Source organism: Diplotaxodon limnothrissa, linkage group LG1, assembly GCF_057381915.1.
Source record: "Diplotaxodon limnothrissa isolate DT_005_m linkage group LG1, D_limnothrissa_male_GT1.1, whole genome shotgun sequence".
In the NCBI taxonomy this organism is placed as follows: Eukaryota; Metazoa; Chordata; class Actinopteri; order Cichliformes; family Cichlidae; genus Diplotaxodon; species Diplotaxodon limnothrissa.
Genome location: NC_140596.1, coordinates 35,220,297 through 35,292,385, shown reverse-complemented (window position 1 = coordinate 35,292,385; position 72,089 = coordinate 35,220,297).

Below are 72,089 nucleotides of genomic sequence, written 5' to 3'. Positions count from 1 at the left end.
TGGCATATCATTCTTAAAAAGCAATGTTAGTGTTACAGCATGTTATTGCCTCCCAGTTTCCAAAAACAGTTATAAATATTCCATCTGAGATAGGGCTGGGCCATATCATACCGTTCATGGTAATACCGGTATAATGTTGGGCAATGATAAGAAAATGAAATATTGCGATAGAATATGGGTAAAACGCGCATGCGCAGTTCCTTTGTTTTCATACACACAGATGGAGAATGAGAAGGTCGAAAGCAGATCGTTGAATGAAACAGATGAACCAGAACTGGTTTGTAAGAAATGCTACAACTTCAGTGGTGTGGAACTGGTTTGGCATTTGTCCGTCAGATACACAACAAAGCACTATTTTTGGTAGAGCATGCTAGCGGGCCGTCGTTATTACCGTGTTTTTTGGAAAATACGGCACACTTAAAATCAATCCTTTGATTTTTCTGAAAATCGATAGTGCCCCTTATAATCCCGTGTGCCTTATGTATGAATTCTGGTTGTGTTTACTGACCTCGAAACAATTTTATGTGGTACACGGCGCTCGAAAATCTGTCAAATGTTTATGTATGACTATGACAAGCTATGAAGCCGCACCGCTTGATGGATTGTCGGAGCATTACGGCTATCGTAGACAAGAGCCTCGCGGAGTGATACGTACTGTGCTTAAACATAATATTACCGTATTGTGTGTATAATCTCTTTTTAAGTTTTGTGGATATTATACATGGTTATGCTGAGGATGTGTCGGCCAATTTCCACTGGAAATGGCTTTTGGTTAAACTGTCAGCAAGGAATTTGCATTTGCACTGTAAAATTTTTATATAACTTTAATGCACATAAAAAACAGCTGCTTGTTTAAGTGAAAATACATTGATGTTTGGGTTTGTTTTTGCACTAATAAAGTTGTGGAGTTGTAAAGTATTTTGTCTAGTGTCAATTATATCGTCAGTTATCATTATCGCAAATTTTCAAATGTATATCGTGATAAATATTTTTGGTCATATCGCCCTGCTCTAATATGAGATGTAATATTTATCAAGATTTAAATATAAAATTTGCACTTTCATCAATTTCATTCGAGGAACTGAACTATGTGGAACTGCGAGTGAACCTGCAGTTCCACAAATGTTTGATCTCAGTGCAGACATGAACTCTTAAGTTAAACAGAGGGTGTGCTCAAAAGCTGCCACATGTGTACAATTATTGGACTGCACTCTGCATTCTCTTGGAGAGGTGGCTAATAACCTGGAAAGGTCTTGGGTTTGTCCTTTATAGCGTGTGCTTGTCTTTTCAAAGATTTACCAATTTTAAGACCCTAACCTAACCACAGGAAATTACAAGTACACTGCCATGTGAACAAGCAATAGACATTCCCATTTCCTGCTGCTGAAATTTCATGTCGCTCACTTTTCACTTGATTCTGAGTTTTTTTCCTTACCACTGTAGCATCCTACTGATGACTGCTTGTCGGCTCTTTCTGATGCTTCCGACAATAGCACTCAACTACTGCGAGATTAACGTTCGTGCTTTAACTGAAATGTGAATTCAATGATGAAATTCGTGAAACGATAATTCATTTGTCATTACTCAATATGACAGCTTTGAGAATAGAGAACTGTGCAGACATTGGCCTGTAAAGACTAAAATGCATAACAAAAGCTGTATTAAATTGTGTTTTGATGGATGGAAAATAGCGTTCCGAACAATTGCCGGGAACCAGTACAATATTTCAAAATACTCCAAAGCCCTTTTTCCATCATCTATATTTTGTTAAATCCTGAGCTGCTTAAAGTGACCTAAAGAAAGCAGAGCAGAGCTAAAAATATGTGTTTGCTACCAATCCATACGACCGCAGAGACAAAACATCTGAGGTGTGCCACGGTGTGTAATACAGCTCTTCAACAAACTGCACCTGCTCAGCTGACAAGAGGATATTAAATCTCCAATAGTCTCCTTTAGTAACGAGAACAGAGAGAGCAGATGTGCCCATCTTGGCATGCCGAGTTTGAGCTGTTACAGAGGTCAAAGCTACTCTTCACATTGTTGATGTCTTGTGAACTGTGTGCTGTGCAGAGATACAGAAAGTCTACTGAGACTAGTGCTAGTCCACGACCAAAATACCGTAATACATCACATTCTTCCTTCATAACTAATACGTCAGAATTTTCCAGCAACATTCTGAAAATTGAAGAAGTTATGCTCAATGCAAATGCAGATTAAAAGATTCCTCCACCAAGCAAAACCAAATTATGTTGACCAAATTATTGAAGGTGCTTGTCCAACTTAAAATTGGCTGGCAGAGTTCCAAACATTGCCAAAGGTGGCAAATCATGCCTTATTTATTTATTTTAGATTTGAAAGATTCTCATTTTTAAGATGTTGATGACTAGTATACAACACTGAGTTGGATAAGCACTAGAGGGATGAATGGATGGACGATTGCTATGGCACATTTTTTAATATTTTATAAATTCTGTTAGCTTGTTTAAATCGAGATCAGTATCACCACAAAGGATTAGAAAGCCTCATCTCTGAATTGTCCGTAGCTCTTTGTAATGTAAGTCATGACTTTAAATCTGAAATACTGCACAACTGGGAAAACAGCATGGGCAACAGAACGTGATAATTGGATGAAATTGGCATCAACATGAAGTCTGACCAGATTAGCAGGCTAATTTGACTCAGTTAACATTTCACTTTAATCAGTTTGACATCATGTTTATGTTGGCCTTTTCTTTGTCTAAGATTGAAGTATTATTTGTTGGCCATCGCACATTACATTGGTAACATGTTCAGGTGATTATTCGCAAAGAAAGGCTTTGATTTGCTGCAGCCCTATGTGGCTGTGCCAGGTTTGTTACATGTACTTTACCTGAGCCTGAAAAGTGAAACCATTGAGGAATGGTCAGCAGGGTTAAAGTTACTGCTGACCATTCTTTCTAATGGTCAGCATGGGACATCCTCTAGTTCCAAATAGAAGACCGAATATTAGAAGTCAATAGGAATGGTTCACTTGATGTATGACTCAAAAAATGTTGTAGCGATCAATTTATAGTCTCAATTGCTAGTTTCGAGTCTTACTGGATAAAATGTGGCATTGATTTTGTAAATTGTGAGCTCTGTTAGCATGCAGTGCTCCTTGTTTCTCACTCATTTTCTTGCCACGTGTAGATTTAAAACAGGAATTTATAGCAAAGGCTGTTTCTTTAGTTCTGGCCCTAGACAGTCAGGCCACCATTAATCCTATAAAGCTGTGACTGGTTAAATGTATTTGTTAGTTAGTTATCCTTCAACTGTAGCATACTTTCATAACAAACAGATGGTGAAAATGGCAAACACAGATATTTTTCATTTTCTATCAGCATATTTTCTTGGATTTGGATTTCGCAGTTGTTTGGATTAAATTAGTATTAAATACTGGCTTTGTGATTGACTTCTGTCTCCTGCTTTCTACTCTTCAGTCTTCAAAATATAACTACATTCCACACAGCTGAATATGACAGAAAATACTGCAGTCTGCATTACATTTTTGGCAAACTATTGCCGTTTGTTTGATGCAGTGTCATTTAATTTATGAATAATTTACATGAGTGTTCTGTGGTGTGAAAAATTGTTTGTCCCCTTCCTGATTTCATATTTTTTATATGTTCGTCACACTTACAGTAAATGTTTCAGATCATCAGATAAATTTAAATATTAGACAAAGATAACAGAAGTAAACAGAAAATGCAGTTTCTTTGTCTTTATTTGATAGGTACGGTGAGGGTAGACAAGAAAACATATGGGCACCTGCTTATCCCACTAAGCTAAACTGGAAAATGCAGTTTCCAAATGAAGGTATTTATTATTAAGGGAAAACCAACCACCATTAATAAATGAACTACGGTGTATCACATCTTTAGAACACTGAGTTCAATTTCTCCAGTCACACCCAGGTCTGATTACTGCCACATCTGTTCTTAATCAAGAAATCACTTAAATAGACTCTCACAGCAAAAAGAAAATCCAAAGAACTGCAGGCCTCATTTGCCTCAATTAAGGTCAGTGTTCATGACTCCACCATAAAAAAGAGACAGGAAAAAAAACGGCCAGCATGGCAGAGTTCTAAGACGAAAATCACTGCTGAGCAAAGAGCCATAATGGCTCATCTCAGTTTTGCTAGAAAACATCTTGATGATCCCCAAGACTTTTGGGAAAATTGTCTTTGGACTGATGAGACAAAAGTAAAAATTTTTGGAAGGTGTGTGTCATTGTGGCATTTTAGAAAATGCACATCATACCAACAGCAAAATATGGTTGTGGTCGCATGATCATGTGGGGCTGTTTTGGTGCCTCAGGAGCTGGAAGACTTGCTGTGGTAAATGGAACCGTGAATTTTGCTGTCTACCAAAACATCTTGAAAGAGAACGTCGGGCCATCTGTTCATGACCTCAAGCTGAAGCGCACTTGGGTTCTGCAGCAGGACAATGATCCAAAACATACCAGCAAGTCCACCTCTGATGGTTTAAGAAAAATAAAATGAAGACTTTGGAGTGGCCTAGTCAAAGTCCTGACCTGAACCTGACTGAAATGCTGTGGCACAACCTCAAAAAGGTGGTTCATGCTCAAAAACCCTCTAGTGTAGCTGAATTATAACAATTCTAAAAGACAAGAGGGCCAAAATTCCTCCACGGCGATGTGAAAGACTCATTGCCAGTTACTGCAAATGCTTGATTGAGTTGTTGCCGCTAAGGGTGCAGGGCTCTACGACGCGAGCCGGCTCCTTATCGCGAGCTGTGGGTTTTTTTTTTCCGCTTCACTCATGTGAGCCTTGTGCTTTGCGCTGGATAGAGGGGGGAGGGGCGGTAGTTACACTGGCAGTAGCACCGGAACAGAGCGGGAGGGAGACAGAGAAAGCAGAGTTGCCAACTTAGCGACTTTGTCAAGTTCAAGTTCAAAGTTTATTCGCCACATGCAGTGGCAGGTTGCCCTGCAGTGGAATGAACCCGCCCCCCGACCTTACACATACAACACAGACATGACATCACTGAAATGTACACTACAGCAGGAAAGGTACAAGAGGAAAAAAAGAGACCTCTACTCATGCTGGGCTACAGGAGGACAGCATGAGAACAGGAAACAAAAAAAACTCCTCTGCACAGAAAAGCACATAAATGTCCACAGTACAACATTATAGAGCACATGACCAGCAACAGGGTTGGGTAGGGGATAAGGAGTTCTCCCAGGCAACACAGCAACCAACCTGCCACTGCGCCGACTCTCCAGCGCGGGCCCAGACCCGCCTCGTGTTCCCAGGAGGCAACAAGCATCGAAGGCGTTGGAAGGGGACGGGGGATGTGTGAGTGCCTATCAGTGTAAGTGTATGTGTGTGCGTGTCCATAGTTCAGCTGAGACAGTGTCCTTCACCCTATCAGGCTAAGTAAACAGTCTGCTAGCCAATCCAGGTGGCCTTGCATGGGATGGGAAGAATAGTCATCACACAGTCGTTATCAGGGAGTTGTTGATCGGCTCCAGCCTTGGGCCTGAGCAGCTGGCGCCGTGGTGTCCATATGCTGAATATTGTTGATTTCTCCTTTATGTGAGCAGCTCCAAATTTCAAGCTACTCTTTAACACTGTCATGATCCTGGGTCGTTGACCCAGCGTTTTGTGTTTCTTTTTGGGTTCATCTTGTGTTTGGTGTTTATTCTGATTCTGTATTAATTCTTTGGGTTGGTTGTCGTGCTTATTATCCCTACCTGTGTCTCCCCTCTGTGCTCCGTTCAGGTCCCTGTGTTTTTGTTGCAAAACAGTCTGGGTGTTTCCGGTTTTACTTTGTAGGTCTGCCTCTCATCATGTCCATTAGTGTCAGCTGTGTCCACCCCTGCATGTCATCTCCTCATTACCTAGTGTGTATTTATAGTGTGTGTTGGCTTCTGTTCATCGTCGGATCGTCTGTGTTTCTCGGTGTAACTATGTCTCTCTGCATTCTCCGCTCCCCGTTTCATGCTTAGGTTTGTTATTTAGTTTTCCCAGTCTAGGTTTTTTCAGTCATTCGTCTTGTCTCACTACCTGTTCAGTCGCTCCACTTCTGCAAATAAAACTTCATTCTCATCACCAGTCAACTGCCTGCATTTTGGGTCCTTTTCCTCCTACACCACACGGCTCACGCCGCCAGCCGTGACAGCACGATCCAACCATACTATGGACCCCGCAGGCTCCGCCCGTGAGGAAGATATTCTCCGCGTACAGTGTCTGATGAGCCGAATAACCCGCGCCACGGACCCACGGACAATTTCTGTTGGACTAAACGCTATTAAGGCGATCGTCGAAGGAAATCCTTACCTTCGTGAGCTTTCCTGCTATGGAGATTTCATGGGAGAATTAGGCCGAGGCCAGGAGGCGTGGCGGGCTCGGGAGCGGTCAGAGCGCGTCGATTCCCGGAAGGCCTTGCTGCAGTCGCAGCCGATGGAGATCTCCTCCGGACAGTCGCGGCAGCAGCAGACGGAGCTCTCTGCAACGCAGCAGCAGACTTTACCGCGGACAGTTGTATCCGTGCCGGTGCCAAGGAATTCTTCAGCCTCCGCGTCCTGCTCTGATCACTACACACCTGCCTCTTTCCTCGCAGCTATGTGGTCAGACGATGAGGAGCCAGCTTCCTTTTCCCCATCATCACTAGCCTCCTCTGTCGTCTTCTCCGCCTCCTCCTCCCGCAAGAAATGGCGTATGCGCCGCCAGCGCTCCTCTCCTCAGCTGGACTCTGAGATTATGACACAGCCAGCTGTGGTGAGTGGTAAAGACTGTCTTTCTGCTTTCTCCGAACTGCAAAGTGTTACCCCAGAGACTGAATCCAAAGTTTCTATGGGCTCAGGATCAGATATCACTGTCTCAGTTAATGCTGAAGCGGCAAAATTAAAGACTGTGGTTTCGGAGACCATTTTTTCCAGTCCCAGGGATTTAAGGGGCTCTCTTCATGCACCCTCTGAATCCAGGGATGCTTTAAAGGGTACGGTTAATACTGACTCCAGGATTGGAGATGCTAGCCCTGTTTTTCAAGGGACTGCGACCCCCTCCGGGGCCTCCCCAGAAGCTGAGCCACCTTCCTCAGCTGATTCTGGACCCCTGGAGGTTAAGGAGCCAGGGCAGGTCGTTCAGGAGCAGTCGCCTTTCCCACTGTTAGCACAGCCGTTAGCTCAGTCTCCAGCATCAGCTGCTCACTTGCCCTTAGCTCAGTTACCAGCTCAGGTTGCAGGTCAGCAATTAGTTCCACCACCTGTTCAGCCTTCACTTTCACCTACTCCTCCTGTACATGCAAGCCAACCCATAACGGACAGTTCAACAACTTCTTACTCTAAGCAGAGAGACAAACCCAATAACAATGGAAACATTCCTCAAGAGCTGGCCAGTTCTGAGACTGAGACACACTCCAGGGCCTCCCCAGAGGCTGGGTTTCAGCCCCCAGCTGACTCTGGACCCCTGGAGGTTAAGAAGCCAGCTGAGGACTGCACCGGACTGTCGCTGCCTGAGCTGAGTCACTGCTCAGTGCAGCTGCAGTCTGCTTTATGTTTGCCAGAGGCCCGTGTGCCTACTGGTTCTGTTGCGTCCCTGCCAGAGGCCCGTGTGCCTGCTGGTTCTGTTGCGTCCCTGCCAGAGGCCCGTGTGCCTGCTGGTTCTGTTGCGTTCCTGCCAGAGGCCCGTGGGCCTGCTGGTTCTGTTCCGTCTCTGCCAGAGGTCTCCGCACCTGCTGGTTCTGTTCTGTGTGTGCCAGGGGCTCCGGTGCCCACTGGTTCTGAGACTATTTTTGCTGGGGGCCCGAGGGGCCCGTCCAGCGTCCTGCCTCGTCAGCTGGAGGGCCCCAGGAGCCCGTCCAGCCCCAAGACTCGTCAGCTGGGGGGCCCGAGGAGCCCAACCAGCCCCAAGACTCGTCAGCTGGGGGGCCCGAGGAGCCCGTCCAGCCCCAAGACTCGTCAGCTGGGGGGCCCGAGGGGCCCGTCCAGCGTCCTGCCTCGTCAGCTGGAGGGCCCGAGGAGCCCGTCCAGCCGCCAGCTGCAGCCTCATCATCCTCGCCACCTGCAGCTTCATCCACGCCGCGGGCAGCAGCAGCTTCTTCCACGCCTGCAGCGCTACAGTCTCCGGCTTCCACGCCGTCGCCTGCTGCAGCCTCATCATCCTCGCCAGCTGCAGCCTCCGAGTCTTCATCCTCGCCCGGTCCAGCTTCGGCTTCAGCGTCGCCCGGTCCGGCCTCCTCATCCGCTTCAGCTTCGTCCTCATCTGGTGCAGCCTCCGTGTCTTCACCTACGCCAGCTGCAGCCTCCCTGTCTTCACCCACACAGTCGCCTGGTCCAGCCTCCCTGTCTTCACCCACACAGTCGCCTGGTCCAGCCTCCCTGTCTTCACCCACACCGTCGCCTGGTCCAGCTTCAGCTTCATCAGCTTCGCCGTCGCCTGGTCCAGCTTCAGCTTCATCAGCTCCGCCTGGTCCGGCCTCCTCATCAGTGTCATCAGCTTTGCCTGGTCCGGTATCTGCTTCAGCATCCTCCTCGCCTGGTCCAGCGTCTGCTTTGGCTTCATCCGCTTCGCCTGGTCCAGCCACTGCTTCATCCTCGTCTGGTCCAGCCACTGCTTCATCCTCGTCTGGTCCAGCCTCCGTATCATCCTCGTCTGGTCCAGCCTCCGTGTCATCCTCGTCTGGTCCAGCCTCCGTGTCATCAGCATCGCCTGGTCCGGCTCCAGCCTCCGTGTCTTCAGCATCGCCTGGTCCGGCTCCAGCCTCCGTGTCTTCAGCTTCGCCTGGTCCGGCCTCTGCTTCAGCCTCCTCATCAGCTGCTGCCTCGCCTGGTCCAGCTTCCGCATCCTCATCATCCTCATCAGCCTCGCCTGGTCCAGCCTCCGCATCCTCATCATCCTCATCAGCATCGCCTGGTCCAACTTCAGCGTCCTCATCAGCTTCGTCTGGTCCAGCCTCCGCTTCCGCCTCGTCTGGTCCAGCCTCCGCTTCGCCTGGGGCTGCAGGGGCCACGCAGCCTTCAGGTCCCCTACTACCGCCTCCACATCGTCGGTCATCTGCCAGGCTGCTTGTTGGGCATCTCCGCCACCGTGGACGCCCTCCTGAACGCCGCCACTGCCTTCCGTGTGGCCGGCCCCCGGATCTGCTCTGTCGCCGCCACTGCCTTCCGCGTGGCCGGCCCCCGGATCTGCTCTGTCGCCGCCACTGCCTTCCGCGTGGCCGGCCCCCAGAACTGTTTGCCCGTCGCCGCAGTTGCCGTCCACACGGTCGGCCCCCAGAACTGAACTGTTTTGGCCTCCTGCGCCGTCGGCCTCCGGGTCGGCCCCCTGAACTTGACCTTCTGGGTCTTTCTGGGCTCTGTCCCTCCTTCCTGGTCCCCCGCCGCCCGCCCTGGTTGGGTTGTTTTTTGTTTTTGGCCGTTTTTTGTGCTTCTGTTGGGCAGTCTGGGGCCCGCCCTTGAGGGGGGGGGGGGGGGGGGGGGGTACTGTCATGATCCTGGGTCGTTGACCCAGCGTTTTGTGTTTCTTTTTGGGTTCATCTTGTGTTTGGTGTTTATTCTGATTCTGTATTAATTCTTTGGGTTGGTTGTCGTGTTTATTATCCCTACCTGTGTCTCCCCTCTGTGCTCCGTTCAGGTCCCTGTGTTTTTGTTGCAAAACAGTCTGGGTGTTTCCGGTTTTACTTTGTAGGTCTGCCTCTCATCATGTCCATTAGGGTCAGCTGTGTCCACCCCTGCATGTCATCTCCTCATTACCTAGTGTGTATTTATAGTGTGTGTTGGCTTCTGTTCATCGTCGGATCGTCTGTGTTTCTCGGTGTAACTATGTCTCTCTGCATTCTCCGCTCCCCGTTTCATGCTTAGGTTTGTTATTGTCATGGTCCTGGGCCATGTTGGCCCAGTGTTCTTAGTTTTCTTGTATGTTTGTATTTTGTTCCTTGCTTAGGCCATGTTTTCTGAGTTGCCCTGTTGTGTTGTTCCCTAAGTGTTTTCCCTTCATGGCTTTTACCCCCTGTGTGCCCCTCTGTGTATCTGTGAGCCCTCGTCTCTCCTTATGTTTTATTCCATGTTTCCCCTGCCCATTATGTCTAAGTTCTCCCCGTGCTCTCTCTTCCCCCTGTGTGCCCTCTATGTATTTATGAGCCCTCGTCTCCCTTTGTGGTTGTTTCATGTTTTCCCAGCCCGTTATGTCTGTGTTTTCCCCGTGCTCTCTCTCTCCTCCTGTCTGAACCTCTGTGCACTTCCTGTTTACTTTGTGACTCTCACGCCCGTACATGTCATGTTCAGTTCACCCCGCCCTGTCTCGTTATGATTATCAGTGTCACCTGTGTTCCCCGTGTGTTCCCACTTTCCTCGTTAACCCTCTGTGTATTTCTGTCTGCGTCTCCCTCTGTTCAGCGTGACGTCGTCCCTCATGCTGTGTGGATCTCCCTGTGTCTCTCTGTGAGTTCTTAGTTTGTGGTTTCCCAGTTTAGTTTAGTTTGTATATTTGTTCTGCCAGCAAATAAAGCTGAGTTTTGAGTTCATTCCCTCGTGCCTGTGAGTCCTGCATTTTGGGTCCTACTCCTGCCTGCCGCACAGCGATTCGTGACAGTACGACGTCACCAGACATGGACCCAGCAGGCTCCTCCCGGGAAAGCGATTTGGCCCGCATCTTCAGCCTGTGGGAGCGAGTTTCCCACGCCTCGGACATTAAAGCAATGTCCATTGGGATAAACGCCATCGAGGCAATTCTCAAGGGGAATCCCCATCTTCACGAGCTCTCAGGATTTTCGGGCCTACTGTCCAATCTGCAGAAAGCCAAGGAGACAGTACAAGTTCGCGAGCTCGTCATACCGCAACAGCGACCGCCACAATCAGGAAACGTTTCCACGCTGCTGCCACTGGACTCCTCTCCATCCACCCTCCACTCTGACTGTCACTCACCCGCTGCTTTTCTCGCAGCAATGTGGTCGGAGGATGAGGAGCCGGCCGTGATCTCTCCGTCGTTGCCGGTTTCCTCCATCACCGCACCTCCGGCTTCCCGAAGAAAACGGCATTCACGCCGCCGACGCGCCACCCCACAGCCGGACATTCGGCCTTCTAATTCACCTGCTGTGGTGAGTGAGGACTCTGTGTCTTTTCCAGACATTATGACTGTTCATTCAGGGGCTGTGTTTTGTGTGGCGGATGTCAATGCGAGCTGCTTATCGCCTGTGCAGCTACCAGAAGCTCAGTCGGCTCCCTCGCAGCTACTTCCAGCTCGGTCAGCTCCCTCGCAGCCCTTCCCAGCTCAGTCAGCTCCCTCGCAGCCCTTCCCAGCTCAGTCAGCTCCCTCGCAGCCCTTCACAGCTCAGTCAGCTCCCTCGCAGCCCTTCACAGCTCAGTTAGCTCCCTCGCAGCCACCCTCAGTTCAGTTAGCTCCCTCGCAGCCCTTCACAGCTCAGTTAGCTCCCTCGCAGCCCTTCACAGCTCAGTTAGCTCCCTCGCAGCCACCCTCAGTTCAGTTTCCCGTGTCCCCCTCAGTTCAGTTTCCAGTGTCCCCCTCAGTTCAGTTTCCAGTGTCCCCCTCAGTTCAGTCTCCAGTGTCCCCCTCAGTTCAGTCTCCTGTGTCCCCGCTAGCTCAGCCATTAACTCCACCACACGCTCCATTTTCACCTCTACCATCGCTTCAGTCATCAGTTCGGTCTGCCACTCAGTCGCCCTTAGTTCCGTCATCCACACTACCACCTGTTTCCCTTCCACCCCAACCATCACTACACCCAGCCATTCAGGCTGCTACTCAGTCAGACATTCAACCCATAGCCCTGCCGTTACTATACTCTGTAGCTGAGCCACTAGCCGCCCGACCCACAGCCACTTCAGCCACTCCTCCACCCGTTGCACCTCCACTACAACCATCACTGCAGTCTCTAGCGCAGTCTCCTGCAGCTCTGCTTTCCCCAGTGCAGTCTCCAGTGTCCCCAGTGCAGTCTCCAGTGTCCCCAGTGCAGTCTCCAGTGTCCCCAGTGCAGTCTCCAGTGTCCCCAGTGCAGCATCCCTTAGCACAGTCATCCACTCAATCACCAGCTCCACTTTCCCCTCAACTATCACTACCACCTCTAGCTCAGTCTCCTGTGCACTCACCTCTGGTTCATTCTCCTGTGAAGTCATCAACTCCACTGCCTACTCCACTCTCACCACCTCCGTTACAACAGACATCAGTTCAGTCCCCTGTGCCAGTGCAGACGCCCTCAGTTCAGTCTCCCGTGCAGTTATCTACTTCACCACCATCAGTAGCTCAGCTCCCACTCTCATCCGCATCTCCAGTAGCTCAGCTCGCACCTGAACCATTGGCCCAGTCCCCGATAGCAATACGGTCTTCTGTTCGGCTTAACATTCAGCCAGGGGTCCCAAACCTCTCTGGCTCTACATCAGCTCCTGCTGGAAGCTCGGATGAGCTCATCCAGGACTCCGCGGCTCCCACGCCGCCATCTACCTCGTCCGCTGGGGGTTCCAGTGAGCCCGGCCAGCACCTCCTTGTCTCCGCTGGAGGGTCCGAGGGGCCCGTTCAGCCTCCTGTCTCCGCTGGAGGGTCCGAGGGGCCCGTTCAGCCTCACGTCTCCGCTGGAGGGTCCGAGGGGCCCGTTCAGCCTCACGTCTCCGCTGGAGGGTCCGAGGGGCCCGTTCAGCCTCACGCCGCATCAGCTGGAGGGCCCGAGGAGCCTGTCCAGCCGCCATCTGCGACCGCCTCGTCGTCGCCTGGTCCAGCTGCATCCGAGTCTTCGTCATCGCCTGGGCCAGCCTCTGCCTGTGCTTCTGCTACGCCTGGGCCAGCCTCTGCCTGTGCTTCTGCTACGCCTGGGCCAGCCTCTGCCTGTGCTTCTGCTACGCCTGGTCCAGCCTCTGCCTGTGCTTCTGCTACGCCTGGTCCAGCCTCAGCCTCTGCAGCTCCGCCTGGTCCAGCCTCAGCCTCTGCAGCTCCGCCTGGTCCAGCCTCAGCCTCTGCAGCTCCGCCTGGTCTGGCCTCAGCCTCTGCAGCTCCGCCTGGTCCGGCCTCAGCCTCTGCAGCTCCGCCTGGTCCGGCCTCAGCCTCTGCAGCTCCGCCTGGTCCTGCCTCCGAGTCTTCGTCCTCGTCTGGTCCTGCCTCCGAGTCTTCGTCCTCGTCTGGTCCTGCCTCGTCTGGTCCTGCCTCGTCTGGTCCTGTGCCCACCAGGCCATGGCCAGCACGCCTGGGACTGGAGGGCCGCCGCTGCCTTCCGCGCGGTCGGCCCCCTGAACTGCTCCTTCGCCGCCGCCTCCGCCTCCCGCGCAGTCGGCCTCCTGAACTGCTCCGTTGTCTCCTTCGCCGCCGCCGTTGCCTTGCGCACGGCCGGCCTCCTGAACTGCTCCGTTGTCTCCTTCGCCGCCGCCGTTGCCTTGCGCACGGCCGGCCTCCTGAACTGTTTCCACGTCGCCGCCGTTGCCCTGCGCACGGCCGGCCTCCTGAACTGTTTCCACGTCTCCGCCGTTGCCTTCCGCATGGTCGGCCCCCTGAACTGCTCTGTGTTTGGGTTGTTTTCTTGGGCTCCGGTGTTTGCTGTGCTCTTCTTTTGTTTTCTGTTCCGAGCCCTCCGTCCTGGGCCCCCGCCGCCCGCCCTGGGTTGTTTTCTGTTTGGTTTTGTTTTTCTGTGTTTGGGCTGTCTGGAGCCAGCCCTTGAGGGGGGGGTACTGTCATGGTCCTGGGCCATGTTGGCCCAGTGTTCTTAGTTTTCTTGTATGTTTGTATTTTGTTCCTTGCTTAGGCCATGTTTTCTGAGTTGCCCTGTTGTGTTGTTCCCTAAGTGTTTTCCCTTCATGGCTTTTACCCCCTGTGTGCCCCTCTGTGTATCTGTGAGCCCTCGTCTCTCCTTATGTTTTATTCCATGTTTCCCCTGCCCATTATGTCTAAGTTCTCCCCGTGCTCTCTCTTCCCCCTGTGTGCCCTCTATGTATTTATGAGCCCTCGTCTCCCTTTGTGGTTGTTTCATGTTTTCCCAGCCCGTTATGTCTGTGTTTTCCCCGTGCTCTCTCTCTCCTCCTGTCTGAACCTCTGTGCACTTCCTGTTTACTTTGTGACTCTCACGCCCGTACATGTCATGTTCAGTTCACCCCGCCCTGTCTCGTTATGATTATCAGTGTCACCTGTGTTCCCCGTGTGTTCCCACTTTCCTCGTTAACCCTCTGTGTATTTCTGTCTGCGTCTCCCTCTGTTCAGCGTGACGTCGTCCCTCATGCTGTGTGGATCTCCCTGTGTCTCTCTGTGAGTTCTTAGTTTGTGGTTTCCCAGTTTAGTTTAGTTTGTATATTTGTTCTGCCAGCAAATAAAGCTGAGTTTTGAGTTCATTCCCTCGTGCCTGTGAGTCCTGCATTTTGGGTCCTACTCCTGCCTGCCGCACAGCGATTCGTGACAGTTATTTAGTTTTCCCAGTCTAGGTTTTTTCAGTCATTCGTCTTGTCTCACTACCTGTTCAGTCGCTCCACTTCTGCAAATAAAACTTCATTCTCATCACCAGTCAACTGCCTGCATTTTGGGTCCTTTTCCTCCTACACCACACGGCTCACGCCGCCAGCCGTGACAAACACTCTGACACTGGTCTCTCGATCTCCCGTTGGAGAGCCGCGAGCCTCCCCATGATGGTATCAAACTTCTGTTCCGTGGTGTGGTCATTCTTTTGATTCTGAGACCCCACAACTGCAGTGAGCCATTCTGCGATGTGATCCAATTTGAGCAGGCCTCTCTCTGAGCGTATGATGGGATACATCAATGTTGTTATTTTGAGTCTTCACGGCAGCCGTAAGCGTCTCCAAGGTGTTAACCATGCTGCGTTCGTTGTGAGAGGTCGCGCCTCGTCCCATCGCTTCAATTCTAGCGGTCAGCCTTGGGGGGGTTTGAACAGCTGGTTCCGCTCTCTTATTTCTCCGATAAGTCAGGGCCAAGCCAGCTCCGATCAGCAAGAATCCTGTTATCATGGTTCCGAATAGGTAGGTATCTTCAGCGTCCTCGATCGACAGTCCCGCCAGGCACATGACCCTCCAGCCACCCGTCCATCGTGTATCCGGCAGGGAAAGTCCCTCCAGAGCACTTGGGCTCTCCCGAGCCCAGACTTCTCGTTGAGAAAAGGGTGTCAATAGCATTCAGAGACCAGTTGATCAAATAATTCTCTTTTAGGTTTTAGAGAACGACAGTGAGAGACTGTTCGAGGGAAAGTAATGCACACGAGACGAGACAAGACAAGGACACAAGAGGCTAAGCAGGTAAGATAAGGGTAAGGAGGAGAGGAGAAAAAGTGCGACCGCCTTCGCTGAGAGCCAAACGAGAAGGCGGTCATGCGCGGTTCATTTGCCGATTCATCCACAAAACAGCATAACAGTAAAAGAACTGACTGCGTTACAGTCAGTGCGGGAGCAGCGGCTTCGCTCATGCGCGATTTATTTGCCGTTTGGACGCACAGGTGTGAACGTCTCCTGCTGCTATATTTAGCGAGTTTTCAGACCCCCTTAGCGACTTTTTTTCTAAAAAGTGACTAGCGACAAATCTGGCGACTTTTTCTGGTATTACTGGAGACTTATTTATGACGACTTTTTGACGTGAAAACGTGTATCGCTCTTACTCTCAACAGGCATCGGTGCTGTCTTGGGCACCTCACCCATGCCAAAGCGCTCCCAGGCGGAGGATAGTCCTCACCCAGCTGCGTTCAGGGCAGGAGACGTTCACACCTGTGCATCCAAACGGCAAATGAATCGCGCATGAGCGAAGCCGCTGCTCCCGCACTGACTGTATCGCAGTCAGTTCTTTTACTGTTATGCTGTTTTGTGGATCACAAGGTTTAAAACTACTTATAAGCACACACTCTCACACACAAAGTAACTCCACCAGAGTGCCAATTTCGGGTCACTTTTGCCGGTCCAGGCCCGGATAAAGGAGCAGGGTTGGAATTGTGACATTAAAAAACAATAATTGCTAAAATAAATTTAATTTGTAGTTCTAAATAAATTCTAACTGCATTTAGGACGTTTTGGACTCACTTTATGTGTCTTCCACGATGTTATTTCTCTCTCCAACAATATAGGTTACAATTACATTAGCATGACCAATTATGCAAATTAGGCGATGATGTCATTTGGCGACTTCTAGCGACTTTTAGGACAGCCAATAGCGATTTTCCTTACTGAGGAGCTGGCAACTCTGAGAGAAAGAGCCAGGGACAACAACTTCACATTAGAAAGGTATAGTAATCATCCACAACTATTTTCAGTTGCGGATGATAAAGGATTCAGAAAGTTTATTCATGCAAGCCCATATGACAGAGAATATGCATGTTGTTTTTGTTTTCATATTGTAATTTATATTTAATTGTGTTGTGGTTTGCAGTGTTTTGTGTTGTTTCATTTTAAATTTGTTTAAAACGAAAAAGCTGAAAATTTTAAATAGTTAAAAGTTGAAATGTGAATAGTTGATTTTTGTATTATATGATTTATTTATTACATTTTTTACGGTGGCCCCTACAGACAAAGCACATACAAACTCCAAAACACGTAAAAACTCAGAAGCACGTAAAAACTCCAAAACACGTACAAAACACAAAACACAGAAGTGCTCCAGGATGCTAGGCGCAGTGTTGAGCTTTTGTTTCCTAGTGGCTACACAAGCCAGGACGTACGAACGACTAGATTTGGTTTGTGGTAGTAACAGGTAAATGAACATTTTTTTTTTTAATTATTTGAATATATATGAGTGCTTGTGTATAAATACACAAACCATACACATATGCTTTCAATTGTGTAATTTAAGTGATCTAGGTAGCTCTGTTTTGGAAGTTCAGTTAAAGCTAGAAATGTGCTTTGGAATTTGTACGTGCTTTTTGGAGTTTGTATGTGCTTTGCCTCTACGGGCCACCACATATATTTATATATAAACATATATAAATAAAACCACTTTTTTTTACATTAGTAATTCCTTTTGTGCATAATTTTATGTTATTGTTAATAATAAATTAATTAAAGCAACAAAACAACCTGAAGAGCCAGTTCGGAGCCAAAAGAGCCGGAAATCCTATCACTACTCTAGAGTGCGACCAATTTGGTCGCAAATGCTACCAAATTTCTCAATGGTGCAACTAGAAAAAATCCTAGGTGCAACCAGCCACTCAAGTAAAAAAAAAAAAAGTCTCTGCAACTCTGAAAGCCTCTGTGTGGCCAACAGCAGAAAACATTATGCCCATATAGTGGCCTAAACCAATCATGAAGGTGCTGCTTAGAGTAGCTGGACGCGCTGCTGAAGTGCTGCAGCACCGACTCCGTGCTGCTGCTGTTCGATCGATTTGTTTGTCATACGTGTCTCTGCACAGACGCGCAGAAAGGGGAAATGATGTAGGGACATTCCACCAATGTGCCAATGTTCCGCCAAAAAACAATCCTAGGTCGCACTATAGTCAGGAGCCTCACGTATCGTGCTTCAACATAATATTATCGCATTGTGTGTATATAAGCACCCCAGAATGGCACCTGTTAAGAGACATGCTTACGGAGGGGATTTCAAACTCTATCAGTGATGCAGTCGAACATGGGAATAGAGCAGCTGCGAGATAATTCAACACTAATGAATCAATGGTACGGAAGTGGAGGAAGCAAGAAGAATGAGTTTAGTAAAGTTTGACTTATCTGGCTGTTTGGTTTCGCTTAATGCGCCTTATAATCCGGAGCGCCTTATGGTCTTTGTGTTGACAAGATTGTTAGTTAATCATTTACAATATCAATATTGTCTATATGGAAAACAATAAAAAAAAAGAAGATGTAAAGCTGCGGTGTTAAGCGATGTTTAGCTAAGAAAAAAACGTTAGGCACACCAGTGCAACCGTGGCAAAAAGTTAGTCTAGAGCCCTGGGGTGGCCCAACCAATTATTAGGTTTATGGGGGCAATCACTTTTTCACAAAGGCCCATGTAGGTTTGGATTTTTTCCCCCTTAATAATAACCACCTTCCTTTAGAAACTCCATTTTGTGTTAACTTTACTTCTATTTACTACCTATTTTTTGATTGTCTTTAACATTTAAGTGTGAAAAACATAAAAAAAAAATAGGCAAACACTTTTTCACACAACTGTAGTTTGTTCCTCTCATTGCTAAAAGTAGTTATGTGAACTTTTCTCTTTATTAAAAAATGGGTATGATAGTACATCCCTTTTAATCTAAGCTGTGTTAGTCATAAAGGAATATAGACATTAAATTAGCATTAGTTACAAAAACTTTGACTGGCCAAATGAATTACAGGTTATATCTTGTAAATTGATGCACTCTTTCCAATGGAATGATGATTTAGTAGTACAGCAAGCCTGGGGTGTTTAGTAAAAATATGCTTGGGAAATTAACAATGTTATCCTGGAATGAGTCTTTCAAAAATAAATTGCCTTGGCAAAACAAGAGTGTTGCCTCTCTGGATATGGCATTTTTGCCAGTACTTGAAAAGCCTTGGCAGAAATCTAGTGAGTGCTTGTGTTTGGAAGTAAACAATAGTTAATTAATACACGATGGTCTGAACAGTTGGTAGGAAATGAGTTAACGGTGGGATTCCATCAACTGTCTTTAGCTTCCTGTGGGAAGTGAAAGAATGAAGCACATAATAATTTAAACTCTTATTACTGCTACAGGTCAAAAATGAAAATACACTATAGTGGAAAATCAAATTTGAAATATTCTTTAATGTTTGTCATTAGATATTGACAAAACACTGAAGCTGACAATATTTGGAGAAACATTTTAGCATCCTGTTATTATATATGGCCACACAACAGAAAAGCAGCTTCAGTTTGCATTGATTCTCCAAGTTTGAGCACTGTATTAGAAAAAAAAAACCCCACACACACACTTTCAAGAGACGGTCTCTATGTGGTGGGAGTGGAAACAGCTGTCAAACATGTCTCCCATGTTCAACTGGGTCGAGATCGAATGATTGCAAAGCCAGACATTATTTGTCATAAAACTATTCACTGGGGATATTGTCAGCCTGAAATAGAGCACTCCAATCAGGATGGTATTGTTTCATCAAAGGATAATCACTCAGAAGAACTTTATATTGATTGGCAGTGACCTTTCTGTCTAGGGTTCAAGTGGACCTTAAAAAGTTGCACCATGCTACACTCGAAAATCAAACAATAAATCAGCTTGCTTGGTTTAAGCACCAGCTTATGGAAACAAACACCATGTTGGAAATAATTGATAAATAATCTTCTTTTTTCTTGTTCTGCAACAAATAAAAGGGTTTCAGCTATAAGTCATCATCATCATTGGGTGCAACACACATGGGATTAACATGTTAATCACATCACATTTTTTAGTAACACAGTAATGTAACACATTGCTGTATTTAATTCACTAATCTCATTACGGGTACACTTAGGTTGTTACTTGCATTACAGAGGTTCTTCAGTTTTCCACAAGATGGGCATATAGAAAGAAAAAAATAATAATCAATAAACAACCTTTTCTGCCTGTTCATCTACACTACAATCAGGTGATTTCAGGTGGTGTGCAGGGAGGGGGAAAAGCAGAACTGGAGATATAAACATTACTTCTATTTTTACTGCACAAAACAGGAACACAATAGTAAAGCGCTAGTCCATCCAGAACAAAAAAAACAGAAAACTACCTCGGGTTAGATGGAAAAACACAGACTTGGAAGAATGGATTTGTACAAAATGAAATGTCTGCCACTGGTTATTGATAGTTATACCCTTGTGTATACCCAAAATAAAAACTTTTAGACTGTAGCCTATGGTTTATATTGTTAACATATAATAATGTGACAGTGCTTTTAAAGCCATGCTAGAGAGTAACACAAAAGTAATATATCTCCAGGGAGCAATTATTTAACGTAATGCATTACTTTAAAAAAAAGTCACAAGTAATGTGTAATACATTGTTTTTTCAGTAATTACTCCAACATCATTATCATAAATGTGAAAATTACATTGATGCAATAAGTTATTTTTTTTAATATGTTACCTGTCAAGACAAACCAGCTTTTTCTTTTACAAGTAAGCATGGACAGGACCGATAGTTTTATTATAGCTATATCCCCTTTTAAACTGCCTGTTTATGAAATTTATATTTGTGTCTAACAGACAAATTTCATTTTCCACATTTATCCCAGCAATTTGTGAAGGAATTATACCTTCATCATAAAATTGCAGTTTTGAAGTTGACCTGTTTACACCATGGTGGGCAGATTGATCCAAATATCGATTGTATCGACACCAAGTGGACATTGGTATTGGATCGATACTAGCCTGGTGAGATCGATTCTTTACTTTAAGTTCCACTCTTGTTTGCAATGCTCAGCGCAGAGCAGGCACACTTTGCTTCCCCCCTCTTGTGTTTAGATGTTGTACCGTCAAGTGACATGACTTAAGCTGGGCATACACGATTTTTTTCAGTCGCATTATTCAGCTTCTGCTCAAACTGCACGATTGATTCGCAGGGGTTAGAAGTTCGCAGATCACGATGCAGGGTCTCACACTATACGGCCCGATGCTCTGATGCGACCTGAGTGCTCACACTGTGCGTCCATAACATGAAGTTTATAACGGAAAATCTGTCGCTCGCTCTCCCTTTCTCTCCCTCTCTGTCTTTCACTCACACCGCCACCATCAACTTTGCTAAATTGCTAATGAAAAGCATTGATCAGGCAGCTGTGATTGAGCAGCAATGTCCATCCAATTATTTTCACAGTTGTTGTGGTCATGATAATTTTGTGAGGCCACATGGAAAAGACTCAAACTTTGCAAGGCTTGCCAAAGTTCTACAAGTTGTGCCTCCATTGCTTGTGTCCAGATCACATGCTGCACTGCCATGCTGCTCTGTCTTTTCACTTTAGTTTCTGTGTTTGCGCGTGCGCAGTGTGAAAGGCTTCAGTGACACCCTCACGACGGCCGACAGGATTTCAAACAGGTTTGATTTTCTTATGGCCAAGGGATTGATGATCGGGAGCTGGTCGTGAGGTGTTAATCGCTTCTCGTTACCCCATGTATACTACACAATGCACGACACACGATGAAGGTGAAACTTGGGCCGATCCCCAAAACGGTCGCACGACTGAAAAATCGTCTCAAAATGAGCCAAAAATCGCACAGTGTGTATGCCCAGTATTAGACGCTTGTTAAGTTGTTTACATATTATTTATATTTTCACCAGTTGTTGTTTTTGTTGTTGAGAATTTTAATTGTAATTTTTGTTTTATAGTTTCTGTTTAATTTGTTTTGGTTTGCGTGTTTTGGTTTTCTAAAAAAAATTGGTAATAAAGGATTTTCTATTTAATTACAAACTTTGTCCTAATTATGTCCTGGGTTTTAACTATTTAATAATAAAAGGAAACTTAAAATTAATTAAGGAAAATTTATTGAAATTTAGCAATTCAATGACGCATCCACCTTATTTATTGAAAAATATCGGTATCAGTATCGGCGATACTGGCCTGTATTTGCTTGGTATCGGCTCGATACCAAAATATGCAGTATTGCACACCACTAATTTCTAGCGGTACTTTGACAATGTGTTTCAAGAACAACTGAAACCATTTTATGTGCTGATGCAAGGATCGTGTTCTCCACTAGAGACGGTTTTAACTGGAGAACAAAAAGAAATGAATATTTCAAAGAATATATATTTTTAAAAGAAAAAAACAAAACAATTGCAAATAATCTGTGTGAGGTAGCTCTGGAGTAGGTCCTCTTGGGGAAGCAGATGTAGATGCTTGAACTTCCAGTAACTGACGCTCACGGTTCTCCTGCTGCACCTGCTGTTGAAGTTGGGGAAACTGATAAACTGATCCCGGATTTGCTTCCATCTATCTTCCTGGAGCTTGTGCTCCTCCTCCAGTTTAGCATCACGTTCAGCCTGTTGTTGCATCAGAGATTGCAAAGGTCTGGTCAGTATAGCTGAGTGCACTTGACATTAAATTTGGTTGGTTCAAGTTCAATTATGTTTATTTGTACCAACTTAACTTTGGAGTTTTTTTGATTTTTGTAAATATTTTTGGTCACAATGATTATGAAATAAATCCCCTGCTACACTGGACAGTAACTGTCTCCTGCCCTTCTTCAGCCACTTGGGGCAAGTTATCTCACAATCTGCAATTGTAAAATTCTGAACACAATCAAGTAGTTTTTATCGTGTTTTTGCAAATTACAGATGTGTTTATATGCAGTGTCCAAAAACTATTCTGTAATAACCCAAGGGGAGAAAAGGCACATAAGCATATAAACAGATGCATAGTGCAGGCCTTGTGTGTATGTCTGTTTTTGTGTCTCTACAGCAGTCAGTGAGTGGATTCACTGACAGATGAGCTGAATAACTGTTAGGAAGGCGTGTAGGAAACTAATTAGCCCAGACACAGTCATTATTTCACTTTCTGCTCTACACCATTAGCTTCATGGTAGAAAATCAGTTGAAGACAAAGTTGTTTTTTGCTTTTGCGTTTTGTTATTAGGCTTCTTCATTGCACTTCATTGCAATCTTTCATGTTGCTGCTATGAAAAAATAATGCAACTATGAAACTAATGCTTCAGTGGAGAAAGAAACAATTAACAGATTGATTTGCCATTTAGTTTGAGATACTACATTATTTTCCTGTTTATCATAATGGTTAGATGATTTGAGAAAGATAACAATATATGACTATTTGCATGAAATCACATGATTGAAGCTACAGTGAATAGCTGTTGACTTTATGGTTAAAGCAGTGAAACCTTCATTTTTCCGCAATGTGGCCCAAGGCTAGAAGGCAAGCACATCCAATATCCAAATCCCTCTGAACATAGAGTTTTACTTAAATGTGCATGCACTTTTCTTTAGAGTTAGCACGCACAAGTTATGGGCCGGTACTTTGCAGCAACAATGTCCAAGAGAAATCAAATGTCATTTCCCTTGTATAAGAAGTGATTGAGGGTACTCATCACAGAACTATATCAAGAGGAATTATCACTGTTGCTCCAAACCTTGCGTTTTTATAGGAGGTGTGGATAACACTCAGCAAACCTTTGATTTAAACTCATGACAGCCTTATGGTACAGTGTCTCTACATTCTGCCTTACAGCAAGAAGGTTACAGGTTTGAAACTTGGGATCTTTCCATGTGGAGTTTGCATGTTGGTGTGCCTGCTGTGGTTTTCTTTCACAGCCCAAAAAGTGAGAGAGGAACGGACTAATGATTCTAAATTGGCTGTTGGTGTAGATGTGGCACTGGCAACCCTGTCCAGGATGTACTCCACCTCTGGCCCTATGTTAGCTGGCAAAGGACACCTTTCAGTATAAACTCTTGTACTAAAATGTTGAAACTCTTAACCTTCCTACCCCATTAAATTCAGTTTTTGGTGTGATTATTTCATAGTTATATAATCTTCTTTTTGTGTATAGAAAAGTATACTACTAATTATGCTTGACCTCAAAGGGATGCTCAGGGATCTACTTTTGCAGCCTGTGTTTTAAGCTGCAGCCTGTGTTTTAAGCAGCGACAGCTGTCATCTGAAGGACGGCTACCAATAGCCTGAAGCACAGAGATTCTCTGGTTACGTGAAGAGATGTTATTGATATTATGTATTGAGAGACAGTGCCAGAGCTTAAAAATGATCTTTGTGGCAGGTTTCATGTCATCAAAAGTAAAACGGTTTTAATTCGGATTCTTAATATTCAATTTTCTAAGTATTATGAATATATATCTCTAAATGTCTTCAGATGGAACTGTGGCTAAAGCATTCACATTCAGATGTCTCTCTTAAAATTAGTGTCATAAACTATAATATGTTCATTTAGTTTCAGGTCTTTACACTGGCTGCCTGTCCGTCAGAGGATAGACTTTAAAGTTCTGATGCTGGTCTATAAAGCTCTGAATGGTATAGGACCAAAATACATCAGTGACCTCTAGGGATGGGTATTGATAAGATTTTAACGATTCCGATTCCATTTTCGATTCTGTTTAACGATTCGATTCCTTATCGATTCTCTTATCGATTCTTTTTTTTTTTTAAAAAGGAGAACACTAAAGTCGATTAGCTTAGAACTGTGTTTTATATCTTCTCTTTGAACAAGATATTCTATCTTGTTCAAAGAGAAGAGTAACATGGCCTTACAAACCCAACAGTGAGATCTTAAGAGATCCACAGCCTACGGCTCTTCAATGGGGTGTCACAGGGTCCCCAGGAAAAAAAATGTATATGTAAAATAATAAAATAAATATTCTCCTGTAGCAATAACAAAGTTTAACATAAATTATTCTGTAGCAACTACACAAGAATATCCAGTAATGTCCCTGCCTACAATTAAACACATTCACTTACCAAAGTGAAATCGGGGGCATCTGCTGTGGCAAATGGGTGGAAGCCTTTGACCACAAACTTAGACACTGCTGGGTGACATTCGTCTATCCTGGCCTGAAAGGAGACGCTACCGGTAGACTGCAGCGAGAACTGCCAGCATCTGAGCCAGCCAGACTCTGTCTCTCTCATCATGGTTATCTAAATGCAACGCACAGTAATAGCAGGTTTTGTAATAAGGTAAATCGCGCTAACATAATATGCAATGCTAATTGATTAGTTACCTGCAGTATTAACGGGAGAGGACGTGGAAACGCTACCGCTGCTGCTGGGTTGAGCTTCGCTAGTCCGGGGCGGATCAAAAACATGACATTCGTTGAAAGCAATCGCGTGTTTTTTGAGCAAATGCTTTTGCATATTCGTAGTGTTTCCTCCCTTTGATGAAATCTCTACTTTGCAAGTATTGCACGTTGCCCTGTTGTCATCCTTTCTCATAAAGTGTAACCAAACTTTTGAGCGTTTGTGCCGCTCAGGCGCCGTGTTTCCTACTGGGTAAAAGACGCTACTCAACGTGATGACGTCATTCGGGGCGACTGGAATCGATAAGGGAATCGTTTTTAAAAGTGGCAAACGATTCCAAGGAATTGAAACAGTGGGAACCGGTTCTCAACAAGAACCGGTTTTCGATACCCATCCCTAGTGACCTCCTGACCCAGTATGAACCTTCCAGATCCCTCAGATCATCTGGATCCGGTTTTTTATCAGTTCCCAGAGTCAGAACCAGACATGGAGAAGCTGCATTCAGCTTTTATGCTCCTTATATCTGGAACAAACTCCCAGAAAGCCTCAGATCAGCTGAAACACTCAGTTTATTTAAATCCAGGTTGAAGACTCACCTATTCTCAGCTGCATTTGAATAAAGCACCAAATCCACACTTTTAAGCTTAAATTTCAAAACTTGCATTTTAACTACTGATTTTATCTGTTTTGATTTTATATACTGTTTTGTTTGTTTGTTAATTAGTTAGTTAGTTTGTTTGCTTGTTTTAATCAATTTTAAATCATGCTTTTTATTTGTTTTTGTTTCTAATGTCTCTGTAAAGCACTTTGAATCACCTTGTTGTTGAATTGTGCTATACAAATAAACTTGCCTTGCCTTGCCTAGTTTATCTCTGAATGACAGTACTTTCTGAGAAAAACTGCAGTTCTGTGTGGTTGCCTGTTGCGTACCAGTGATAATTACTCAGATGTATGCACAATTCTTCTTCCAGTATTTCTCTACCTTGCACATTTATCTTGTGGCCCTTACCAAAATTTTATATATACGTAGTTTTAATTGGATTTTTGACACTGGCTGATTCATAGTTCTACCACAGATATTGAATAAGTCAGTGCATGCTCTTTAACTTCTCCTTAATAAAGAGTCTTGGACTTGTAAAATTGTGAATATGATAGTCCATATTTCAACTGCAACCCCTTCACTGATAAATGGCACATATATTTTTAAACTGTTTCTCATCATTTTCAAAATCCTTTCAGGAAATTACTTTACTTACTCACCTTAGCTCAGGAGAATGAACAGGTCATCTGCTAATCGGAAGGTTGGTGGTTCGATATATATGGCTGCTCCAGTCTGCATGCCAAATATCCTTGGGCAATATACTAACCCCAGGTTGCTCTCCAATGTATCCATCGAATTATGAATCTGTGTGAATGTTAGCCAGAAAGCACTGAAAAAGAAAACGCATGTGAAAAGTGCTTGTGTAAATGAGTGTGAATGCCTGTATGAGGCGAGTTACAGTATATAATGTGCTTTGAGTGCTCAGATAGAGTAGAACTGCTATATAAAAGAACCAGGTGATTTGAAATGACAGATCTTTTGAACATGTAATCTCCACTATTCCTTTGTTTGTCTGAAATGCAGACAATTTATTTCTTTTTAACACAAAGATTGCACGGTATTTTTAATTTGCATAGTAAACAACAGCTGTTTTAATATACTGCACACAGCAAATCCAGCATGTCCAAATTAACACTGTCGGATTTGATTTCAACACTATTAAAGTGTCTATATGGGTCCACACCAGAGAGTGTTAATTTAACTCTTTTTGGAGAGTTGGTACGTTAACTCTGATTTAGTGTTAAACACCAAATCTGTCTGGAGTTGATCATTTAACACTTGGTGTTAAGAGTTTATATATTAACTCTTAAAGAGTATTTTAGTTTAACTACATAAGAGTTATCTTCTAATTCATTCTAAAAAGCGGGAATTTTACTGTTCTGAACTTCTAGAAATTTCTTTTGGAAATAAACATTTACTAAAAAGACGCAATGGTTTTTGAAAAACATTTATTCTGAACTGTGCACCACAATTTCAAAACATTTTCTGAAAGATGTAACAGTATACATGTTCTCACTTTCATTAGAATTTTGTTTATCAAAAGGTCTGACATGGTAAATGCAAATAACAGCATTCTCATCACTTATTTCTTCAATACAATATGCATGTCCTTCATTCATCCCTTTGTGGAACTTCAACGCACTTCTGCTCTCCCCCATATTCCATCTTCACAAGCATATCCTGTGCGGAGATTGAATAAAAATTAGTTGACACTAATTAATGGCACAAATAATCCAGTAAACAATTGCAGCACAGTAAAAAAAAAAAAAGGAATCCTCTTTGAGCCATTACTTGTGTAAAGTATTTTCCCAAAAGACAAGGACACAGGCAACAGGTAATACTGAACTAAATGTAAAACCTCAACCTTTTTCATTTTTACCTAAACCGTGTGCACAAAACTCTGGAGGGATCTAAATGCTAACGTAGAATCCAGTCAGGACGTCTGCTACTGCTGTTTGCTCGTTTTTTTTTCATGGGCGATCGTTTTCAGGCTTCAAGTAGCACCATTATACCAACATTTCACATTCTAGACATTGTTTTAGGTGTATTTGACCAAAAGTTTGACTGAAAATTCACATGCAAGCTTTTTTCAAGGCTGTGGTATTTGCCTGCAAACAATACCTTTCAGCTAGCTAAAACAGAATATTATGCTATCAGCGAGCAACATGGCTAATGCCTTTCACACAGCTTTGTCTCAACTCCAAAGAGCCACAGAAGTAAAAGCTAATAGAAATAATTGAAACAATCTTTGAAAAAATGACTTACCAAGCATGGCAAACAACTCAAATATGTAGAGCAAAATGTTCTGAAACGGCTTCACTTCAGCTTCGATTGGAGCCGTGCTGGGGGCGGAGTCTGTGAATTTACTCTATTGGTGTCATAGCCCCTCTAGGAGTTCAGAGTTAAGAGGTCAAGAGTTAATGTTTCCATTGTAACACCTCCAGATTTGACAGAGAAACACTCATTTTTAACACTCGATTTTAACTACTATCATTTTACACCTCAGAGTTACATTAAAAGAATGTGACTCTGCTTAGAGTAAAATTAACTCTACTTTTGCAAGAAGACTATTAACACCAAAACATTTAACACTTTTGAATTTGCTGTGCAGGAATGCACAGGAATCAGTCAGAATGTGTGTGTATCAGAATTGAGGCAGGTTTGCCCTGGTCTTTAAATTCATTCACAAACTCTTGAAATGAAATAAAAAACAGTTAAATAAAGCTTCCTGATTTGTTTCTGCAGATTGAATAATTTGAGAAGGACGACTTCTAAAAGTAGTTATCAAAACACGAATACAAAATTGTGCTTTGACTGCTTAGCTGTATTTAATGAATAGAATGGGACTTCCAGTGCCACTTGTTTTGTGTTATTTTTCCACTATAGATTTTGGATTATACCTAAATTTAATTTGACTCTATTATAACTGAGATAGAAATATAATCAACATTATTGGCTCTGAGTCTAGTGTGTAAAATTTGCCAATTACATTAACAATTTTAACCTTGTCTGAGAACAAAATATGTCCCTGTCATAGTCTGAATATGTGAATGGAATCAAATATTTGTCTACATCAGCATAGAAAGGCGCATGGGCAAACAGAGGACAACATCTGTCTACTGTATTATGGGCTCTTTGATTTGTGCTCAGTCCAGATGGGCTGTCACGCTTCATGGTTTCACACAGCAAACACTACAGTAACAAATGACTCGGGCTGTGATCCAATGACAGGGAGTTTCAGTAGGACAAACGAAAGGCCAGATGAATGGACATCTGTGCCTACAGCATCAGTACAGCAGTAGATTTTCCCTCCCATCCTGTGAAGCCTGGTTATGACAAACTTTAAATGTCAGAGCATGAATTATGAACACTAAGTGATGACAAAGTACCAGAAATATACCCTATTTTGCAATAACAATAAACAATAACTATTTGTGGCTTACAATTATTTCATGGCTGTAAGCACCGATCCTCATAGCTATTGTTAACATAAAGTTCATTAATTAACAACAAAAGCCCGACAGCATTTGTTGCGATTGTATAAAATTTTAGTTGAAGTCTAAGGTGAGTTTTCTGAAAGCGCTTTCATGCAGCCCGACATGGTCACTGCATCTGTGAATGTTGTCTCTCCCTTGAAAGTGAAGAAAATCTCAAAACATAAGCCAAGCAATGTGCTTTATGCTTTGCCAGAAAGAGACTGGTTCATAAAAACTAATGATTTCTCTTCTTCATCACTGTCAGATGTCTGGCCCAATCATTCAGACTTGGAGTGTCTGGCCAAAAAAGTAGGTGTGGTGCGAATAAAACTCCAAAGAATTTGAGATGATTGAACTGTTGTTGGTTCATTCAGGTTAGAATGGATTTGATATGTTTTTTCTCCTTGTTCACATATGTCAGTTTTAATAGTTGCTTTTGGTAAGCACTGTGCATTTCCAATACTTATACTTATTTCCAGTACTAATTTTGCAGAACTTGTACTTACTATACTGTACTATACTACGTGCTTTTAAAAGTATTTTACAGAGGCAACAGCGGGAAATCTTACATTTATCTATAGCACTGAGTAGCAGTGGTTGGGATAGCGGGTGGACATACAGTACAACGTGCAGGACACTGACTGCAGAACCATGTTGAGACACTTTTGTTAAAGTTAGGAAAAGGTTATGACTCGGGTTAAATGTTAATTCAAGGTAATGTGAGCTTTTTCTGTTTCAAATTAACACCAAAGGTATTGTCATTTTACATTTATTTTGTTTATAAAGTTTGGGTAATTGAAAGAAAATGAATATGCTTGTCCAGGCAAGGATTTTAGTTGCAGGTTTATTATTAAAGCTCTTGAGGCATGCCTGCCATGTTACTAAAACACTTGTTTTTGGAGTCTTTACAGTTTTACTTTTCATGCATAATGTATATGATCTCAAAAATTTGTTCTATTTTAAGATTAGTATATATCCTAGCTTTCCATTTGAGCATTTTTAGTGATATGGCTCACACACTAGAATGTGGTTTGTGGTTTCTTGGCCTTCACTACAATAATAGCTGTCTCCTGCATTGTGTTCTTCTGCCAGTTGTTATGGAGTGGGTTGTTGCTGTGGCCTCCCAGCACTGTGTTTAGCTGTGTTCAGCCCACCAGTGGCACTGCAAACCCAGCTTGACAATAGCAGGAGGCCAGGGGGGAGCATCTCAGAAAGGAGACGCTCCAACTCCTCCAACTGGGACTAATGTTCATCTTCAGGCAAGAGAGAGCATCTGATATGCTTGTATATTATTCTAGCTACACGAGCTATAATGATGTAAGATGGGGAAGCAATTTCATCAACGTCATATTTTGAACAAGATTAAATTTTACAAAAAAACTGGAGGGCAGCTGAGAATTTGCCACCCGAGGAAGGGGGAGCATGTTATTTAAAATTAATTACAGGCAGTCTTTCTCATATGTTCGTTAAATTAAATATTTAATTACTGACATAATCAGTATTGTCTTGTATATGTATTTGAAAATGCTGTGTGCATGGCAACACTTTTTACTGTGAAATCAGTATGGATAATCCTCTGAATCCCATTCTAGGACTTTATTTCATTTATGAGATCTGCTGATACATTTTCAGGCTTGGATGGAAACATGAGAATCTAATTGGTGTCTTTTCTCTTGCTGAAAATTGATCAGTGCCACTGCACATATGGGCCATAGTCATGTTTCAAACTGCCTGTTTTGGCTTTGCTTGAGCAGAGATCTTCATTTCCTTTTTCCACTTCTTTTTCTTGCTTCTAATGCATGTCTCTTGTTTGATGCATTTTTGCTTCCTGCCTCTGGAATATTCATCACTTTTTATTTTTGTTTCCTTCCTTTTCTTTTCTTTTTTGCCTGACCTGACTGAAAAGCTTCGACATTTAGATCCAAGGCGTTAAAAGTCTAGTGTGACGTTTCCACAGTCTATAGTGATTTGAGGTGCTATGTCTGGTGTTAATAGCATTTGGTTGTCTGTGGTTGTCAACTGTGTTCAAAGTCAATTCTGCTGTCTTCCCTGAGATTTTAGAGCAATTATGCATGTGTCAGGCTGATAAGCTTTGCAAAGATGCAATTTCCTTTTCTACAGCGCCCTTACTAGTAACAAATAGTTTGCTGACGATGATGCTACTCGGTGATTTTAATATACATGTCTGTTGCCCAGGGAAGCCCCTGGCTAAAGAATTCATGGACCTGGTGAACTCTTTTATTCTTGTTCAATCTGTTAAATGTGCCACTCAAGAACGTGGTCACACATTGGATTTGGTGTTATCATATGGGTTATCTGTCTGTAACTTACATGTGGAGGATGCTGTATTCTCTGACCATATGCCCATTTTATTTGACGTTGTTCCTCTTAGTCCTGTTGTTAAACGGGCTGCGCCTACGCGATGCTATCGTGCCTTCGGCTCAGATACTGCTGAGCATTTTTCAACACTATTTGAACAACTTGTGTCCAGTCCCTCTGAGTTGTCCTCCGTAGATGGATTACTATCTCATCTGGACTCTGTTTGTAAATCTGCCCTTGATGTTGTTGCACCTCTAAGGCAGTGTAAACCCAAGGCCAGTCCTTGGCTAGCCGATTTTACTTGAGCCATTAAAAGAGAATGTAGGAGATGTGAAAGACGATGGAAAAAGGACAGGCTGTACGTTTCTCTGGAAGCTCTTAAGATGAGCTGGAAAGCTTATCAGAGGGCAGTAAAGACCGCCAAAAACTCCTATTTTTCACAACTTATTGCTGTTAATTCACATAACCCTCGTGTTTTGTATAATACCATTAATTCTGTACTGAATGCAGAGGATCATGTTCTTTTGCAATCTTCTGAGGTTATGTGTAATAAGTTTCTTAATTTCTTTGTGGATAAGGTTGCCAGTTTGAGACCCTCCACTTTATCTTCTGTTGGCCTGGCTGTGCATGTTCCCTGTTTAAATTTGCTTATTGCTTTCCAACCAATTGTTCTACCTGAACTAGAGAAGCTTGTGTTAACTGCTAACCCGTGTGGTTCTCCGAATGATGTCGCTCATCCCGGTTTTCACACACAGGGCTGAACCAGCAGGCACGGAGGCCTCTGGCAAACACAAAGCCGAACCAGCAGGCACGTGGGCCTCTGGAAAACACAGAGCAGAACCAGTAGGCGGGCGGGCCTCTGGCAGGGACAAAACAGAATCAGCAGGCGCGCGGGCCTCTGGCAGGGACAACACAAACGCTAGGTCAAAATGACCCAGGATCATGACAGTGTGGGCATTTCTGGCTTGGCACTCCTGTGGATGAAATCATACTGTATCTCTCAAACAGCAGCTTCTGTGTTAAGTTGGGCTCGTCATCGTCCTCTGTGGCCCCTCTGCCATGGGGTGTACCACAGGGATCTATTCTTGGGCCACTGGGTGCGATCTTTCGTAAACACAAAGTTTCATTTCATCTATATGCTGATGATTGCCAGCTTTTCCTTTCAGTCATTCTGATAGCTCCCCAATTGGACTCCTGCTTGATTGTCTTAGTGATGTTAAGTCATGGATGGCTCAAAACTTTTTAAATTTTAATTAATGTAAAACGGAAGCAATTCTGTTTGGCCCGAATCGTTCCTCTGATATCCCTGATGTTGACCTTGCTGCCCTGACCCCTCACCTGAAGAGCTCGATTACCAATCTTGGGTTAAAGATCGACTCTGCTCTTACCTTTGATGGCCACGTGAATGGGGTGGTGAAATCGTCATTCTATCAACTCAGGTGTCTGTCGAAGGTTAAATCTTTTCTTTCAAGGCGTGACTTGGAGACTGTTATCCATGCTTTTATAACCTCACGCTTGGATTGGCCTCTCTGCACTGGCTTCCAATTGAATTTAGGATTCATTGGTTCTTTATTGGTTTTTAAATCTTTAAATGGTCTGGCACCTGCATATTTGTTTGATTTGCTGAAGCCCTATGTCCCCACTCGTTCGCTCCGGTCAGTTGAGCAGCCGTTGCTCTCAGTCCCCAAATCATGGCTGAAACTGAGAGGAGACAGAGCGTTCTCTATCGTGGCTCCTAAGCTTTGGAGTAATCTTCCTCTTCACATTAGGCAATCGACATCAGTGCTGGTTTTTAAATCCAGATTGAAAACGCATTTTCATTCACTGGCTTTTGACTCAGTGGTTAACTGACTTGTATTTACCTATATTTTATTGTTTTCGCAATGTTTATTATTTTATCGGATTTATTATTCTACACTACACTACACACCATCTACACTGCAGACTTCTCCCACAATTCCACCCAGTGCTTCCTGCAGAAGTTCTCTGATGACTCTGCAATAGTCGGCCTCATCACTGATGGGGACGACAAGGAGTACAGAGGTCTGACCCAAGACTTTGTGGACTGGTGCCAGCTGAACTACCTCCAGATCAACGCCAGTAAAACCAAGGAACTGGTGGTAGACTTCCGCAGGCACAAGCATTCTCCACTGCAACCACTGAACATCCAAGGTATGGACATTGAGGCTGTGGACAGCTACAGGTACCTTGGTGTTCATCTGAACAATAGACTGGACTGGACTCATAACTCAGACGCCCTCTACAGGAAAGGGCAGAGCAGGCTGTACCTGCTGCGGAGACTCAGGTCGTTTGGAGTTGAGGGCCCACTCCTGAAGACCTTCTATGACTCTGTTGTGGCTTCTGCTATCTTTTATGGCGTGGTCTGCTGGGGCGGCAGCATCTCTACTGGGGACAGGAAGAGACTGAACAGGGTGATCCGAAGGGCCAGCTCTGTTCTAGGATGCCCTCTGGACCCAGTGGAGGTGGTGAGTGACAGGAGAACGGCGGCTAAGCTGTCATCCCTGATGGACAACATCTCCCACCCCATGCAGCAGACTGTGACAGCACTGAGCAGCTCCTTCAGTGGGAGACTGCGGCACCCACGGTGTGGGACGGAGAGATTTCGCAGGTCTTTCCTCCCCACTGCTGTCAGACTCCATAATAAAGACTTTAACTGATCAAGCACACACATCCATACATATGCAATAATACTAAGTGCAATAATCCTTTCTGTCATCGTTGTATTTTTACTCAGTTGTATATAGTATTTGTATTTGTATTCTATTTTTATCTTATTGTATATTTATTTTATTCTACTGTATATAGTATTTTATTTTATTCTATTCTGTACAGTTGTGTACTGTATTTATTCTTATTGTATTCTAATTTTTGCCTCATAACTTTTGCACTGTCCACTCCTGCTGTGACAAAACAAATTTCCCACGTGTGGGACTAATAAAGGTTATCTTATCTTATCTTATTCTTATGGTATCTATTATGTTTCTATTGTTCAGCACTTTGGTCACCCTTGTGTGTTTTTAAAGTGCTATATAAAATAAACTATGATGATGGTGTTGATGATGTAATACTGTGGTTGACTGTGATGAAAACACGGTAAGGACTTATCTGACTGATAGGAAAATTTAAAATGGTGAAGTGCACTTTTGATAATGTTCTCACAACAGCACCATAGAACATAGTGGCTCAACCAACAGTACAGTAACTGGTGATAAATGGTGAGTGGAGCACCTGCCCAAAAGCACTATGAGAGCTATAGATGAACTCTTAGGCCCAGTACCACTTAATGGACTTGCTTCAGTTCGGACTGAGATATCATTTGTGGGTTGGATAACTTACTGGGTCAAAGGACTCTAATGATGGTTTTCTAGTGCCTGTATTTGTTTCAAATTATCTGAATGTGGCAGATGATCTTATCATTGGTTTTAATGTAGTAGGGGAAGTGATCAATGCAAAACATAAAGAGAAGCAGGATATTATTGCTAAAATAACGCTTTTTAGTGTTGACTCTTGTACTGCAAAAACCTTTATCCAGACAATGCACACTCACCATTCTAGTGATGATGAGTGAGAACAGATAATGGCAATTACAGGACCTGATTGTCTGCCTGATCCCTGGCTGAAACATATCCACTTTGAAAAAGAGTTTTATTTTAAAAACTAATTTTCTGCATCTGCTGTCGTGCTTGTTAATTAAATCCAAAAAGCAAATTTTCACTTCTCTCATGATAATCAAACTCATGCTTAATTTCTTCTTCTGTAGTGCCAATATTTACACTTTTGTCTGTTGTTCAAAGGTATACATAAAAAATTATGTGCTTGCAAACAAGACTAAAGATTCAGTGCTGAAGTTCAACCTGGCTTAGTGCAGACCTGAGAAGAGGGAAGAAATGACAAGGATACTCTCAAGGGACTACTACAGCCTGCGAGGCAATGGGTACATGACAGGTGGAGAAAGCTGAAGGTATTGGCAGGGCATTCTCTTGCAGTGTTCTGGCTGGCTGGGCCACAGATATTTTAAACCTTGTTTTTTGCGACCACAGGTAAAGCCGGGGGTTGAATTTCTGACTTCCCGTTTCACTATAAAACAGTTTTTTCCGTGTGAGCCAGCTTTTTATTTATACCATGTACGTGCACCAGGATGTGTGATTTTTTGTGTCTCTCTCCCACTCATCCATAGGTGGTGGCAACATAAGATACCAATACTGCACGAGCCACAGCGAGAAAACTATGACACAATGTTTTGAGGAAGGAATTACACTCAGGATAAGAATACACAGTTTTGGTGAGTAAGTTATGTCCAAAAGAAAACACTGGGGCACCTGAAGCCTGCACTGATGAAATTATAATAAATAATACTATAGTTCCTTCCATTTTTGGCCCACTAGAAATTAGAATGCTGGCTTCTCATGCACAAATTTTAACAAAATGCTATAAAACACGAAATACAATTTTCTTCAAATTGCAATCATGACACTGGGGATCCAAAAGGAGGACTTTCGGGCCAGTTTTTTTGGTCCCAAAACATAGAAATAGAATTGAATGGTGTATGAGTCAGTGAACTGAGTTCTCTCTTGGTATTCGGTTTTTAATACCATACATGCCTGTTTGTCTCCCTTATCCATGTAACCAGTGTTGATTGTAGTGGTCCCTCTGCAATCACTGGCCAATCTTAGAACAAAGAGAATAACATTGATCTTCTCATCTAATTCCCTGTAAATCTTGCTTATTTCGCCAAAATGTCAGAGTATTCCTTTAAGGGTTTACTTTTCTTTTTTTGTCTTGGTCTCATTATCTAGAACATTATTTCTAAAAATCAAATTTTCTGTGTATTGATTGAATAGAAAGCAGGTGGGGGAAATAAATCAGTCCTCTATTATGCAGCTGATTTCGTCTGTTGAGTCATCAATGCAAAAATAACCCTGAGAAGAGAGAGAGAGAGAGAGAGAGAGAGAGAGAGAGAGAGAGAGAGAGAGAGAGAGAGAGAGAGAGAGAGACCATTACTGTCCATCTACTTTTTTCAGACCAAACAGTGAAAGTGTGAAAGTGTTATTATTGCTGACTTCATCATCCCAGACATTTTTTCATTTTATTTCCTCTGATTGTTTCCAACCCAATTCCTGACTGCCCCACCACCTCAAACCCAAAGTGAGCTCTTGATTTTATCTGGTCCTCAGTCCAGTGAATGCCAGTGTCAGCTGGATTAGGAGCCTAATTGGTATGGAGTAAGGAATCCTTTGCACAGCCAAGAGGTAGACCGAGAGTAGAGATGTAATTCACAAAACCCATAGCTAAACCAGGTGGAGCAGTGAGGGGGAGAAATCCTTCTTTTCTCTTCCCAGGCTTATATCTTCCACACACAGATGCACATCACTAGTTTGCACATGCAAGAAGTGATACAGGAAATGACACCTAGGATATAAAACTCACATTTGACTAGGCGTACCTTCCCACAGGTAAGCCCTCATGTGCATAAAATAGGAATTGCATTTTAAAAATGTCAGCACAAGTGCATATCAAAGCAGAGAGGACAGAACATTTTACGGCTTGAACCATGCATTAGGTTAAAATCCATTTTCCAAGGTAATTGTTTCCATAAGTAAGAGAAAATGTTTCAGTTAACTCATTCACTGCCAGCCATTTTCAAATCAGGTAACTCCCCACTGCCAGGGTTTTTGAGCATTTTTACTCATTTTTGAAGAGCCACAGAAAACTGTGTGTTATGATCATATAAACGCTGAACCTACCAAAATGAAGAACAGACTCTCTTTTTTCATCCAAAAAAAAAAAAAGCTTGTTTCTACCATTTTCCATTCTTTAGTAATCAGCTGTAGAAGAGAGGTGGGTTCCACCAAAAATGCCTGTTTTGACCAAAAAAAGGGAGAAAACGAGCTTTCTGTGAAAAATACATTTCAAGCAGAAAAGTGCCTTTGACACTAACATTTCTTGCTTTGTGACACCTCTAACATATAAAATAGTTTTTCACTTCTATAAAACAGAAATAACACTGAGAAAGGTTATGTTTTATCAAAACAATTTATTTACAAATATATGAAAAAATAAAATGTACATAGTGAAACATTTATTCACAATGAATAATTCACTTTTGTGTGGTAATCATTATAACACTTTCCGGGATGCATTATAACACTTTCCGGGATGCATTATAACACTTTCCGGGATGCAAATCGCACTACTGCCACTTGCAGGTCGATTTTGTCATTACATACCATGAATGCAAGTCTGATATTCACTGACAAGCTGCCCGAGGTTGTATTCTAGCCCCTCCCATTGAAAAACGTAATTGACGTCTATAGACGTCAATGGCAGTCAACGTAAGTTTTTCAATTGACATCTATAGACGTCAATGGCAGTGAATGAGTTAATATATTGTTAAACAAAAACACAGGGAATATTAAGTTCAAAGTTCATCTGGTGTTTTTCATTTTAAGCAGTTTAATCACTTTTTAATTCACCTATTAATTTCATACAAGTTATTGTTAAGTAGTAAAAATAAGGTCAAACCAATATTTGATGTGACCAGGGAGGTCAGGGAGGGGCAGCCATCTGCTGCAATTGGTTGGGGGTGAGGAGAGGGAGACAGGACACATTGTGGAAGAGAGCCAGATTAATAATAACTAATAACTAATTTTTAAATGCAAAGTAGTGTATATACACATAGAGTGAAAAGACATGAGAGAAGAAACACCCAGTGCGTTATGGGAACTCCCTAGCAGCCTAGGCCTATTATGGCATAACTAAGGAAGAATTCAGGGTCACCTTATCCAGCCCCTATCTAGCCCTAACTATGGTTTATCAAACAGTAATCTAATCGAGAAGGTAAAGAGGGTGTCTTTGTCCCAAATTTAAACTGGGAGCACACTCCATAGAAGAATGGACTGAAAGCTGAAGCTCTGCCTCTCATTCTCCTTTTAAATGCTCAAGCAACTACAACTAAGTCATCAGTCTGAGAGTAAAGTGCTCTATTGGGGTCATATGGTACTATGAGTTCTTAAAGATAAGGTAGGCCCTGATTATTTAAGACCTTGTGTGTGAGGAGAAGGATTTCAGATTCAATTCTGGAAGGAAGCCAGTGAAGAGAAGCCAGTATGGGATAAATATACTCTCTTTCTCTCACGGCAGCATTTTGGCTCATCAGCTGACTGTTGTAATCAGGGCTCTGGGGAGCCATACCATATTTTGCACCAATCAGCAAACAGGCAAATATACTCTAAGTGACTAGCTTTTGATGATGGTAGATTATTTACTTGCTCCAGATATATATCCTTAATCCATTTATTAACAGACATGAAACAAAAGTTAAAAGGAGACTCCTTTGCATTTGCATTTTTCATTTATGTAGACATATAACTTCAATTTTGCGTTAACTAACATTTACAAAAACACAGGGTATAAGCAAAAGATTAACAAGAACTTTTTAGCCCAATACACAACTTGTTTTGCTACATGAAAACAGCTGTTCCTGTGAATTTTATCTCCCTCTGTGCAAGTCAACACCTGATTCTTTTATATGTGTGACTCTAACTCCTGAAACAATAAACTTGTTCAGCCAGCGGCTGAACAACAACAACAAACTATAAGTCCCATCAGTCTCGTTGCTTGAATGTAAACAAATGTAGAGTGTATGTGAGGAAAATGGCCTTAACAGTTTGCATGTAAACAGACTGGCAGGTGTAATAGGAGGCAACACTTCAGTGTAAGGCTTTCCTCAACACTGAGGAAGGCCTGGTGCTTAAGAGCGTCTGTGTTTTTCTTACTTGTCATATGAAACAGTTTATGTGCTGAAGTTCTCTTTCACAAGTGTGTAATTACATTTCAGTCACTACAGGCCTCAGTCAGAATGTTAAATATTAAAGTTTATGACAGTATATTTAGAAATAGACTGAACAAGTACTCCTCTGTAAGTTTTCCATCTCAAACAACCTGAATTATATTCATGATTACACTTTTTCAAAAGTAGTGGTTTGGGTTAAAATACAAGACTTATTACCAGCTGTGAATCTGTGCATGACATTTTTTTGTCTGTGTGTATTGTGGCAAAATGTGCTGATCCTAGAAACACTTATCATATCCAGAACTAACAAGAAGGTATATTAATTCCACATGACAGTGTGACAACTGTGGCAGTATCTTTTGATAAACTTAGGTATGTAGTTGAATTCAAATGATGGTAAATTTGGAAATGCATATTATCCGACCCATGGAATAAGCATGTAACTAGAGACCCTTTTGCAATGCAGTTGTACAGGTTCAGTGCCTCTAAAGGTGTTTATGCTATAACTCACGAGTAATTTGTACTTATGAGCTGGACTGCACTGCGTTTTACACAACTTAGATGTTTATTGTCACAGAGACCACTTGACAAGAAGCAGATAAATTCAAGTGAGACTAATCAGGGATAACAAGACAAGGCAGTAAAACTAAGGATGAAGAACAAGAGACAAAAGACTGGCACAAAAACCCCCACAGTAAAGAACTAAATAAAGAGAAAAATGCACAATACAATTTAACATAGAAGAAGGGAAGAGGGGACTTGGAAAAATAACTAGTGCTGTCAGTGTTAATGCGTTGATACAGCCTCATCACGATTAACGTGATTAAAAAACGCACTCAACCTGTCTGGAGCACAGAATGGACAAACGTCGGACAAACTGCCCAAAAATGTGTTGACAGAGACATTCCAGGGATTTTGAGTCAGTCTGCGCTCCAGATGAGTTAATTGTTAATCGCGTTAGTCACGATGACAGCGTTAACACGCTTAAGATGCATTAATGCGTTAATGCCGAGTAACCCCTCACACGCACTAATCTGCGTTAACTCTTTAACGGGGATTTGCCAATTTTGATGCGTTAATGCATTAACATTGACAGCACTAAAAATAACACACAACATACAATTCAATTCAATTTTATTTATATAGCGCCAAATCACAACAACAGTCGCCTCAAGGCACTTTATATTGTACAGTATTATACAAATGAAAGAAACTGAAAGTAAGAACTAAAAGCTAAAGCAACCAAGAATGAATATTAAAGGAACTAAATAGAACATGCAATAACACAACACCAGTCAAAAAAACTCTTGGTCAAAGATGGTTTGTGATATGCATGTATGTACTAGTCGGCATTTCAATACAATTGCCAGAGAAAACATTTGTTCCATTCACACACAGAGAGCTTAGAGTACACTTGGAACTTGAGAAAAAAGTAAGATTCACCTGCTATAAAATAATAGTTTTTTTTCACTCTATAAAAAGACACTAATTTCCTTCACTGACTTTAACGTTCTGCACTTGGCATGATTATAGTAGCCCATAGAGAGAGCAGACAATATTTCTTTGCTTTAACAACTGAATTTCCCATTTTAATATGGAATTATAGTGGTAAATGTCACATTTAGCACTAAACTGTTCTTCTCGGCTGTTGTGTCCTTGGGCAAGTCACTTCACCCGTTGCCTACTGGTGGTGGTCAGAGGGCCCAGTGGCGCCAGTGTCTGGCAGCCTCGCCTCTGTCAGTGCGCCCCAGGGCAGCTGTGACTACAATGTAGCTTGCCATCACCAGTGTGTGAATGTGTGTGTGAATGGGTGAATGACTGATTGAAGTGTAAAGCACTTTGGGGTCCTTAGGGAATAAGTAAAACGCTATACAAATACAGGCCATTTACAGGCCATTCTTTGAATGTCTATGACAGAATTGATTTAAATTCATAGGCAGATGACAGCCTTGTGTGACATCAGTAAGTACGAATTATGACCAGCTGTATGGATTAAATTTAGCTGAAAGTCTTGTTGTGCTGATTGTTTTACTTATTTTGCCACAAATCAATCAGGAATTGAGGCAGGTAAACTGAATTTGAGAAATTTTCTGTTTGCTGTAAGTTTGTAATTACTGAAAAAGACGAGCCCTACATCACAGATGACTTGCAATCCATGATTGGTGACAAGTTAATTAAAGAGAACACAACAAATGCAAATGCTTTCACAACCAGGCAAAAGAGATTATTGATTAGTTTAAAAAAATCATTGATAGCGTACTTATGCTAACACATTCCACTTCACCAATCCCAAACTGGATGAATACCTATGGAAGACTTAAAGATGATACAATAAAGCGAGCGCCTTTCAGACATGCAGACATTTCTATGAATCATTTCTATTAATAAGCACCCATTTCTATGAAAAATTAGTTTATGTATGCAATAAAAATTAGTGTTTTGGAGAATTTTCCAAACACGAGTAAAATGAGACACCATGCCCTAACCATTTTCTAAGAATTATCAGAGCAGCTTTGTAATGAAAAAATTAGGTTATATGGCAAATAGGTTGTTTTCTGCTTTTCAAATCATGTCTGAAATGTTACATTGTTTTTCTTTCAAGCACCAATGCTGGACCAAAAAAATGACATGGGCCTAAAACACAAAATTCACAATTTGGGTGCTTTAGTTGCCTGCGGAACACTGTCCACAGACCTCTCCAAAAACCTAACACTCATTTCACGTATTTGGATTTTGCTTCATTTACCTTTCTCTACAGTTTCCCAGCTGTAACATGTAAAACATTTTCCTGATGTTTTTTTTTTCTTAATAAAATTAGATGGTTACCATGATGGGGACAGAGTATGTGACAGGCCAGATTAACTACACTCGCCGGTAATGACTATAATCCAAGTTCTGAAGATTATTGTATCCTGCTGTTTTAATAAGCCTTTCTTTAGAGTTTGTTATAGCAAATTGCTTATTTCATTTCAGACTAGCTAGCTATCAGAGTCACACTTAATAAGATGCAATTCAATAATTGCCTGATGGGATTAATATGGTTTTCTAAAGTGTGTATGGAAGCATTCCAATAACTTCTTATATGAGGTTTCCTCTAATTATTAAAATAAATCAAAATAGTGTCATGCTAAGATAGCTCATACTATGCATTACATGTAATGATGCACAGCCAGATCTTGCATATTCTATTCAGTTCAGTTTAATTTATATAGCACCAAATTGTAACAACAGTCACATCAATGGACATCAAGACCCTACAGCTGGCGACAGTGGGAAGGAAAAAGTCAAAAACAGGCTCAGAGGGGGGCAGCCATCTGTCATGATAGGCATAAGGGGAGGGAGATAGGAAAAAAGGCAGTGAAAGAGAAGCAGAGTTTAATAATAATAACTAATGATTGAATGCAAAGTGCTTTATAAACAAAGAGAGTAAAAAAAAGAGGTGAGTGAAAAAAAGGAAGGTTTTAGGCCTAATTTCAGAGTAGAGCACTTGTCTGTCTCCCAGATTCTCTCTATATATTAAATAATTTCACTCAGGAACGATACCTCATTTCATTAATGTTGTGCGAATGTCTGATTGAAGCCGTAAGAAAGATGAACTGTGTGACGAAGGTTCTCAATGTAACAGACTGATGAAATGTTACATAAGCCCATTTCTTGTCTAAAGGCACTGTCTGTGGTCATCAAAACACCAAACAGCTCAATAGTTACTTGATGGTAAAAACCCGTCATAGCTCATATAACATAACAAAAAATAGATCATTTAGTACATGCAATAAATTAAATTAAAACATTTTAAAATTAAATTAAATTTAAAAAGTAAAATAAAATGAATGAAAATATAACAAACAATTTCATTGCATTTGAATTAATCATTTATATATTGAATTAATTATTCCTTATTTTAATTAATTAATAAAAAATTTAATTACTTGTTAACTGATATATTTATTTAATTCATTTTGGCACTCATGGCCCTCCATATCTCCAAGCACAGTGGAAAGATCATAATTTCTTGAGAAAAAAGTCATCACTCCAGTATTAATTAGCACAATCACTGTCCTATCTTTTGAAAACACTGCAACAGTCTTAAGATAAGATGTCCTATGTGCTTTATTTAAACATTGCCTGAAATCATACTGACAAGTTTTTTGATACTGATAAACTTCTATTACGATTTGTCAGGGTTTCTAGGTCGTTGACCCAGTATTTTCAGTTCATGTTCACTGTTTATCCTCTGTACATTCCACTTCCTGTTTTGTGTTACGTTACTCTGTGTGCATTATGTTCTAGTTCTTATTCCATGCATCGTTAGTTCAATTGTGTTCAGCTGCTCACTCACCTGTCACCTATCAGTCATTGTTCAGCCAGTGTATTTAAGTCCTCAGGTCTCTCCTGGTAAGCGTCGCGTCATTAATGGTCAAAGGAGCTTGCAAAGAAAAGCGTCTGGACTTCTTTAAGTTGCTTGAAGACGTTTCACCTCTCATCCGAGAAGCTTCTTCAGTTCTAAGGTCAAATGGTGGAGAGTCCCAGATATAAACCTAGTGGGAGTAACCCCCCACAGAGGGACAAAAGGACCCCCTGATGATCCTCTAATCGCCTGAGCCAAGGTGTGAAACTGGGTGTGGGTCCCAATCAGGGTGAGAACCTTCACAGACATCGCGTCATTAATGTTGTCACTGCTGTCTATGCCCCATGTTCAGATCAGTCAGCCGTTCATTCAGTTAGTTATTCAGTCAGCCAGCCATCTCCTGTTTTCGTCATTCGTCCCTCACAATAAACACCCTGCATCTTCACCGTGAGTCGTGCGTTTGAGTCCTTTTCTCCACATCCACTCAGCAACCCCTGACAGAATGACGCGACCCGCGTTACGAAGACACGCTTGGGACTCAGTGGACTCGGACCTGTTCGAGCGGCAGGAGGCAGCGCTCTCCCACTGGGCGGAGGAGCTCAGGAGGAAACAGCGGCTCTTCGCCGAAAGAGAGCGCGTCTTTGAGGGGACCCGCCTGGCTCTGGGCGGGCCTCGGAGACACCGCGGTCCTCCACCCGCTGCCTCACCTGCATTGGAGCATTTGCCGTGGAGAGTGGGCGTCACAGGCCGAGCTTCGGCTGCTCGCCCTCCCGCCGCTCCGCTCCTCGCTCGCCCGCCAGCCGTTTTACTTTCCGGCCCTTCTACTTCTACTGGTGGTGGTCAGAGGGCCCGGTGGCGCCTGTGTCCGGCAGCCTCGCCTCTGTCAGTGCGCCCCAGGGCAGCTGTGGCTACAATGTAGCTTGCTATCGCCAGTGTGTGAATGTGTGTGTGAATGGGTGGATGACTGAATGTAGTGTAAAGCGCTTTGGGGTCCTATGGACTAGAAAAGCGCTATACAAATGCAGGCCATTTACCATTTTACTTCGCCAGGCCGCAGCGACGCTGCCTCCCACCTCGGCTCAGGGGAGGCTTTCTCGCTTGGCGGCTCAGCTGTTTCCGCTAGGGAGAAGCAAGGCTCACGCCGCCGTCGCTCTTCCTGTTTGGAGCAGCAGGATCAGTCGGCGAGCAAAATTGACTTTTTCCTTTCACCTAATCCAGAAACTGTTCACCACCCACCTAAGCCAAAGACTGTTTACTGTGACTACATCCTGGACTACCCCACTAATACTCACCATCCTACCTCCGAAGAAACTGTTTTTCTACCATCACAGGCCACTGCTAGAGACCTTAACCCTACTGAACCTAGTGATTTCTCCCACTCAATCACCATTTCCTCGCCTGTCACTCACCCTCTTGCTGCTAACAGGGCAGCTCAGAGCCTGCCTTCCCCTCCATCTGCTCAGCCTATCCCTGTAGCACCCCCTCGGGTGGCTAGGGTCCAGCTAGCACCCACACCGGTGCCGGCTCCCAGGACGAGAGCAGCGGTGACCCAGTCTACCTCCACACCCGTTCCTGTTTCTCGGGTGGGGGTGACTGGTGTCCAGCCACCTCCCGCGCCTGTCCCAGCGCCCAGGCTGAGGGCGGCCAGGTTCCGGCCTGACCCCCCTAGAGACTCAGCTGAGGCTCTCCAGCCAGTGCCCTCACGCTCTGGAGGCACGGAAGTGCTAACTTGTCCACCTGCTAGTTCGCCACCCCATCTATCTCCTCACTCAGCTTTCCACGCACTAGCACTGTCTCTAGTTAGGCTAGCTGACCTGTCCCCTGCTCAGGCACCAGCCTTACTAGCCCAAGCTGCAGCTTTATCCCCCTCACTAGCTCAGTCTTTAGCTCAGCCATTAGCCGTACCAACCGCAGCTCAGCCATTAGCCTCACCGACCTCTGTTTATCCATTAGCCTCCTCAGTCCAATCAGTTCACACCCCTGCTCCAGTCCAGCCTGTAGTCCAGCCCGCTCCAGTCCAGTCCCCTGTAGTTCAGTCTCCTCCTGCCCTCCAGTCAGTCCAGTCGCCTCCCGTCCGGCCATCTGTAGTTCAGTCTCCTCCTGTCCTCCAGTCTACTCTAGTTCAGTCTCCTGTCCTCCAGGCCCCTGTCCAGTCTGCCCCTGTCCAGTCTGCCCCTGTCCAGTCTGCCCCTGTCCAGTCAGTCCAGTCGCCTCCTGTCTCCCAGTCGCCCGTCCACCATCCTGTTCAGTTCCCGGACCTGCAGCCACAGCACCCAGAGCCAGCTGTGAGCTCTCCTGCTCCTCAGCCAGAGGCTTCCGCACCCGCTGGCCCTGCCTGTCTCCAGCCAGAGGCTTCCGCGCCTACTGGCTCACAATAAACACCCTGCATCTTCACCGTGAATCCTGCGTTTGAGTCCTTTTCTCCACATCCACTCAGCAACCCCTGACACAATTGCCCTAATCTAATCTGGGTAAATGAACTACACAAAATGAAATTAAGGTGTTTTTTTTTCCTATTCATGGCAACGATTAGTCCTGCACACCCAAGAGGCCATCAGAAATAGTTGAAATGACAAAGGTTTTGACCAACAGAAAGATAAACCTTATTTTGAAAGAATTGGATGAAAACGTTTAAGGCTTTATGAGGCGTCATCTGGCCATCACTAGTAGCCCCATTGCTCAGCATGTTTTCATATCTTGCATGCTGTCTGATTATGTTTTGTTCTGTGTCAGCGTCAGCGTCAATGTCAATTTTATTTCTATAGCACATTTAAAAGCAAGAAAGTCAGCCAACGTGCTTCACAAGTAAGTGTCTTGTGTTAAAGTGCTAAATGTTATCAAAGTGGATTAGTGGATACACTAATGCAGTGGTTCCCAAACTTTTTTTGCTGTGCCCCCCTTTGTTTTACAAGAATCATGTTCACGTTTGTGAACTAAAAATTAAGAATGTGGGATACTGTTTGTCAGTGATTTGAAGAGCCCAGCGCATGCTCCCGACGAAGGGAAAACCAATTCTGCAGGGGCGACCTACCTTGGCACTTGTGCAGGTGAAGTCAAAGGGAAGACATGCTTCACCAGATTTTCTAGTCTTTGGCTTAGAATGAAGTTGGTTTGGAAACATATTCAACGATGCTTCATATCCTGCTTTGCGCTTGTGTGGGCGCCCAAAAAATCTGTCCATTATGCTAGCAGTGTCCAAGTTTGTTTTTGTTTTTTTCCTTTTCATACTGCGCCCCCCCTGCAATGGCTCTGCGCCCCCCCCTAGGGGGCGGGCCCCACACTTTGGGAAGCTCTGCACTAAAGGAATAAATTTGTCACACTAAGCTAAATAAATAGTATGGGCAGTTGCAGCTTGAATTTTCATGTACTAAATACATTTAAATGTAAGTAAAAAATATCCCTTGTAAATCAAGTGGTTTTATTCACTGTGTTGTTTTTTTTGTTGCTTAAGTACTTAACAATAGTTAACTAGTTAATGTGAAACTGATCACAGACTGCTGTATCAAAAATATGTAACTCTCCATTAAGAGCCACTTGTACTGGGTGTTAGTGTAGGAAACAGGTCAAAGACCTTGAATTCTATGTTGGCATAATTACAAGTTTCATTGTGGCCACAACAGACCCATTTCAGCCTTAAGCCCCTTGTTCATCTGATTGGGGTTGATTACGAGTTTGCTGTAATCATGAGCGTTATGAAGTCGTGGCTCTTATTTGAACTGATTTCTTTTTCTGAACCCACAGATGTGTGTTGACATGGATTATGTAATGTAAGATAGTAAGTTTAGTTTGTTCTTTTTAAATGGTCAGGCATATATCTGGTCCTGGCTTACACATTAGCACAAACAAACAACAATGAAACAACTTAAACATCACAGTAAAATCACATCTCTTAATGTTAAAAAAAAAGTAATTACAAATTAGTTATGAAACATTTACAAAACTTTGAGTTCACATGTCAGACAATCTGAGACCTGAGCATTACATTAGCATGCTAATATTGCTAAGGTATTCATGATTAGCAAGTTGAATGTTTATAGTGTAGTTTGTCTTGTTAGCAAGCTACTATTTGCTAAGTATTGCTCAACACTTAATAAAGTTCTAACTGATGAAATGATTTGTTTGTTTAAACAAAATTAAGTTCAAACAAATGTAACGGAGTTGAAATTGACCTGCCTTTCCAGTCAATAGATATGTTGACAGATGTAGATAAATGGAAAGTTCACAGTAAGGCAACTAATAGTAGAAAAGAAAGGGTCCAAACAACATGGTCAGGATTTATTAAAAGGACACCGTGAATGTCTGTATCTAATCTCATAGTAACCAAGTCAGGAGGACTCCAAAACCATCACAATACATTTTGGGAACATAAAAGCCAATGGTTAAGGTTGTTCAAATAGATCAAATTGGTGGAACAACAGACCATACAGTCCCTATTCATTCCACAGTGACACCAACAGAATTGGTAAGAATTGCTATGCCTCAATTTTGGATTCTTACTCTTTGTGTCTCAATCTGGTTTTAGTGTGGCACCAGATAAGTTTCCTTTCCACAACCTGAAGTTTCTTGTTGGCAGTAACAATCAGATGTCATCTAAATAATTTCATATATACTCAAACAGTTATTGTGGTGTGAATTTGGTGAGAAACTGTAGCAAACATAAAGCAATCTGTGCAGTCTACTGTGCATTACAACCAATCTGGAGCTTGAACAGTGGCTGTGAGTCTCTAGGTCTTAAAATGCCGTACAGATTATCTGCATTGCAGACGCTCTTTAGATTGCCACAGCGCACACCTGGATTTTTGAAAATAGAACAAAGCCATATCATAGCTTGTATTAATTTTCACCCTGTTATATGGACTCTTTTTGATGTGTGTGTGTGTGTGTGTGTGTGTGTGTGTGTGTGTATGTATGTATGTATGTATGTATGTATATCTATATATCTATATATATATATATATATATATATTAGGGGTGCAACGATATTCGTATCGATATTGAACCGTTCGATACAGTGCTTTCGGTTCGGTACGCATATGTATCGAACAATACAACATTTGTAATTTATTTTATCAATTTTCCTTCTGACGATGCTGTCTGTGTTGAGCGCTCAGTGAATCTGTGTTCGACTACTCGGCCTAGGCTGCACTGTCGAGCGCAGATCCACTGAGCGCTCAACACAGACAGCATAGTCAGAAGGAAGAGCGCAGGGCAAGCTAGCGAGACAGAAGTTAAGCTCTACTTGCAACAGGCAAATTGAACCTCATTCAGATCTGGCGTTTGGAATTATTTTGGTTTTCATGTGACGTATGACCCTGAAGGTAAGCGAGTCATGGACTAAAGTAAAACAGTATGTTGGATGTGCCATGCAATGCTCAATTACATTGGTGTGAACTAGTGTGTTAGCGCAGTTAGCTCGTTAACGTGTTGGCCGTCTAGCCCCATGCACGGAGCGATCGGCGGTAGCTCGTTAACGGAGATTTGCCGTGTTGTGGCGTTAAGGTCATTTCAACGAGATTAACCTGAAAGCACTAGTGGGAACACAACGAATATGACTGCACATTTACGCCGACATCATCCTAGTGCAAAGACAAGTGGAAGCAGACAAAAAAAAGCAAGCATGCTACTAACTTTAGCCGAGTCATTTAGACAGCTGTTAGCACATGATTCTCCTTATGCTGCTGAGAATATAGCCCAGAAGAAGCGGATAGTATAGCTTTTATTTTGGAAAGAGCCATTTCTCTGTAATAAACTCTCTTTTCCAAAGATGAGTGTGTTAGAGTTTGTATTGTTGATTGTCATTTATGCTTAGAAATATTTAACCATAGATGCTTAGAGGTGTATAATCAATTGTGTAGTGATAAGTTGTGTGATCTTTAACAGGCTACAGAGGCTTGGTGTGTATCCCACACTAGAATGCACACCTATATCCTGGGAGCATGGGAAAGTTCGTACCTTGTCTTAATTGTTTTATGGTAGGATTAACGTAGCTACGTCTGTTCTAGTCTAAGTGCTTTTCTGTTTAGATGAACTGCTGGACTTCCTCACCGGGGGGGGGGTCTAGTCTACCCTCTTCCTGACCAAGGATGTTTGACCCTTTGATCAGCAACACACACACACACACACACACACACACACACACACACACACACACACACACACACACACACACACACACACACACACACAGGCAAGGTACTCTTTGTTTGTATGTAGACGTCGTATGTTAATGAACCTATGCATATTCATGTAACCTCAATAAAAGGACAGTGGTACGGGAGGACGGACGAGAGCGACTGGGGTCAAGCAAAGGGACGGCGCTCTGTCCGGTCTCTCCCGTGCACGAGTAACATGAAGAACTTTGCCTATTTGTGTCTTGCTTAGCAGTGTAATTATATTGTCTTCAACGTTCCAGCGGATGGGTTCAAGCTACAAACCTATCATTAATTGGTCCTTCGAGCCGGAGCCCTGGAATCGCATTCACCGAGGGGAGGAGAGGCACGCTGAAAGACTGACGTCAGCCAGGAAGTTCCTGTGGATTCGCGGTCTGTCTTTTCTCCTCGATGAATGACGGTCGGCGGGATTCGGGCTGATATTACACTCTAAGCAATGCCAAGTAAGTTTAAAGAGGCCGACTCTATAACCGTGTCGTTGTGCAGTCTCCGCCACTGTGTGAGGCGTTGAGAAGAGCCCGACTCTATAACCGTGTGGTTGTGCAGTCTCCGCCACTGTGTGAGGCGTTGAGAAGTTCGCTACTTTGTGGAGCGATACCCGGGTTCCTTGCTACTTTCTGGAGCAAGAGGTTCCTCGCTACTTTGTGTGGCGAGAGGTGAGTTCTCCGCCACTTTGTGGGGCGTTGAGAAGTTCCGCGGGGTCCAGACTGTGCTGGACGATAGGCCTATTTTGTGTTGTTTTTGTTGTCGTCGTCGTCGTTGTTGTTGTTGTGTGGGTGTGTGCGGAGCAGAACATGTGGTCTGTGACACCGACTGTTGTTGTTATCATGGGTTTCTAAGCAACCAAGAGTGAGTCGGAGGGAGACAGACGTTTGTGCTGGACTTTGCTCCTGGCAGCACAAAGTATTTATGTAAAAAAGAGAGGGAGCGACGGCTCCACAGCTGCGCGGGTTCACGCAAGCGCGGTCACGCGGGTTTCACGCGGACCTGAGCCGTGCGGTTAATCGCAGGCTTATAAATGGAAGAGATTAAGATGTTAAGAAGTTTTCAGAAAACACACCAGCCTTGAAGAGCGTGTGGAGAAGGCCAGCCCACATCAGCAGCTATGCTCTGGTGGGTGGCTGTCCCCCCACCCCTTGCTGACACAAAACGTTAACTCTTCAGCCTGTGTGCCAGACCATAGACGTAATTGAGGTGGATAGTTGTTAAAAGTAATCTACATTACGCTTGTGGTTGCTCAAATTCAGTACAATGACATGTAAGGTGAAGTGATATAGATAAATATTTAAACTAATGAAGTGCATAGAGGCACTTGACCTGTGTGGAAGACTGTCGTCTTATTATGAACCATTGTTGAGATATACAGCACACCTGTGAAAACAACTAATATGCTGAACCCTGTATGAAACATCTAAAAGTACATGATGGAGAAGCTGTGTTGAATATGAAAGTGTAAGACTTTGCCGCTGTGGGCAGAGCAACTACTGTGTGATGTTGCGTTGCGGTTTTTTTTCTTCTTCTGAGCTGATGAGCAAGCTACACATTATCAGATCAAGAGCTGTCTGAGAACTACTCAAAGAGAGGGAAACAGAGCTATGAGTGTGCACCGTTCCCGTGAGCAGTTTTCCTGCACCTTGACTCGTGTGTGTAGCATCAGCATCATGTGTTTGTTTATTTGTTTTGTTGGGTTAATAACAATTAAATAAACTGGTGATCATATTTATGGATCACCATGGCACATATCATCAGTCATGTGATTTATTTACGCAGATCACAAAGTGAGTGTGAATGTGTCTGACATCACAGTGTTTTTGTGCACTGTGCAAAAGTAATTGCCTTTGATTGTGAGTGACAGCGGTGATTTTGCAGGTCGCCAGCTATTGTAAAAAAAAAAAAAAAAAAAAAAGAGTGAATAAGAGGGAGAATTTATATTGTAGGAAAAAAATAATCATAGGAAAAAGGTTTTGTGTTGATCAACCAAAAAAAACAACTATAATTTCATTTTCTGCTTTTAAGAAAGGATTGTTCACAAAAACAGAGAGAGAGAGAGAGAGAGAGAGAGATGTGTGTTGGTTAAGCAGTGATGATAATAATGAACATGTCTTAGTTTGTCACTTTCAGGTGAAAAGCAGACCTGAATCAATTTTCCACATGCAGCGGTCGGAAGAAAGTTATAGTTTAACATCACTGGAAACATGCAGGCCAAGTTTCTGGCTGACTTATTTACAGCGCCATGTGTCTCTCAACCTCACAAGCAAGTGCTCACTCCTCCCTGAGGAATGCAGCTCCAAAGAGCAATAACATGGCAGATAAAGACAGCAGCAAGTCCTGAGCAAAGAGTCCCAGCAAAGCAGCAGCAATGTGGACAAACAGCATCAAAGAAGAAGAGCAAACCCATCATCCTGACTGATCGGATGAATGGCACTGTGTTTACAACAAGCTGAAACTTCACTGTGCATGTGAAGAAAACGTTTGAGGAGAACTGAACAGTTGGAGTTTGACATTTGCCACCTGTGGAGTAAAATGGCAAGAAGAGACAGTGGAACACAGGACAAAGCTGAAGGAGAACTGCCGGCTGTGGACTGTTAAAGTGGGAGAGGACAAAAGAGTGAGAGGACAACAGAGTGAGAAGACTAGGTGAGAACACATAGGAATTATTTAATGTGGGAAATCAAAATTTGGGTTAGCAAACCTGGGGAAAAGAAAACTGACTGCTTAAGTTGGAAAATTGAGATGGAGTCTGAAACATTGCGAAAATAGAAACATATACAAAATCACACACACACACACACACACACACAGAGAGAGAGCTGTGCTACTGAGTTTCCAGGAGATTTTAAATAAAATGAAAGATTCAATATTGACGCTGAGGAAGACAACTAAGGTGTACGACGTGCTCTGCCTTAAACCTTCAGCAGCGTTGGAACATGAAAACTCGTGGGATGAGGGGAGCGTGCCAAGCTCCATCGACAGCGCAGAAGGAGTTCGGGGATGACATCATGATTCTGTGAAAGCACAGGAACCAGAAGCTATGGTGGTGATGACAGCGGTTTCCTATGAACATCACCTAATGCTGTGCCACTATACTGTGCATACGATGACACTCTGAAGGCTGCTGGGATCATAACAGCAGTAAGACAACAGAACCCTGCACCCTTTCCACAGAGGTGTTTCTCTGCAGAGTGTGGACAATGAAGGAGTCATAAATATCCCCCTCGCAGGATGAAGGCCTGAAGTGAGGTGATGGGAGGCCATAAAACTAGAGTGCTGAGAGGTCTGCAGCTCTGGAAATAGCTGAGACCCATGTTGACAAACAACAAAACTAACTGGTATGTTTGAATGTTTATTCTACATACATTTGGACTCTGGTCCTATGGACAACGAAACAACTAGAAGAGACATTCATGACGCCCTGCAGAACTCAAACCACTCTGCAGAGAGACATGTGATTTGCACACCCGGAGGAAGCATCACCAAGCTGAGATGTTTTTGAAAATGTTACTTTCTTAGTTTCACTATTAAATTAACAATTTCTTTGGTTGCTCGTAAGATGCAGTTTGCCATGAGATGAGCTCAATGAATGGGGTAACTGCTAATACATTTATTAAACTGTGTATCTTTGCAATAATTTAGGGTGATTTGACATATGCTGAGTATAAAAATGTTTGCATTGAAACTGTCAGACATGAGGTATGCATAACTGGGAACTTTCTAGCATAAAGGTCAAAAACGGGGGAATGTTAGAGTTTGTATTGTTGATTGTCATTTATGCTTAGAAATATTTAACCATAGATGCTTAGAGGTGTATAATCAATTGTGTAGTGATAAGTTGTGTGATCTTTAACAGGCTACAGAGGCTTGGTGTGTATCCCACACTAGAATGCACACCTATATCCTGGGAGCATGGGAAAGTTCGTACCTTGTCTTAATTGTTTTATGGTAGGATTAACGTAGCTACGTCTGTTCTAGTCTAAGTGCTTTTCTGTTTAGATGAACTGCTGGACTTCCTCACCGGGGGGGGTCTAGTCTACCCTCTTCCTGACCAAGGATGTTTGACCCTTTGATCAGCAACACACACACACACACACACACACACACACACACACACACACACACACACACACACACACAGGCAAGGTACTCTTTGTTTGTATGTAGGCGTCGTATGTTAATGAACCTATGCATATTCATGTAACCTCAATAAAAGGACAGTGGTACGGGAGGACGGACGAGAGCGACTGGGGTCAAGCGAAGGGACGGCGCTCTGTCCGGTCTCTCCCGTGCACGAGTAACATGAAGAACTTTGCCTATTTGTGTCTTGCTTAGCAGTGTAATTATATTGTCTTCAACGTTCCAGCGGATGGGTTCAAGCTACAAACCTATCAGAGTGATTCCTCAATCAGATACAGGGCTCGCAATATCGCTAGCCCGACGTCCTGGAGCTAGCGATTTTTTTCAGTCGGGCTACCAAAATCTTTCTCTTCCCTGCCCGTCGGGCTATTGTAGGAAAAATATATGTCAATGCTTTTGCATTCTTTCAGAAATGTAGCTGGGTAATTATGTCATTGGCATCGGTGAGCCACTGTCAATATGTGACATATTGAAGTCGCGTTTGAATTTGCGCTTGTTTTTTTGCTTTCACTTTGCAATCGTGCGAACTGTGTATAGAGAGCGACAGCACTGATCTGTGAGTGATGATAATTTGTGCACCAATTCCTCTGACATCGTCTTATTAATCGTTAGCTTACTATGCAAACATGACAAGTGAAATCTCCCGCAGCTTACACATGTGAGAGGTTGATCGCGCAGAGAATCGCTGAGCTTATGTGAGTGAGCGTGTAAAAGCATTTCAGTTCTGCTGAGCCAAATAAGACAGATCAGGGTGAAGAAGTGACAGCCAAAGAAAAGCTTACCACAAAACGGAGAAGTTATGACAAATCAGACTATAAGGCAAAAAGAAAGTGCAGCTTTATGGTTTCATGGACAAAAGAATTTCTGTGGCTGCGATATGATGAGCTAAATAACCAGGGCTGCACATAAGTGGTCCGCAGGTGCGCATTCGCTGTCAAAATAAAAAACGCGCACAAGGGTTAGGGTTAAATTTAAAAACTGTACTTTTGAGTTAAAATATATATTTATAATTTTAATAAATGACAAATTAAAAATGCATGAACATTTTTTTGTATCGAAAAAATATCGAACCGTGACACCAAAGTATCGAACCGAACCGAACCGTGAATTTTGTGTATCGTTGCACCCCTAATATATATATATATATATATATATATATATATATATATATATAGGGATGGGTATCGTTTAGGTTTTATCCGATACCGGTGCCAAATCGGTACTTTTGAAACGGTGCCGGTGCTCAAACCGGTGCTTAAAGAATGGAGAACACAAAATTGGTCCAAAAACCTCTCATGCTCAGCTGTTTTTTGTAAAAAGATAACAATGTTAGCCTTTTCTGCAGCTATGGGGCATATATGGTATCACTCTTGGCTGGAAGCAGTGCTTAAACAATGGAAAAAACACAAACTTTGTCCTAAACCTCTCATGTTTAACTGTTTTCCACTTTTTCTTTGGTCATTTTAGCCTTTTTGTCCAGGGTGAAGGGAGTATCTGCCATCAAACAGGAAGACAGCCGCATGTAGCTATGATGATGTTTGCTAGTTCACCTTACATGCATTAATGAAATAACGTGGTTAGCCTACTCAACGTAAATTACACACGAACAACATTTAGCTACTCACGCAGAGAAGAACGGCTGCTGCTGCCATCATCATCCATCATCATTTCTGCTACACTGGCAGGGCTAGGTAGTGATGGGACGTTCTGTATCGAGGCTTCGGAGCGTGTGTCGAGTAATGGAGGGGGCGTTTCCGCGAAGCGCGTATCGAGGCTTGCTTCATTTATGGGAGGAGCTGAAAATGATGACGTCCGAAGCCTCGCTGCCCGGCTGTACCACGTGACTGGTTCATGAAGTGGTTCGAACTTTGCCGCGAGATATGACAGCGATATAAAGCCCTCAGACTTCATTCAAAAATGTGGGTGTTTGATGGAGAGTTGCGGTTAGTGAGAGTTTGGAGACCGTATGGAGGTTTATGAGAGTGAGGAAAGTCAGGAGAGAATGGAGCCAGCTAAGAAGAGGAGGATGTCCTCCCCTGTGTGGGAACATTTTGATCTTATTCCTCCCAACAAGGTATGTAAATTTCTACAGAAGATGTATTTTCATGATACTGATGGTGCAATACAATTTATGTTGAGCTGTCTTGACTTTTGTACAAGGTGAAGTGTTTGCTATGTGCCAGGGAGCTGGGATATAACAGCAACACCTCATCCATGCTTAGGCACTACAGAGCTTTGCATGAGAATAAGGGGGACACCGATCGTGGAGCAAGACCAGGTGAGCCATCAAATGCAATGATAATATAGGATGCAGTAATGTTACTAAATGATATAACAATATTATACAACTGTTATAAGTTACGTGTGTGATATTTATATTTGTGCTTTATCTTTATTGTCTTTCCTCAGGAGAACAATCTCAAATAGATGAAGACCTGGTCAGCATGGTGATTGAGGACTCCCAGCCATTTAGCATTGTGGAGGACAAAGGATTCAAAAGATTTGTTAAATCATTAAATCCTAGCTATGTTCTCCCCACTAAAAAGGTCATAAAAGCAGTGAAAATTTAGTTTTTACAGAATAAAATGTGAACAGGCAGGACTGAGGCTCAAAGCCTCAGTGTGTAGCTGTCCATACCTCAACGTTACAAAAGCACAACCACTGTCCACACCCCAACCACACCTCACCTCACAGTAAATGATCATTTCCATTTCAAGCATTTCCAAATAATCATTTCCCATACTGCCACTATAAATATACACAGTATACTGCCATCACTACAATATACATGTTTTACACACTCCTTTTGTTGTTGACATTTACAGGCTGTGTGCAAAATGCCACACTCTTCAAATTCATGCCAGCTATTATTTTTACGTCCAGTAGGTGTCCTGCTAGAGCAAATGAAGCTTCATGAAGCTTCGCGTTGGGGTGAACCAATTGGATGAAAAGCTTCAGTGCTTCATGGGGCTTCATCTGCCCATCACTAGGGCTAGGGGCCAGGACTCTCCTCTTCGTGTTTTTGGGGGATGTTGCATAACAGGCAACCCACCCGCAGTAGATGCGCTCGGTGTGAGGTCTCGCAGCAAGCTATCAAATACGGCGCATTTCTGGGCTTTTAAAAAAACGCTATGCGTCGCCAGGTGTTTCATCGGATTTGAGGTGTTACCTCCTTTGACAGTATCACAGTATCAGCTTAAAGCACTTGTTGCAGGCTGCTGAGTTTGCATATTTTGCTGTGAAGTACAGCCAGACTTCTGACCGCTTCGCCTTGGGCATTTTTAATCTGTAGCTCTGCGCTAACCGAACGTACGTACCTGGGCCCGCCTACTATTCTCGGAAACGTAAAATGATTGGCTAGAAGTGTATCACAGCTCAGGAAAAAAAAGCACCGAAATGTGCGCTGCTTTACGGTCTGGTTACTACCGTTTATGTCAGAACCCATCCCATCCCTATATATATATATATATATATATATATATATATATATATATATATATATAAATAGCAATCACAGCCAAATCAAAACAACCTAATAGCTGAAAGCTGTTTGAGAAAACGTCTGGCTCTATATTTTGTTTTAGTCATCATCTGCATATAAATACAAAATATAGTTTCACACACAGCTAATATTCAGTAACAAAGTGTAGTTTAACTGTGACTAAGTTACACAGGTTATTAAGTTGTTTGCTAAACAACAATGAGTGATGTATGCACTAAAAGCACAGATTCATTGGCATTGTGAGTTATATGTGATATTATCATTATTTATAGGCAGATGGTGAAATAAAAAGATGTTAACAGCACACATAACCAGTCGCAACATCTCCAGTGACAGTATACCAATAAATACCATCATCATTTCATATCACGTATAAAGGTGATTATAACCAGTTACTGTGTTCTTCCCCGTCATTTGTTCGCACTGAGCCATGTTTACAAAATGATAATGGGTGGCAGGCTACTACATAGGATGGTTGATTGTTTATCCATCACTGCAGCACCCAACAAGATGAGGCCAGCTCAACTTTGATTTGTAGTGCATCATCCTGTGACAAGTGTGAACAGGCACATAGTCCTAGAGAATAAAGGGAAATGTGCAACATTGACACAAACAAGTTTATTCTTTATATCCGTAGCCGAGTGGTAAATTAATAATAATATTTTCCATTTCAGTTAACCAAATATCCATTTAAGGTTCAAAAAGGGTTCTTAAAATGTTGTTTCTTTGTTTCCATGTATGGTAAGACAAGAATGTTATTGGGTAATTTAATGTTATTGCTTGTGCTATTTCTTTGGTTATCTGCATGTTGTGTGCACTTGAAGCTGTTAATTTTATAGGTTTGTGTAGTTGCATATTGTGGTCACTGGGGGGGGGGCAGTGCTTAAGGGTTAACTGCAGTTTTCCAAAAAAAAAATTAACAAGAAATGCATCTTGGGACTTCCTGTTTACTTTTCTTTTTGTTGTGGATGTGGAACGGGAATGTTGTGAAGGAGTTAAATTGTTGGACCTGTATGTGCAGCGTGGAGCAGCCATTTTCTCCATGCAAGGGATAAGCTGCGAGATCGTCTGTGTGCTCCAGTATTGCAAGTGAGCTGAGATTGCTGTGGAATGTAAGTGTTTATAAACATGTATGTAACACTTCCACATTTTTTTAAAGGAGCCTTGTGTGATTTAGTTCTTTGTATTTTGTTCTGCACAGACAGAGGCCACTGCCGTATTTTTGTGTTTTGTATTTCATTTCATTTCTTTTATTCCTCGTATTGTAGTGGCGCATCTTTGTTTAATAGGTTATTCTGCTACTTTGCCACGTTACCTCTCGTGCTGTAGATGTTCAGTACAAGTCCATATGGCCGCTGTTTGACAAAAGTAAAGGTCAAAGGACATTTTTTTTGGTTTATTCAGTCGTCATTGACAATAAAACTGCACATTAAGAACCCCAGTAATTGTGTCCTGTGTGGCTAACCATTTCCCAGGCTACATATCAATAATATTTATATTCTCCACATTCTTAATCAAAGCATGCTCCATAGTTATCTAACTCTGCATACAAGAAAAAAAATCCAGTTGATTTGGAAATTTAAAGTTCTTTCAGCTTGCTGGATTACTTTCAGTCATTGTTTGGTCCATTTTCCACATTTCTTTTATTAAAAAAGATACGGAGTGCTTTCAAAATATAAAATCTGAAACACATAAAATGTATCGGGTCAAATTAGCATATGTCAGAATTAAAGAATTGACTCTTTCCTCCTTTCATTCCTCTTTGTCCTTTGCCACAAAATAGTCTGAGACTATAGTAACTCTTTTTGATATATTAGCTCTGACACTGGGTCATATTTCATTAATTAAACATGGCTTTGTAATAATTTCATACTGATAGAGACCCATTTTACCACAGATTTTGGGCACACAGATATGCTTTTGCCACATAACTTAATTAGAAAATGATAAATGCCTTAGTAGTGTCCCCATACATTTCCTAAAGGTCAGGGCCACCTCTGGCTTTCCTTATTTTAATTCATCACACATTTGCAGAGGAGTTGTTGGAAGTGTAGAGATGTCACCGACTCTTACCTTTGTGTGCCTTTCGGGTCGACTACATCTCAAACATAATAGGCAGTGCTGTTTGTCTGTGTTTGTGTATGCTTTTTCTTCTTTTCGAAACTTTAGAAACCCAACAGCATTTTGTGAAGCTAAGTATTACTGCTCAGACTATCAATGTGAGAGAATAACCTCAGGTCACAATTCATTCTAGACTACAGCAACTGTATGTGCCCAATACAAGATTCTCCATTTTTTTTCTGTCACATGCTTGCAGACAGTTCCTGCTTTGTGCAAATGAGTTTTACAAACTTACAAGGGCTTTCGGTGTATTATTTTTTTGTGTAATTTCCTGCCGAATGATGGACGATGTCCTGTAGCCCCACTACATGCCTCCTAATTTCCTGTTGATAAAACACACAACAGTAAAATGTAGTAAAAGTTTCAGTCTTGCCATTGTCTATGGCTAGCCGCAACCGTCTCTGGCCCATTTGCAGAGTCATCCTGTTACTACTATCAGTGTGTGGACAGGTATATTTGTTTACCTGTTAACTTGGCTCCAGAAACTTTTGAGGTGATTTTATACAGTAGCCACAGTCATTCATGTGGTAAACACTGCCCCCAAAATACTTCTTAATCATACACACACATACTGTGGTGTTAAAATATAAGATATATTGTTCTGGAAGCTGCATACCCTTTAGTTATGATTGCTTTTTTAATTAATTTTTGATTAGGGTTCAGTAAAGACAAGTCATTTTCTGGCCAGCCAGGCCAGAATACTCTCGCTGCTCTCAAACAAGACTCCAGCTTAGAACATGGCATAAATTAGAGCACCAAACACAACGAGCTGAGACTATATTACCAAGGTACCATCTTTAATCCATTAGAATTCATGGACTTAAAAAAATGTAATCTAATTTCCTAACCTTAAGAAAATGGCTTTTGTGTAAAATCTCAGGGAAATTATAACCTTAGTGGCAGTTAGTCAAAAAACTGTTTTCTGTGACTGTCATTTGCACAAAGCTGATAATAATGCTTTCTTACTGAATAGGGTGACAGTCAAAAAAAATGTTTTCATCTGTCATAATTTGAAAGTAATGACAAACATATTTATTAATTTATTTTTTTGTCTAGAGAAACTGTCATATTTGAAAGAGAGACAAAAGGAAGGGAGGCAAGACAGTAATGAGTAATGAGCATCTTAGTAAGGTCGCAGTGTGACCACTTAAAGCAGATTTACTTAGCTGCCTGGAGTGCTCCTCTGTCACACAACAGTGCCAGCTGTAAAGTAAAGACAAAAAAAGCTATGAATATGCCAGAAAATACTTATTTATGTGCCTCATTAGACCAATCACATGTGTGTGTGTGTATATATATATATATATATATATATATATATATATATATATATATATGTGTGTGTGTGTGTATAGTATCCACTTGTAACACGGCGGCCCTTAGCGGCTGGAAACACAGTGAGATGGACCAAAGCAAGTGTAGTGGAACAAAGCATTTATTTGCTATACAGCTCTCCTTACAACAATTAACTCGTCGAGCTTCTTCACAGTACAAACTCCCCCTCTAATGTCAACTGGCAGCCTTAAATATGTTCAGCTGTCACAGATTTAACCATTATTCCACTCTCAGGTAAATTCTTAAATCCCAACCTTCCACCACAGTATACAATATATCAATTAGAATAAATAAATACATAAATACATTTTCACATTTACATATTAATAAATATTTCACACTTTAATGTTACACCAAACCCAATATTATAAAAACCCAGAAACCCAAGCACAACAAGATTCACCACACTCTTTACCAATGGCCTCTCCCGGAACCTTTAAATGGTGTCTGGATCCCCGGGGAAACATTTGCCCAAACACCTTGAAGAGGACAGAGGCAAGAAGGGTGAGTAATCATTATCTTACAAACACTTATTTGCACCACTTTTATCCCTAGATTTCACACAAACATTTGCATTAGTTTTCCTTACTGGTAAACCTTAATCAAAATCTCAATCACCATTCTTTTCTCCTGACAGACAACCACCACATTCCTTGATGAGGAGCAGCTGTGCAGGATCTGAAATAAGGCTACCAACTGACTTTAAAATTCCCAATAAATAGTCAATAAATATTTAAACTTCTTGTGTGCAAATCCATGCTTAAAGTGCAATGCTAAATAAAGTACTTGATAAGGTGCTTTTAATAAAGTGAAAGGTGTGCTCTAAAGCGCTATACAGATAATATAATATAAATAAATATAGTAAGGGAGTCCTCTTCCTTACATTTCCAAAGAGAGGGAAGGTAGTCAGAACTGAGGGGATTGAACTACCAGAAGGCAACATTGCAGACATAGAGGACAGTTACAAGTACCTGGGGATCCCACAGGGGAATGGGAACCATGAAGAGGCCGCTAGAAAGGCTGCAATCACCAATTACCTTCAGAGGGTCAGGCAAGTCCTGAGGAGTCAGCTGAATGGTAAGAACAAGATCCGGGCCATCAACACCTATGCCCTGCCCGTGACCCTGCTGGGGTAATAGGCTGGCCAAAGGAGGAGATAGAAGCCACTGACATAAAGACAAAAAAGCTCCTTACCATGCATGGAGGGTTTCACCCCAAGTCCAGCACCCTGAGGCTGTACGCTAAGCGGAAGGAACGGGGCCGGGGACTGGTGAGTGTCAGCACCACAGTCCAGGATGAGACAACGAACATCCAAGAATACATTGGGAAGATGGCCCCAACTGACAGAGTGCTCAGTGAATACCTCAGGCAGCAGAAACCCAAGAAAGAGGAGGGAGACGAGGAACCATCATGGAAGGACAGGCCCCTGCACGGTATGTACCACCGGCAGATAGAGGAGGTGGCTGATATCCAGAAATCCTACCAGTGGCTGGACAAAGCTGGACTGAAAGACAGCACAGAGGCACTAATCATGGCAGCACAAGAACAAGCTCTGAGCACAAGATCCATAGAGGCTGGGGTCTATCACACCAGGCAAGACCCCAGGTGCAGGCTGTGTGAAGATGCCCCAGAGACAAGCCAGCACATAACAGCAGGGTGCAAGATGCTAGCAGGCAAGGCATACATGGAACGCCATAACCAAGTGGCCGGCATAGTGTACAGGAACATCTGTGCCGAGTATAACCTGGAATTCCCAAGGTCAAAATGGGAGATGCCCCCAAGGGTGGTGGAGAATGACCGAGCTAAGATCCTGTGGGACTTCCAGATACAGACGGACAAAATGGTGGTGGCTAACCAACCGGACATAGTGGTGGTAAACAAACAGAAGAAGACGGCCGTAGTGATCGATGTAGCGGTTCTGAATGACAGCAATATCAGGAAGAAGGAACACGAGAAGCTGGAGAAATACCAAGGGCTCAGAGAAGGGCTCGAGAGGATGTGGAGGGTGAAGGTAACGGTGGTCCCCGTGGTAATCGGAGCACTAGGTGCGGTGACTCCCAAGCTAGGCGAGTGGCTCCAGCAGATCCCGGGAACAACATCGGAGATCTCTGTCCAGAAGAGCGCAGTCCTGGGAACAGCTAAGATACTGCGCAGGACCCTCAAGCTCCCAGGCCTCTGGTGGAGCACCTGAGCTTGAAGGATAAACCGCCCGCAGGGGCGTGCTGGGTGTTGTTTATTTACACACACACACACACACACACACACACACACACACACACACACACGCCTGTCAGGTCTATTTGTCCGCACTGGCCTTGAAAAGGTAAATCAATAATGGAAATCAAGAAAATATCTCCTCTACTTTTATTAAAAGAAAAGGTGAGAAATAAGGTCCTCCAGGTCAAACCGTACCCAGTTTACACCCTGCAGCACAGAGACAAGGATTTTCACATAGTTTCTAAATTCAAATTAAAATCTCAAGGACAGGAAACAAGCTCTGAGTATTTTTGATGTTACCCTGTCCTTTTACTGCTTTTTTCTTCTACCTATCTGAGCAACATTCTATCTTTATAAGGCAAATAGGGCAGACTGACCCTGATTTCCCTAATAATATGCAGTGAAGAAGAAAGTAAAATGTATGCCAGATTTTCTCTTTGCGGAAGAGTTCTATATACTGTAGCTCGCTAACCTCCTGAAGAAGCCCCACAGATTAGTCAAAGTAGACTTTAATTCTACAAAACTGACACCACAGGACCTTATCTGCTATCAAAAAGATTGATTGATTGTGCATTAGCGTTGTACAATCAAGGTTAATATCAGATTTGGGAGTCACCTTGCCAATGTCTGTGTGCACTACATTACACATCATCAACTTGGTTTTCAGGTAGCTGTAAAAAGAGCCAAGTGCTCTCAGCACAGACATACAGCAACGACACCAGGTCATGACTAGGGTGTCCTTGTTTGACACTGTTATGCCAGAAAGAAAAATCACACATGGAAATGGAGAGGCAGGTGCATTTGAAATTCTGTCTGAAAAATAACTGTGGATCACACGCAGACGGGACGCTGATTTGGGCGTGCCAGCAATGCTACACCTCTAGCATCAGGTCATCTTTTAAACAATAAAATTACATCTGTTCATGAATCCTCTGTGTGGCATTTACAAAGAAGTGTGAAATGTGTAGGTAGTCTGAGGTGTAGTTGGTGCTTTGTGTTTCGAACAGAGCAGTGACTCTAACCCATCCATCACTGTAAGGGATTGTTGTGCGCGTTGACATTTTATATGCTGTGAAGGGAGCAAAGTGGGCTGCTGTTGCCTCTGATTCATTTGTTGTTGTTTTTCATTGGGATCCTGCAGAGGAGTGGAGGAGCCAGTGCTTTGTTTGAATGTCAGCAGCTGAGATAGAAAGAGACTGCTGTGCCCACTGAGCTATGTACAGTATGCAACCATGATTATGATGGATTGTCCACTGTGAGTGCACATTTATGAATCTTAAGAGCACCTTTTATTCTAAGTGCATGTTATGAAAGTGGCGCTGTCACAAAGAATACTGAAAGGCTGAAGGATTTCAGCCTTATCCATATGGAGGAGATGGAAGAGAAGCCTGTCTTTAAAATAGTGCCCAAGGGCTCAGGCAATAATCCTTCTAATTTATCTCTTACGTGAAAACTTATTTGGAACTTTCAGACAGTCATGTCCTCATTGAGCACAGACCTTGTACTGCTTGACCTCGAGATAATTGTCTTTAATATATCAGAATTTGTGGCACCGCCAAATGTCATATTAATTCTGTGGGGAGGTGAAATTGTGAATTTTTAATGCATGTTAATTGTGCTGTGGCCTTTGCAACAACTTGTAGAAAAGTCACCAAAAACTCTAGTGTTTCCTTATCCTACTTTATTGAAGCTTTAAATTCAGAAAATTTCTCAAATTGTGATTGACGCAGTTGCAGCAAATTTGTCAGCAAATTTGTCAGCAGCATATCCACGATACCAATCTCCCATTTCATCAGATGCCAAATGTTCAATCTATTGGATGGAGATCTGGTACGTAGAAAATAAATACGAGTCATTATAATATTTGTTCATAAGCAAAAAAGCTAACAGTGTGACTGGACGTGGAGAACTGTGCTTATATACCACACTCCCACTGCTTTTCATTCCAGGGTGTCAAATTCTGACAGATGCCACTGATGTCACAGAAACATGCACAAGGCATCCTTTTGCAAAATTAGATGGGAAGAGAAAACAGTCTTAATAGTGACAATGTCCATCAGGTCATACTGAAAACAGTATGGCTGTTTTCAAAATGGCTGCCATAGTGTCAAACCCTGAATCCATCAAACAATAAAGAAAAGTATCCATGAACAAAATACACTTTTGAATGATGTTAAAGTTGGTTGGATAGCTAATGTTGGATAGCGTCTTCTATTGCATTGTGTATTTACTCTGGTTATCTGTCTAATACCGCCCTCAAATCATCTAAAAGGTACATTTCCACTGACCTAAAATGGCATTTGCCTTTGGATAAATTTGTCAATTAATCATTAAAACATATTTTAGTTATCCCATTTAACTTCCGGTAAAAGTTCACTCAACTGAACAGAGGCCTAATTTGTCCTAATAAACAGAACCACCATAGTCTATAAAGTGGAGGGGTATACCTGGTCAGGTTTCTCTTACCGGAAATCTTTGATTTTCAAGTTCCCTTTTAGTGTGCTTGGCACTATGTTATTAGCCGCTTTCTCCCACCAGATGACACACGTGGGCTAAGGTCTGTTAATAGTTCACTTCAGTCCAATTCAACTAAAGTATAAGACAGGTAGTTTCTGTCATTATTTATTTATTTATTATTTATTTATTTATTGGAGATAATTACATATGGTTTCCACAAAATCCCACATCATACTTGGACTTGCCTCAAGGCAAACCAACAAACCAGCATGCCATGGGATATGATTTGGAAACCAATAATCTATTGTATGCAAGACTTTAGTTACTGGCCTGAGATGTATTCATGCTTACACATAAGAATGTACCATGGCTGTGTTTCTTTTAGATAACTTATAATTACAAAAACTGAAACATTGTTATTAGTTTAATAAAACTGATGTCTGTATGTAAACAGGGAGAACTAATCAATAGTCAGTTTCTTGCAAAGATTCCCTAACAGAGCCAACTAACTACTTAATTAGTAAATTAGTTATTTAATTACCTAATTAGTGAGACAACTTTGTGCTGCTGAAAAAATAAAAATTAGCAAGGGTAACAGTAAAATCACATGTCCAACATCTATGATTAAGGGTCAAATAATTTAACTGCCAGTTTTTGCTAATATATTATGAAACCCTGATCACATTCTTCTGAGTTTCATTAATAACCTGTTACAGGCAGGTCTGTGTGCCCTCAGCATTTTAAGCACTTAAGCAGTGTCTTTGAGCTCAGTGTACAATTAATATTAAAACATCAGTGACATTAATTTCAGGTTGTACGACACTGTTACATATTTCGACAGTGGCTCAGTGACTTCTGTATGACTGAAGGTGAGGTCACCTGCACACATATTGTGTGTAGGGGAGTCTTTCTCCTAATACAAAGAAATTTTAGGGGCATTCCTGCTCAGCAGTCTTGATTATGAAGTCAGACACATGCAGGAAATCCTCTGCGTAACAGTCACAGAATGGTCTGCTGTTTACTGCCATGTGAGCAGTAGTTTTAACAATGTATGGAGTGCTGAATTTTAAGAGTCTACTGGGAGCAAAATGATTGCCCCTCCTCTTTGGTGCCACTTCAGTTGGTTGCAGAAATGTTCAGAAATTTCTGCTACTACAAGTGCAAACTAAGAAAAGAAAATGTATACAAGTGTTTAACAGAAAAAAAATCAGTGTTCGCCAACTACAATGCGTTGAATGCTTTTGAGGAGATGAATCAGTGCCATTTCTGCCTGCCTCTGTCCACTGCCTTTCTTGTTAGTGTGGCCATTTTGCCTTGCCTTGTGGAGCCAAAGTACATAAACACCATTATCAGAGGAGCAGTTGGAGGTGCAGTCAGCAGTGTGCTGCTGTCAAACAAACAAAGGCCCGGTGGAATTACCTGCCATGACTCATACATGACAGGTAGCTGCTACCATACACCTTCAGCTGAAGTCTGGAAGCCCTGAAGTGTTTGCTGTGATCATTTATTTTTCAAGTTATTGCTCACTATCTGACTTTCAGTTAAATTCATTTATTTAAAAATGCTGATTACTGTAATTTGTAATCATTTTATCTTTAGATTCTCCAATGTGCAACAAAGCCCAGTGGGAGGTCTAAGAATATATTAGTGTGCTATTGTAGGATTTTGTTGTTGTTGTTTGTTTGTTTTTTAATTGCATGTAGATTTTTGACCTGACTTGACTACATTGATTTAATAAAACAGATTATTAATAAGTGGTTTGCGCTTAGGGTTTTTATAATATACATTAAACAAATTTTGAGATAATTGCAGCAAATGTTTGTGCTAAACGTACCCGTGCAGTTTGCATCACAATGCAGTCTGTTGTCTGAAAGGCTGGTTACTACTTCCACTCAGCCTTCAGGTTATTTCTTTCTTACATCATTTTCCTTCAGCCTTAAATGGAAAAAAAAAAAGTTCAGAGATAGACTTTTACTCACATCACCATCATAACCTGCAGATCATCTGTGGATCTGTGGATGTTTAATCAGAATCCCCAACTGCTAGGATGTGTGAGAGTATTACCTTTTCAGCTGGACCTTCTAAATGGCTTGTTTTATCACTCAAGGTTATGCTGAACCTGATTTGTACTGTCATTACACAGGTTCTTCTGACATTTTAAGTACTTTCAAGCTGAATAATGGCCTTTTGCATACTTTATGAAATTGCCCTCAAGTGGAAAGACATTAAAACAATAACTTGAGTGAAGATTATTCTCAGATATTTCATTCAGTGAATAATATTAAACACAATAGCATTCTTTCAAGAGACATGTTTTTAATTAAACTTAAATCAGAAGATCCAGAAACAGTGATGAAAGAATTCATCCAAACCCACTTAAAACTCTGGGGGATGTAGGCTCACCGTCTGGGAGGCAAATGCAGATCAAGAATGATAGTGGCCAAATTTGAACACTTCAAACAAAAGGATCTGTGGTCGGGACTTTGGTGTGAACAATAAGTTTCCGAAAGAAATCCTGTAGCGATGCAATGTCATGCAAAAGTTCATTCTGGCTCCCGAGCTGTCATTGCAGTATATAAGCTGTACGTCAACTGGCAGCTTTATCGTGATGAAAACATCATGCCTTGGCTGTACAGAGTCAGGTGATCTGTATCTACACAAACAATTATTTCATTTTATTTTAAGGTCACTCTAGAATGATTATTTGGTGGCTGCACGTTTTATTTCACTTGTCACTTTTCATGTCCAAAACGTCTGCACACACACTCACTTCTCCACAGTTCCCTCACACATACTTGGCCTGTCACAACTCCAAACAAAGAGGTGTAGCCATATTAACTAACAGAAGAATACACTTCACTTACACATGGCCACATACCGCAAAGAATGACAGCCCTTTGGTGGCCCAGATCAGGTTTCCCAGAGGTAATCCACACATCAGCCAGCACAGGACCACCAGTGTGTCTGCAACTGGCCTTGTGCTGGCAAACCTGATCTGGGCCACCAAAGGGCTGTCATTCTTTGCGGTATGTGGGCCATGTGTAAGTTGTGTGCAGCCATGGGCCAGTTGCAGACACACTGCTGGCCCTGTGCTGCCCCAGAACAGTTTCAGCTCTGGCCCCAGATGTCAGCCTAATGTGTACCTTAATCAAGCCATGTAATAACAACATGTGCCGGGACATGATAGTGCAAAAGTAACATGACGAAACTCTGTTCGAACAGTAAATGGACTGATTCTTATATAGCGCTTTTCTACTCTCTTGGATTACTCAAAGTACTCTATACAACATTCACACACTTTCATACATTTCATTTCATACACATCGACACTCTTGACCACTACCCTTCCAATCAGTAGGTGACCTGCGCTACCTCCTGAGCTACAGCCACCCAGTGGTAAACATGAGTAAATCCTCACTAGGTTTTGGATAAAGTGTACACTCACAAAAATGTCAAACCTGTATTTGAAACGTTGGCTACCATAGCAGTATAGTATTGCAACATGGCATTTGGGTCTTCTAACTAAAATAGGAAAATAGGAACATAAATAGTGCCACCATTGCCAGACCTGGCCCACATCTGGTTGACATACACTCTGCCATGACACCAGTCAGTTAGAAGTGCCAGCTTGATGCTGGATCCGGGCCAGGCCTGTTTTCTATGAGCCTGGGCCACATAAACCAAACCACAATCGGGCCAGATGTGACATGCTATCACATAAACAGTGCCATCTATGCCAGACCTGGCCCATATCTTCATGACATACCACTTACTATGCCAGAAGTCAGCCAGCAGTGCCAGCTTTACACCAGATCCGGGCCAGACCTGTCTGCTATGTGGGTCGCTGCTTGAAACCATTATTGCTTGGTGCAAGCAATACAAATGAATGGTTTTCAAAGCACAGTGCTGTGCGTGTCATGTCCTATGTGAAAAGGCCTTTTTAGTCACTTTACTTAAACATCTTGAAATGTTTATGGAAAAAACAAGTCATCACAAATAAGTTTGAAAACGGTCCAAAAGTCAAAACACAATGGTGGTCTAAAACTACCTTCTTTTTTTTTTTTAATGATTTCTTATCCGATAGATTGCTATTTGTTTCAAAATTGATCAAATCAAGCTCCCTAGACAGCCCATGGCTGGACCTAGAACAAGCATTCTGTGATAAAGTAAAAATCTCTAATCTGCTTTTCATAAGCTTCAGCATTAATAATCATAACTGCTTTAAAAGCATCAACACTTCTCTAACAGCCTGGTGGGAATTTTAAAAACAACTAAATCTCCACTTGTTCCATTTAAACTAACACCCATTTGAAACAATACAGATATATGCCAGATTAAGAAGATACAAAACTTTCCGCCATAGCACGAAAAGGGAATAAAAGGTCTTGTTATTCAAGGTCAATGTTGTGTTTATTCACTGCTTAGTTGGACTAAAGTGCAGGACCCAGACAAGACAGTGAGATGTGGGATATGCTTAGAAGTACTTTATTCAATTAAACACATAACTGAGGCAAGCAGCAATTTCTTAAACATGTGAGCATAAAGAAACAGGCATGTGGAGCAGAGGCAGACAGATCTAGGGAAGGAAAGGACAGATCAGGAGGAGCAGAGAATCCAAGGAGAGAGTTGGGTAATGTTATCCAGAGTGTTATTGTGAGACGCCTTATTTGGAATCCAGGTGAGTAAGAAATGGGGAGGGTGTCAGAGGAGAGACCTTGAATCCATGAGTTACCGAAGAAAGGGTGGGCAGGCTGGGGGAGTGGTGGTGGCGATCCAGTGAGTGAATTTGAACCGGAGCAGCAGCAGAGAAAATGGCATTCATGAGAAGGTGAGTTTCTGGAAGCAATCCAGGGTTGGCTGGGTTACTGGAGGAGGGAGAAAAAAAACAGAATTACACACGTGACATCGTTAACAAGTGCAAAACCTGAACCAGCCTGTTTACCACTCAGCTAATAATCCGGTGAAGTCTGGAGAAACTGCTCATTTTCTGGTTAGTTCCCTCCTTTCAAGGGAGTGGTCTGTGCCCACTTTGCCGCTCGACCTCGTGGGGTTGGTTGGCCTACGTCGTGATGTCCGTTCTGTACCTCCAGGGCTCTCGAGTACCTGCTGGCGGCCCCTTGAGGGGGGGCACCGACACTGGAAAACATATTGCAATGGAACCACGACAGGGCCCCGGGAATTGTAGCTTAATTACCGGACTTTTCTTACATATTTACATTGAGGACAATGGTTACTCTATACAGAGAGTACTATACAGTTATTAAAATAAATAAAAAATAACTACAGATAAGAGGCAAACCAGGTTGTAGTGCGAATCGGTTAACTAACTTATTGCAGTTACAGCGCAGATGTAAACATCTGTGTTTGTTGGGAGCAGTTCCAATTGTACAGTCTGACAGCTGCAGGGAGGAAGGACCTGCGGAAACACTCCTTCATGCATCTGGGATGCAGTAGTCAAACCTAAGTCAACCCTAACCCTAACCCTTTCTGCTGAAAGGAATAAAAAATCTATAGGGATTTTAGCCTCAAGGTAATAACCCTTGCTGAAGAAAAATCTCGCTTAGAAGATAGTCAAAAACCTCAAATTTCTCAACAAACTTTACATTACTTTACTCTACAGGTGATGGAATCAGTGGGGTTAAACATCGGGAACACCCTCTATTATTACCAGTAGATAAGAGATTTTTGAAGTCATATGGAAAGGAATCAGATGAGAGACTAAGCACACAAGAGCATTGCAGCAAAAAACTTTAAACCGTGTCCAAATGGCTATGAAAGGACCGAGGTTGTGTTGGTGAAGGTTGGAAAAAGTGCAACCAGGTGTTCTGCCTTGGCTGGCTGGGACAAGAACCGAAGCTCTGGTAGAACAAGATTGGGGCAGTTTTGAATCGATGGTTTGGATTATACTGGAAATTTGATCTAAATGCTGGTGAGTGAACCGCTGTTGCTCTACAAGCAGGTAGAGCACCTGCTCATATTGGCCTAACAAAACACCCTTCCTTTGCAGGAGGAGGTGACCAATTTGAGAGGTTGGATGAGAAGAAGCAATTAAGATTTCTACAGGCTTGCAGATGTTTGAGGGATCTTTTACAGTAATAGCGACACCAATTTAAACCATTGAGGAGACCTGGTCCATATCTGTTTTTTTGGTGTTACTGACCAGTCAAAAAAGAAATATTAGGAAATTGAGGCCAATAGGAAATTAGAATTCAAATGTAAATACACATAATGCAGTTTGTCCCATTTTAGCCACCAGACTCTTTGACAAACTCGCCATCAAAGAACAGCTTAGCATTTGAGAATGTTATTTTTTATGTGGTCCCTTGAGAAAATTGATTGCCCAAGCCCACCATAGAGGCACCAGGAATCTGGTGGAGAGTGAGGGCACAAATGAGTTCTTCAATAAAGCAAGGTGATGAGCAGAATGTGGAACAGGTCAGACGGCTGAAGCCTGGGAAAACAGGAAACTCTGCCTGCAGGCATGCCTTTGGAAAGAGTCTGACTAACAACTGAGAGAGAAAGGAGAGAGGAAAAGAAGGAAGAACCTCTGGCCTGCCAGGACCATGATAACGTGTGCATTAATGTATCTCCTTAAAACATTAATTGGTGTGTTTGGCACTAGGGCAATTTAGCTGCAAAGCTGGATCATTGTGCCATAAGTGGCTATTTTAAAACTTTCATGAGACATACCTGTCATTCAAGCTAATCCCAAAAAGCACCTTTATGAAAGCACTTTTACTTCTGAATGAAACAATAATCTTCATAATCACTACCAAGGCACGTATTAAAGGAATTGAAAATTAGCTGTTTATAGCTGTTCTGGTGTGATTCCTTAGAGACAGCATTAACCACACAGTCACAAAGTGCTTTGCCTCCTATTTGTCTGTGCATAAGCTGACGAGATAAACCAATCATGCCTCAGAACCCTTGAAATTTCAGAGTGTAATTAAATGTAACTTGCAGCCCTTTATTGCTGCTGATATAACTCTTCTGTCAGACTGGCTAATGAACCAAACTCTCCAAACAGGAAGAAGTGAC